Source organism: Lactuca serriola, chromosome 4 (genome assembly GCF_051521515.1).
Source record: "Lactuca serriola cultivar US96UC23 chromosome 4, Lser_US96UC23_V15, whole genome shotgun sequence".
In the NCBI taxonomy this organism is placed as follows: Eukaryota; Viridiplantae; Streptophyta; class Magnoliopsida; order Asterales; family Asteraceae; genus Lactuca; species Lactuca serriola.
Genome location: NC_136411.1, coordinates 40754052 through 40826140, shown reverse-complemented (window position 1 = coordinate 40826140; position 72089 = coordinate 40754052). Strand labels below are relative to the sequence as shown.

The window sequence follows — 72089 nt, the reverse complement described above, 5'->3', positions numbered from 1 at the left end:
GAACCGTTACCCATTGCCGAGGATCGATGATTTGTTCGATCAGTTGCAGGGAGCATCTTGGTTCTCCAAGATCGATTTGAGGTCTGGGTATCATCAGGTGATTGTGCGGGAGGAGGACGTCCAGAAGACAACATTTCGGACTCGTTATGGGCATTACGAGTTCGTGGTGATGCCTTTTGGACTCACCAATGCACCGACGATGTTCATGGATCTCATGAACAAGGTGTGCAGACCGATGTTGGATCGCTCAGTGATCGTGTTCATCGACGACATATTGGTGTATTCGAGATCCAGAGAGCAGCATGAGGAGCATTTGAGGGAGATCCTCGGAGTTCTGAGATCGGAAAGGCTTTATGCCAAGTTCTCCAAATGTGAGTTCTGGCTACGAGAGGTTCAAATTTTGGGGCACCTCGTTAACGAGAATGGGATATTGGTCAATCCGGCCAAGATTGAGGCGGTCATGAGGTGGGAGGTGCCGAGATCACCCACCGAGATCAGGAGTTTTCTGGGTTTGGCCGGCTATTATCGGCGATTTATTAAGGATTTCTCCAAGATCGCCATGCCACTCACCAAGTTGACCCGGAAGGGTGTTGCATTTTCTTGGGGTCCGGAGCAGCATACCTTGTTCGAGACACTTCGCCAGAAATTATGCGAAGCCCCAATGTTAGCCCTTCCGGAATGGATGGAAGATTTTGTGGTATATTGTGATGCATCGATATCCGTATTGGGAGCGGTGCTTATGCAGAGGGGGCATGTGATAGCATATGCATCGAGGCAGCTTAAGCCTCATGAGTCGAGATATCCCACTCATGATCTGGAGCTGGGAGAGGTAGTGTTCGCTCTCAAGATCTGGCGACATTATCTGTATGGGGTTCGGTGTACGATATACACGGACCACAAGAGCTTGAAGTATTTGATGGATCAGGCCAACCTAAATATGCGCCAGAGGAGGTGGTTGGACGTGGTCAAGGATTATGATTGTGAGATCCTGTACCACCCGGGCAAGGCTAATGTTGTAGCCGATGCATTGAGCCGTAGGGCGGAGGGCTCCCCAATACAAGATATTTGTTTGAGATTGACAGTGATGACCCCAGTGTTGGATGCTATTTGTGGGGCCCAGGCTGAGGCTGTGAAGCCAGAGAGCCAAAAGAGAGAGCGAGTTGTCGGGCTGGTATCGGAATTAGTTAATGATAGTCGAGGGCTTATGACATTTCAGGGTCGGATTTGGGTACCGTCCATGGGCGGCACGCGTACCATTTTGATGGAGGAGGCTCATCGATCGAAGTTCTCGATCCATCCCGGGGCCACTAAGATGTATTTGGACCTGAAAAAGGAGTATTGGTGGCCCTGTATGAAGAGGGATGTCACATGGTTTTGTAGAGAGATGCTTGACCTGTCGCAGGGTGAAGGCCGAGCACCAGCGTCCACATGGTAAGTTGCAGCCATTAGAGATTCCCGAGTGGAAATGGGAACAAATTACCATGGATTTCATCACTAAATTACCAAGGACCGCGAGGGGTGTCGATGCAATTTGGGTGATTGTGAACATGTTGACGAAGAGTGCTCACTTCCTGGCCATCAGTGAGAGCTCTTCCGCGGAGAAGTTGGCAGAGATGTATGTGAGAGAGGTGGTATCGCGGCATGGGGTGCTGATCTCGATTGTCTCAGATCGGGATGTACGTTTCAATTCCAGATTCTGGAAGAGGTTTCATGAGGAATTGGGTATGAAACTGCATTTTAGTACCGCATACCACCCACAGACTAATGGGCAGAGTGAGCGGACGATTCAGACGCTCGAGGACATGCTCCGGGCATGTGTGTTGGATTTTGGCGGGAGTTGGGACACGTATTTGCCCTTGGCGGAGTTTTCTTATAGCAACAACCATCATTCGAGCATTGGCATGCCGCCCTTTGAGCTGTTGTATGGGAGGAGGTGTCGGACCCCTATTTGCTGGGGAAAGGTAGGGCAGCGTGTGATTGGTAGTACCAAGATTGTGCTTCAGACGACAGAGCAGATCCATCAGGTCAGACAGAGGTTGTTGACCGCTCAGAGTCGTCAGAAGAGTTATGCAGACAGACGCCGGTCCGAGCTCGAGTTTCAAGTCAGCGACTTCGTGCTCCTGAAGGTCTCTCCTTGGAAAGGAGTGATCTGATTCAGGAAGAGGGGCAAGTTGGGCCCCCGATATATTGGTCCTTTCAGGGTGATCGCGAGGGTAGGCAGGGTAGCCTATCGTTTGGAGTTGTCGGCAGAGTTGAGTCAGATTCATGACACTTTCCACGTGTCGCAGCTGCGAAAGTGTATAGCTGACGAGTCGGTAGTGGTGCCATTAGAAGATATTCAGGTGGATGCGAGCCTGAATTGTGCTGAGAGACCGGTGGTGATCAGGGATCGGAAGATCAAGGTTTTGAGGAACAAAGAGGTGCCTCTGGTGCAGGTCCAGTGGCAGCATCGCAAAGGGTCAGAGTTGACTTGGGAACCGGAGCGTGAGATGCGGGGGCAGCATCCAGAGTTGTTTGCACAGTGAGACTTCGAGGGCGAAGTCTGATTCTAGTGGGGGAGAATTGTAACATCCGGGTTCCCAGGTATTATAATTTGTTCTTTTATTTTTGAATATTATGGGGAGACTCGGCGAGTTGGCGTCTAAACTCGCCGAGTATGGTCACGGATTCGTATGCGAGTTCACAGCTGGACTCGGCGAGTCCACGCTGTTTAATGAAACCCTAATTTCCAGGGTTTGAGACCTATTTAAAGGCCCTTAGGGCCGTCATTTCCGGCCACCAACCCCCAGAGAGAAACCCTAAAAGATCTAGAGCGTTTGTGAGGAAGGAGAGGTCATTCTTGATCCTTTTGTGGGTGTTTTTGCAAGAAGGAAGTGACCAAGGCAAGAGGAGGCTGAAGGAGGTGCGATTTTGGTGGTTTTTGAGCTCATAGAGATTGTATTGAGGTATTATTCTCGGACCTTCTTCAGTTTTGGTGTTGATTCTTAGTGTTAGGGTTTTCTAACCCTTTTAGAGGTTGATTAAGTGGAGCATTTGGTCCCTTCTCGTGTTTGTGTTCTGGATCTGGACCCAAAGAGGTCCAGAGGCCTTAACCCTTGGAGCTTTATGAGTCATTTTGGGAGCCATGAGCTTGGGATGTCATTTTTGGGGCTAAATCACCATTTTGGACCATTTAGATGTTATATGAGTGCCAAGGTCCGAACTTCACGTGATTATCATGCTTGGGGAGGCTAGATCTATGATTGTATGGAACAGATCTAACCTCAGGAGTTGTATAGAGTTTGTTCATGGCATGAACTCGCCGAGTCCGAAGAACAGACTCGACGAGTATTATGAAGGTTGCCCGTTAATCACTCAGTGAGTGGACTTGTCGAGTTGGGGAATAACTCGGTGAGTCAGGGAGAGTCAGGGGGCTGAGTTCAAGTGGAACTCGCCGAGTTGTTCTTGAAACTCGGCGAGTTGAGTCGGGGTGGCCCCGCGATTCATGCCAGGTGGAACTTGTCGAGTCATGATAAGTACTCGAAGTGCCAAGAGAGGGACTAAGAGAGTCAGTGGACACGTGTAGACTCACCGAGTCGCCCTAGTGCACTCGACGAGTCGGGTCAAAGTTTGACCGTTAAACTTGTTGACCTTTAGGGTTGAGTACAGTTGTATTTATGAGAGTATTTACTTTATGTGATTAGGCGAAGGCTAGATCACATTCCTGCCGAGTCAGATATTTACCGAGGCACCGAGGTGAGTCTTCTCACTATACGTTACCTAGAGTGGTATATTGTGTGGACCAGAGGGTCCTATGTGTTATGTATGAGATTATGTGCTATGTGTTATATGTATGTTGTATGATGTTATAGACCGGACCGAAGGGTCCAACGATACAGACCGGGCCAGAGGGCCCAACGAGCTATGACCGGACCAGAGGGTCCAACTGATGGGTTTTATACAAAGAATCCTATGTGTGCATGCAACCCTAGAGTTGGATCTATCTTTTCACTATTAGTTATACAACTTTATGAACACAAAAAGAAACCTGGCATGCTACTACAATTATCGAAATTCACATAAAAGAATGTAATACATACCTTTTGTTGTTATATAGCAATAACAACTAGTTCCTTGAATTTCCTTAGCTCTTGAAAGCAAGTACCACAAGTGTAGTACCCCTAATGGCTCACAAACACACTAGGTGAAAGGATGAATATTGGAAAGAGGAGATAAGGGTATCTTGCCCTAGAATTCGTCCCTTTTAGGGTTTCCCAAGGCTTGTACGAAATCTTAGTGCCTCAGGGTGCTATTTATACTTAAGGCTAACTAGGGTTTCAAGGTGTAAACCCTAATCCCTTAGCTTAGGGCCTAAGCAAGTCCATGGACTCCTTTCCTTAAGCCCTTGGACGAAAACTCCTAGATCCTTCTAGGATTTTCGGTCAAGCCTTAATAAAGGTGATCCAATGGCCCAAAGCCTAAACTATTGAATAATTACAAAATAGCCCCTGCACTTTCAGTCAGTTCCTTTAATCCCAAAATTAATTCCTAATTAATTTCTGATTAAATACTAATTAATAATATGATTCCAAATTAATATATTATTCATATAATATATTAACAAATCATATTCATACTCTAATTTATTATTCTTAACAATAAACCAACCTCTCTCCTCAACAATCATCATGTCTAGTCACCAGTGTGAAGGCAACCCAAAAGGACCATGCACAATCGGGTCAAGTACATACCAAAATAGTTATGGACTTAGACACTAATCCAACACCAACAAGCTACGAGACTGGAGGGTCCCGCTGAGACACATCGACCGGAAGGTCGTATTATAGCCTCGAGTGGCGTATATGTTGTATGCGGTATTTTGGGGAACTCACTAAGCATTTATGCTTACAGTTGTTGTGTTATGTGTTTCAGGTACTAGTGATGAGCGCGGGAAGGCGCCGACATGATTCGTACACAAACGCATTGGAGTTATGTTTGAGATTCTGGGGAGATGTTTTGTGATGATAACATTTGATACAACGTGTTTTGACATTATTTTATGAGTGAATGAATATTTTTAAAAATGAAAAATTGTTTGAAAATTTACGTTGTTACAATAGATCCGAACAAATAATATAATATATGACAATAGGGCTGTTAATCGGGTTTCGGGTTAAACGAGTCGGGTTAGTCAGATTTTTCTAGAAAAACTATTCACCCGAAACCCGACCCTAACAAGGTACGGGTTAGTCGAGTTCGGGTTAATCGGGTTTCGGGTTTGTAGGGTCGGGTTAATCGGGTTAGTCGGGTTGAAGTTGAAATGTAAGATGAATTTATGTTGTGTCATTTTAATACATAATCCACATGTATATAGACTTAAAATGTAAAGTTGGTATTGGATATGAATTTTTGGAGTTTTTTTTACCATATTAGTAATGTAAACAGTGAATAAAATTCGTAAAATTATTACAAAACAACCGTACTGTATTAAGAAGAGAGGAAAGTTATGCCATTTTAAACATCTCTATACATAGTAATTTTACTATCTGGTTTGTTTAATTAAGAAATATGTATTAGTTGTAAAATCTCATGGGATCATGAATTCATGTCATTCAACGCAGTAAAAAAAATTTGGTAATAAATTCTTATTCGGGTTAACCTGAAACCCGAATTGTTTTGAAAAAATCAACCCTAAACCCGACCCTAATAATAATTTGGGTTAGTCGGGTTAACCCGAATAACCCGATTAAGAGTTTTGACCCTATTAAACCCGTCCCTAATTACCTTATTCGGGTTCGGGTCGAGTCGGGTTAATCGGGTTCGGGTTTTTTTGACACCCCTATATGACAACATATAACATTTAGCACATAAAAGAATTTTAGACATCTTCCTAAAATAAACTAGTGCTCGTGTCTATAATATAACAGACACACATCTCACAATCTCCACTTAGCATTCTAAATTTAAGTCTAGAAATCATATAAATTCCTAGTTCGGTTAAACTAATGCTCTCATACCAACTGTGAAATCCCCAAAATCTCGGCCAGAAAAGACCGGTTTCATTTATGCTTTTTAAACATTTTCAGAGTAAATTCTTTTGATTTAAAAGAGTTGCGGAATTTGTTCCCAAAAACAAAACATGATAAAATAGATTTTTATCAAAACATTTCATAAAGAAATATAATTTCATTTCATAATAAAAAATCGGGATGTCATGTTCCGATACAGACCATAAAGCATAAACGATAACATTATAAGTCATTCAACAAATATATACATATACAGACTTGTAAACAAAACAACTTGATAATTCATCCATCTTATGCCCCTACGCCACTTCCTGTAATACAAATAAACTGAGTGGGTCAGGCTTGGGGGCCTGGTGAGCATATAGGGTTTTCAACCCATAATATATAATTATATTTAATTCAACAATCAACAATAACCCGATTACCCATTCCTGTTATCCTCACTTTACGTCCCTAAAATAACATCTATCTCAAGGGACCTAATCTAGGATTTTCATCGGGACGGACATTACTATAAGGGGTTTCCTCAACAGTAGATGTCCTAAAGGCAACCATGAGGGAGATAGAGTACACCGGTGAACACATCGTTCACAACACCTACATGTTATGAGCCTGCTAGTGTTCCACAGGACTGTCTAGAAAGAGTATGTGGTCGTTATCCATACTTTGCTGAATAACTAGATACACAACAACAACATCGAGACCTCTCATCTGTTTATCACACATCAACTATCTACCCATGTTCTACCCAACATATTAGTATATATATATATATATATATATATATATATATATATATATATATACATATTCACAGTTTAAAACCTGTATAGCATTCTCATTCAATACATATTTGTGACAACCCAAGTTGTTCCGTTACATTTCCCCGTTACCGTTAACGGAATATTCCAGTTTATAAAAGTTCTGTTAATTAGAGGTCGACAATTTAATAAACATTTCAATTGTTTACATTTAATATGCCGTTAAGTCGTGATAAAAGGAAATAAAAACACATAACACACATTTCCATTTAATTGGAAAAAGTTAGTTTTTATTATTACGACCACTAAATCGGGTGCGACCAAAAGCCCCGTATAACGACAGTATTGGGTAGAATTCCACTGAGCTCCAACTCCCACCCATATATAAAGGGGAGTAAACTCCATTTGGAGCTTTTCCACCCTCTCTCTCTATACTCTCTCTCTAGACTCGTTTTCGTCCCAAATCCGCAACCAAACGCTTCCAAATCGTAAGTCCACTTACCCTAGCTTACTCTAAACATTATGATTCGTGTTTATAGCTTAGAATTGGACAATTTAAGCTGTTGAAAAGGAGTTCACGGCCTAAGCTCCTCCTTAGGCCGTAAACACCTAAAAGGAGGCCAAAATGACCCCAAAATGTCCCTAAAGGCTTGGAAATAAATTAAGGGATTAGCCTAGGAGTGTTTGAGCATGAAAACACAATGATTTAGGGCATAAAAGAGAGTTTATGGCCCAAGCACAAGCTTAGGCCGTAAACACCTCTAAAACTTGTTTAAATGCCTCAAAAACACTTCCAAACCACCCTTAGGCTTCCCACATAATTTAAGGACTTAGTATTTTGGGTTTAGATCATTCAAACACATCAAAATGGACGGACAAAAGGAGTTTACGGCCCAGGCATGTACCAGGGCCGTAAACACCCCAAAATACACCCAAATGCTAGTTTTAATTCCCCTAAATGGCCTCACACTTCATCTCAAATTACTAGGAGGGTACTAGGGGCTTGAAACTTCATTAAACTCAAGGAATGAGAGTTTACAGCCGTAAACTCCCTTAGGAGTTGTCCTTGGGCCGTAAACTCCATTATAGTGCCCTTAAAGACCCTAAACCCACTCATGCCTTTTGGATTTGGACTTAGAATAATTCCATGAACAAGCTAGAAGCCTTAAACACACTAGAACCCTTCACCATGAGTTTACAGCCGTAAACTCATGGTGAGTAGTCCCTGGGCCGTAAACTAAGTGTTAAGGGTTTACTCTCGGAGAGTAAACTCCATTCCTAAGCCATACACACCTTTAGACGCTACCCGGGACACCCAAACACTTAACCAAAGTGTTTTCCGCTCCTTTGAGTGCGTATACGTGTTTAATTAGTATTAAATATACTAATTGTATGTGAACATATGTATCATATGTTAAATAGGTCATTGAGAGTGTTCGAGTCCTTACGTGACACCGAACGCCCAAACGACACCTTCGTCGGACCTACTTACACCAAGTGAGTTCATACCCCTGAATGAACCTTTTAATGTTTTTACATGTTTTATAGGGGGGAATACAAGTTAAACATGCTAGTTATCATAACAATCACATGTGATTGATAACCCGCATGCACAAGATTTTACCACACTTTACACTGTTTTACCGAGTAGGACACTATAAAGGTTTTCAATTGTTTCAAAACTCTTACTTATACGGTTTTATCTAAATTCATGCTAAACTGGTTTATGAAAGATTTCCAAAGGTTTTCAAACATGTTTTTACAAAAGAATGCAAATTGTGATTTTCCCCGAGTATAAAGATTTTTCATCAAAGTTCCCTTTCACGACGTATGCTTTTACTTGTTATTTACTACTGCTTCGCTTTCATGTATTTTAAACTCCTACTCGATAACTCTTTCACTTCGTGACGCATATATATTTGTATTGTCTCTATATCGCTTATATCTGTCGTTGTCTCTATATCGCTTATACCTGTATCATCTCTATTTCACTTATACTTGTAGTCGCTTATACCTGATAGACGCTCTTACTTCACTTATTGTCGTATCTACTCCGTGATACACTTATACTGGTTTGACACTCCTACTTCACTTGCGACCGCTCCTACTTCACTTGTTAGACACTCCTAATTCACAAGAATCACTTCTACTTGTTACACACTCAGTTGTAGTTAGATGCATGTCTATGCTTGTCTAGATGTATATAAGTAATGAATTGAAGGACTTAGGAAGGCTTGTCCGCCCTATTTCCTTTTTCTTCATTGAGATGTGGTCTGGTGGGATCGGATGGCCGTCCGAAGGTCGTTTGATTCATTAGTTATATATTATGTATACGAGTATGGACGTACAGGTATGCTCTAGTCAGTTAAGTTAAGAGTCTCTACCTCTAGTTTACACTTACATTAGAAACACACTACCCACTATTTGGAAGTCTCTACCTCTAGTTCAACACTTACACACTACTCACTACTTGGAAGTCTCTACCCACTATTTGGGATGCATCTTCAGGACACGGCCTTCTCCGTCGTCTAGTTGGTAACCAGAATCTCCTGTAGGGAGAGCGGACATTGTGTGTATAGATCTATACGGGATTGACAACCCCGCACCCAGACTGCTAGCTACAGTCCCGGCCTACCAAGCCAACGGGTGCAAATGTCATATTTTAGACGCTTGTAGGGCGTCTGGTACTCTAGTCAGTATGGTTACGAGTATCCCGGGTTACCTTATAATTCTTTGGCCTTAAGGTAACGATATCTCACCGGCAATTTACACTGTATACTGGTAATTCATTTTCAGAGTCGCACTGTTTTGACCTTACAAGACGTATCTTTCATTTGATACTGTCAGGGGTCTGTTTTTTTTTTTTTTTTTTTTTTTTTTTTTTTTTTCTGTTTTGACATTACAAGACGTATCTTTCATTTGATACTGTCTGGGGTCTGTTTTCACTGTTTTAGACCTCACCAGTTGTACCATTCATTTGGTACCTTCTGGGGTCTGAGTCTCTACTTGTTAGACTGAACCAGGCGTGTCGTTAGTTCGATACTTTCCTGGAGTCTATGATTCCTTGCCTTAGTCAGCAGTCCTCACTGCTGAGGCATATGATATTCCCTGATGTCGTTTGCTTTCCTCAATAAACAAATTCCGTATTTTGATAATGATAGCAAATTAGGGAAAATGACTTTTTACCACATAACACTGACCAGTCTTGGTAGAAGGCTGCTTTTATAAAAGAAAATATAGGATTTTCTGGAAAGAACTCTAATGCACTGTATACACTTAAACTACTACTTCATAAAGTTATTTGAATAAATGTCACTAAATACTTATGAACTCACCAGCATTTGTAAAAATGCTGATACTCGCTTTTCAAATAACTTGTATTCTCAGGTTAGCATTAGACAGGTACATCCCCGGAGATGTTGATGAAGATAGCTTAGTACCACGTTGTATTTATTCTATTACTTGTATTACTTTGATGTATTAATGTAACCATGTAAAACTATTACTATTAATGCAATGTTTTGTTGTACTTTGATTACTATAATGCATGTGTTGTGATACTTGACATGACGTCATCCACCCCAGAACGTTTCCGCCGTTTCGGTTTTGGGGTGTGACAATATTCCAAACAACAGATGAGATACATACACATAACATGTATTTCATAGAGAATAAATCATATCTATGAGATAAAAGAAAGTGAATATACATTCACACATATAACAACAAAATATACACAAAACACACATTTCATATAAAATACTTCATAATTATGCGTTAGAAGAAAGTGACTACACACTCACCTGATCAGAAGATGATCGGACAACACTACAACTTGTAGAAGTAGTATTCTTCGGTAGATCTAGAAGATCTTTACAAAAACCAGGCTCCTCGCGAGCAGAGCTTCGGCTCGGGAATCTCACTTCTCGGGGTCTTTGGGGCTTCGAGACTTTCTTCGGGACTCGGGAATGATACCGGGGCTTCGGGATATAATTGGCATGCAAACCAAGGCGAAAACTAGAGAGAAAGAAAGAAAAATGGCAAGGAAAATGGCTGATCTCCGTTTCTATTTATAGGGTGCTGGGTCTGGGATTATGCTGGGCATAACTCCAAGTACGCTGGGCGTACCAAGCCTTACGTTGGACGTACTCAACATCACTGCATGCGTCACTTAGTGGCACTCGAGTATTGGTCAGGCAACTTGCACTCATCCAAGTACGCTGGGCGTACTCAAATTACGCTCAGCATAATTGGACTCGTCAAACTTCTAAATTGCGTAACTTTCACATACACGCTCCGTTTTCGACGTTGTTTATATCCACGCGTAGGTCAGACCATACTCTACAACTTTCATTTAGACTTCGTCGGCAAATTTTGACTTTATTTTTATTATTTATTTTTAGTAGGTCGGGACAGTAAAACTTCGTTAGAAATTCATAACTTCTTCGTCTGACGTCCGTTTTCATCCCTCTTTCAGTTGTTGCACTACTATCGTCGAGATCTTCAATTCTCGTTTAGAAAGTTTTGGCTAAAACTCGCTCAATCTCAATTCGTACTTTTGGGTTGTCTACTGCTTAGCTGAAACTTCGAAAAATCATAACTTCCTCATACGAAGTCAGATTTAGGTGTTCTTTTTATGCACGCTCTCGGTTCAACATTATCTATGTCTTTCGTGTTGATCACTAAGGCTAAAAATCACTCCTTCGTAAATTCACTATTTACGTCACGCTGTGCTACACCGGTTTTCTCGCGAAACTTCGACAAGTCATAACTTCTTCGTTATAACTCGGATTTCAGCATTCTTTATATTTTCGGAAACCTCGTCTCAACCACTACATCTTCGTGCATCGAGATCGGCTTTATCTAATATTTCATTTTGAAACTTATTTTTATTCTTAATGCAACTAAGATACACAATTAAGCACAAAACGCATAATACTCGAATAATATACTTCTATTATTTCGAAATGGGTTACAAGGGTTAACTTAGACTATTAAATTGCTATTAATGACAAGCCCAGAAACATAGGCGTTACAATATTGAAAAGAGCCATAAAATGAATATAAAATTTCAATGACTCGAATCCTCTAGCGCTTTAAAAAGTCTTTTATACCTATTCCCTTCTAAATACCCTACTTGGGAACATTGTTTTCAACTATACTTACGGTTCTTTGCGCGTTTACATTAGTCTCAATAATAGAAAAAGTTAGGGACGAAAATATAAGGAAATAAGCCTAGCAAAAAAGAATATTATTAAGTTAATCTGTGACCTTTGGGACTCGAATCAGTAAACCTCGAGGGGTATTCTACACCTAATTACCTAAAGTTGAATTGTTTGGGACTGATTGAATTGAAAGTTCGCTACACAGGTTCCATAGAGAGTCATGAACTTAGTAATAACATATATATATATATATATATATATATATATATATATATATATATATATGTGTGTGTGTGTGTGTGTGTGTTTAGATATTCAAATAAAGCTAATTTGTAGCCTTTAAGGTTCGGGCAAGTAAACCCTAGGGATCTCATTAAATATAGCACACTAAGGTCATCCGGTCTGGATGTGTTGTTTGGAAGCCCGCTACATGGATTTCAAAGAAACCCTTGAGTTTTATTTGTACGAAAATATAATTAGATAGTTTGTATATATTTATGTTTATAGTTTAATTGAATAATATGTTTAGGAAAAATGATTGGCTGCCAAAAGATTCCTTTAGACTTGGACTTGAACTTATGACATTGGGACTGACCATAAACTACTTTGACTGGTGTAAGTGGTTTGAAACATATAACCAATCTGGGTAAATATTAGGGAATTTTTAGAAAATATTTTTTAGAAAAAGATTGTTATTAGTTAACAAATAACTGGAGTCGGTCATTGTCATGCTTTGTAAAATGAAAATGATTGAGCATGTTTTTCATCACATGTTTTCACGAGAGTAAGACCATAATTTGTTCCATATACTAACCCAATACCTGAAAAAGTGAACAAGTGTTATACTTTTGATTTTTTTGAGTTGTGTTAGGGAATGGAAAAAAAATCATGTTTTAACTGTTATATATGGCTTTGTGGGGTTAATGCCAAGTTATCTCAAGGCACAATAGCTACACCTTCGATTGTATGACACAATGAGGTTAATTGGATTGAATCTATTCGTTTTGTTTTGTTTATTGCATTAATATTAGAAAAAAATATCTTTGAAGCTTTGTTAATTTTTTTGTACATATGTTATTTTCATTAGTTTTCCTTTATTTGCATGCATTCACTCTCAATTCCATTTAGTATTTTTCGTTCCTACCATTCTTTTCATCTTAGTTTCTTTTTAGTCACCTATCATTTTCTCTAGGGTGATTCTTAATTTTGTTATTTCTTGAGGACAAGAAAGGTCTAATCTTGGGGAGGTTTGATAGGTGCATTTTATGCACCTATTTTGCATGTTTATTTCTGTCCTTTCATAGCATTCTACTTCATAATTCTTGCATTTAGTTAATTATTAGGGCAATTGCATATTTCATTAAGAATGTCTAGTGCTTCAGTATTTTTGATTTATTTTGTAGGCATTATGGAGCATGGAGCATGGAACTTGGAGCATGAAGAGAAGATAAACCGGTCATGCAATGGAAGAGAACAAGAAGACGAAACCCGAGTCATTGTGCATTATCATCATAGCAAAGGACTACGTTTGAAGCACAGCTCATCTCACACCGACACGGGTCGTGTTTGTCATTTTTCATCTTATATTTAGAGCAACATGACTCATGGTGAAGCTAGACTGAAGAGGGATCCCATAATGAAGACTTGTTGGACTTTTAGCAAAAGGCATGGGCCATGCCAAAAACACACGGTCAAGACAAATGGCCATGGCAATGGTTTTTGGAGCAGTTTTAGGCGATCTTGGGTGAATTTGGGAGAATACTTGGAGCTTTTGAGAAGATCTAATCATTGCAAACACTTTTGATTTCATTTTTGTAAGCATTAAACATTTCAATTCCATCTTTATTCTTGTTTGATTTGTTCTTAGCCATGTGTGGCTAAGAAACCCTAGTTTCTAGTTCTTGTTCAAAACATGTTGATTGCTTGACTTGAAGCATATGATTTGATGTTTAATTTGTGATACTATTCTAGTGATTATGTTCTTGTTTAAACTAGAATCCTTAAATTTGATTTGTGCTTGATTAGCCACTTTCATGAATTAAATTTTTGTGTAGTTAATTAACTTTTACGGCTCCTAATCGTTCTATAAAGTTAATGATTGGTAACAAACAATAGGTTTTCTTATTGTAGAAAATTTATCACATGTTTTCACACTTCCGAGCGTATGAGAAGAAATGAACAATGTTGGGAAGCTTGAAACTTAATGCACTTTTTTAATACAATCTAAGAGCGTGTTTAAGTTGAATTAGTAAAGCTAGGTCTAGTCAAAGAGCGTATTTTGGTTAGATAATTTGGAAAACGAGAGATATTAGAGCGTGTTAATACCTTTCAATACCAACTTATAATAGTAATCACAAATTACATCAAGTCACAATCAGGTTAAATGACAACATTGAGAACTAGAACTGGAAGCACTTTTACAACTTGTTTACAAATCTATTTCATTTTCTGCATGTTCCAAAGTTGATTGTTATTTTCATTATTTGACTTTTGCAAACAACCCCCCCCCCCCTTCGTGACCAAAGTACCTTACGCAAAGAGGTATAGACTTTTGTCTTGTGTCTCTGTGGTTTGACCCTGCTTGCCTTGTACTACTTTTTAGTGTATTAAAGTAGTGTATTTGGAGTCTATTATACCCATTTATTTGTTGGGTTTGACACCCCTAACATATAGGATAAGAAAGATATTGAATCAAATTGAATTCAAATTTTGATTTAAAGTTATTTTAAACTATATGTATTTTTAACTAATTTACAAATAATTTATTTGAATATTTTTTATTTCCTAAATTATTATTATTAATTCAAATAACAATAATTTTTTTAATATAATATAATATGTTCTTTACTTTTATATTATTTTAAACAATTATTACTTTTTACTAATTAAAAACTACTTGTTTGAAAATTTTCATTAATAGATTTACAAAAAACTATCATACCTTTTTATTATAATTTCATTTTTTTCCTTACAGCTATGAAATATTGGAAGAGAGTGAATGGTCCAAATTAAATGGTAATTTGAATTTTAAAATTATAATAATTGTTATATACTGCGACCAGTCATAAAAAAAATATATATATTTTAAGAGTATGTTAGGGGAGGAAGAGTGTTACACTTGAGGTATATTTTTATCACATATATTTTTCTTATGAAAATATTAATATTTTATTTATTTTACTTTTCCTTTACGATAAAGAACGGATTTATATTACTAATATATATACAATGTGTATAATAAATAAATGGAAAATAAAAAAACATTGCACATTAATAACCATAAGTTTAAAATACTTTTGAATGTAGTGAAAAATATAAAGGCAAATTACATTAAATTTGAAATCCTAATTTTAATTTAAATAAAAAAAACTATTGAGTTGTAGTGAGAGTTTTAAAACTTGATTTGTGTCCAGTAATGTAATATATTTTATAAAAAAATATTATGGGTATTTATCATTGAAAGAATAATTTTTTATACTAAGTTGTAACTAATATTAAAATGATTTTAAGTATAGGATAAGAAAGATATTGAATCAAATTGAATTCAGTTTTTGATTTAAAATTATTTTAAACTATAGGTATTTTTAACTAATTTATAAATAATTTATTTGAATATTTTTCATTTCCTATATTATTATTATTATTATTATTATTATTATTATTATTATTATTATTATTATTTCAAATAGCAATAATTTTTTTAATATAATATAATCTATTCTTTAGTTTTACTTTATTTTAAACAGTTATTACTTTTTACTAATTAAAAACTACTTGTTTGAAAATTTTCATTATTAGATTTACAAAAAAACTATCATACCTTTTTATTGTAATTTCATTTTTTCCTTAAAGCTATAAAATATTGGAAGAGAATGAACGGTTCAAATAAAATAATAATCTGAATTTTAAAATTATAATAATTGTTATGTACTGCGACCAATCTTAAAAAAAATATATATATTTTAAGAGTATGTTAGGGGAGGAAGAGTGTTACACTTGAGGTATATTTGTATCACATATATTTTTCTTATGAAAATATTAATATTTTATTTATTTTACTTTTCCTTTACGATAAAGAACGAATAGAGAAAAAAAAATTGACAAATGTAATAAGATAATTTCTTTTTATTACTATAAAAATATTTAAAATTGGATACATACATATAAGTTTTGGTAGAACATAAATAATTCATTTATAATACACATAATTATTGATTTTCAACAATAAATTCATATCATATTAAAAATTATTCGTTCTAACTCGTCATTATTACCAACAATTTAGAATAATAATTGTAAACTCCTTTCATCAAAATCAATTATAAAAAAACTCACTACAAATAAAATGTCTTTTAGTGACATATATCTTTTATGACATATGTTTGATGTGCCACTATATCATGTTTTTAGTGGCATATTCTATGTGCCACTATAAAAATTAATGAATTTAATGACACATAATATTTTATATCACTAATATTCATAATTATTAGTGGCATAATCTTTTAATATGTCACTAAAAATCTATTTTTTAAAAGTATTATATAATATATTTATTATAATGAACTAGTAAAATTTAAAAAAAAAATGGTAAACAACCACTAACTGGTCAAAGATGGTCAATATAAGTCAACAAGAATAGTCAAAATTATTTTTTTAACCTAATCGTCTAAAAGGGCTCATTATTTTCTCTTTTATCTTTTCACTTTTATGTGCCTACCACTACCACCGTTTCTTGGTCGTTCTCCTCCTACATAAGAGTTTACAAGCGTTGCAGATTAACAAGCGTTATAGCTTTCTCTAAATCGTCCTGCAACCACAACAAGATTCCTTTAAATCCGGCTACTCCTTCCTCCGATTCCGACTACCACCTCCTCCGACTCCGACTATAGCTTCCTCCTTGGTAAGGTTTCTCTCTAACTTGCATCAATCATCACTATTTTATTCGATCTTTGTATAGTAGATAATCAATGAGCTGTCATCATACATGTACATCGAATATTCAATCCAACTGTTATAACATATCGATCACTTGTGTGCGATATGACGATTTACACAAATTTGATGGAATCCTCGTTGTAGTTTTGTAAATTGTATATAATATTATTGTTTGTTATAGTTCTTATACTCAACTCATATAAGTAAAATTTATCACATACTATTGATTTAACTTTATGCTCGTTGTTTATATCCATACTAGAAGGTGAAGGTCCTTTCTATTTATTGCAGTTCAAGGATTTCAACTGTTTGTGCAGATGTCATGAACCTTCCCAAACATGAACTTCTAAACTTTTCCCCTCAAGTTCTATAAAGTATAATATAATCTACTCATTTTATTTACCTTGTTTTTGTTGTCTGCTATTTCCTCAAATCAATAATAAAGAAAGTCCTAATCAATTTTGCAAAAGAAAGGATTTTTAGTTCTATTGAATGTGGGCAAGTAGTTCATCGGGTTGTGAAAGGAATTGGAGAAGTGGTTGGTAATTCTAACGTATAGTATGATGTTTATTGGCTTGAATATGTCAATTTTTATGGATATTTATTTATTTTGTTAGGATATATGTCATATTCAAATGATACACTTCGCAAATTTGTGGAAAACATACACAGTGGAAAAGAGACTTCTTGTACTCAACTATTCTTGAGTAATAATCTATTCTTCTACATTTTCTAGACACAATTCTCGATTTAATCATTTTCATAATTTTCGATTGCTCTTCTTAGACATACAAATACAAATGCACTAAGAGTCATTTAGAGAATCAATTGAGATATGGTTCTTAATCATTAAGACTTATCATAAAACACAATAAAAGGTACCCTCCCTTCTTCTTAGAATAGAGAAACTTTTATCTTTCTGCCTACTTGATTCTTCTTTATTCGTTCTGCTATTCATTGAAACTATTTCAATCAACTCAGAATTACACTTAATCTTATAAGTATAATCATATTTACTAAATTTTTAGAAAATCATGATGAATATCTTATCTCTCTCTCTGGTGGACTTGATCAACGCACAACCTAGTGTACTCGATCTACTAGTCCTTCACTTGACACTTTGTCAAAGAATTAGTCTAATTTTCAAATATGAAAGTTTTCATTCATCACACAACCAAGTTGTATGATTCCAAGTTTCCGTCCAATTGAAACTTGGGCGATGAGAAACTCTCCCTATTTGGTGAATTCTTGACATCTCCACAAATAACATAATCAAGAATCAAATCCATTATTGCTAATAATAGAAACCTTCAAACATCAATTTTTCATACATGCCATTGCAAGGATAAATAAATAAGATAAAATCAAAACTCATTTTATTGCGGGAAAAAAATTTGTCCTTCCAATGCAATTCAATCGAAAAACTATGTTATTACATATTTCTTAACAATCTATTCTAACTCCAAGTAGTAGCTCAAAAATCCAATATTCAAACAATGCGATCGAAATCCACTTTCTTCACGATTAGATTCAGCGCACTTCTTCCCTTAAGCTTCCTCTCTTTTCTTTGATCCTACAAAACATCAAAATGTAATCTTATCACATCATGTATTACGAATCTAGAATAGGAACTTAAAAGAGTTAGTTAATGGATTTTACCTGAAGCAGAGTCATACGTCTTGACTTTCCCATCTCTTAGATCTCTCAGGTAGTTAGGGCAACTTCGTCTCCAATGCTCCTTCTCTTGGCAAAAAAAGCAGATGGACTCCTTTGGCACAACACATCGGACAATCACAAACTTAGTTCTTTCTGGACTTCCAATGTTGCCAGTGTCCATTGAAGTTTGGGAGTTTGATTCACCAGACAAATTTGTTTGACCAGCACGTCAAATCATTGCTGATTCAACATCTATAAGCAAATAGGTGAGATCAATGAGGGTCACGTTGTGATCCATCATATAGTACTCTCTAACGAACTCACTATATGATTCAGTAAGTGACTAAAGAACCCAGTCAACAGCCAACTCACTTGAAATCTCGACACCCAACATGCTTAACCTATCAATGTGTGACTTCATCTCTAAGACGTGTGCACACACAGGTTTCCCATCTTCGTGTTTACTTGCCAAAAGGGCTTGAGTAAGCTTGAACGTTTCAAACCTTTGAACTTGTGGGTCAAGGAGAACAATTGGAGGAGGTGGAGGAAGTGAAGCATGACTCTCATTTCCTTGATCGTATCTCGGAACGTCATCTTCAATTGGAAAGCTTGTTCCAAAGGATTTGGGAAGACCATTGTAAGATTCAGACATCTATAAAACGGGAGAAAATTCCAGTTAAGATGATTGAGTCCTTAATAAAACACCAAAATGAGTTATTAAGGCTAGGATCCAACACAATATTCTATAACCTATAAGACGGATGCCGTAATCTAGTTGCAAAATATTTGAAGGTATGTAAATGACGATTTACCAATTTTCACCATGAAAAACGAAAAGGAAGTTTAAGTTTTAAATGAATTGAAACTCCTAGATCTTTTGAGATTAATTGAACTTTTCAATGGCATGTTTAATCTCGCTTATGCCCTACTATTTGTGACTGGGATGCCGAGGATCACAAACAAGGTGTGAATAACCATACGAATCACGCGGTGCACTCAATGCTACTATCACCCAATCAATATGTCGGTTAACCACACACGCTCCATTGATCGATAACAAACATCGAGCCACCCTTCTCCACTAATGTCATCCCCAAATTAGTGTGTTGGTTAACCACACACGCTCCACTAACGTTTGACAAGGGTACGAAGTTTAATTCCATGGATTAGCATACAATTTCACATTTTGCCTAAAGTAACTATGATTTGGAAATTTGTAAAAGTATTTAGTTACTTTGTACTTCATTATACTTATAATGGAAGGTTTCTGTCCTATCCTACCCGTTTGGCTAACGACCCTCCACTAGTTAAGAGTGCGGTGGGTAAGAATGGATACCCATTCAATCGCCATTTTATAGGCAATTTCCTTAAACACCCCTTATAGACCAGCTTCGTGAATGAGGCCTACTAACGGTAAGACTGAATGTTTACTCATATATAATATTAGACTTTTAATGTTATATATAGTATAGGGTGTATTTTACACTTTTAAAATACTAGGTGGTTTAATTTAGTAAATTATACTTTTAATTTAATTAAATGTAAACCAAAACTTTATGGGTTTATTAAATCACTTTTAATTATACACTTTAATTAATTGATAAAACCATAAGGGTGTGATTTGAACTTTTCAAATTAATAGGGTTTTAGAATTTAACATTTCAAAATTAAACTTTTAATCAACTTTTAAAATTCCAAAACTTGAGGGCAAGTTTTGAAACATTTCAAAACATTAGGGTTTAACTTATTTAAATTTCAAAATCAAAACTTTTAAGTTCAAATTTAAACTATAAAACCTAAAGGTAGTAATTTGAAACTTTTCCAAACTTTATCAAGAATATTCTAGATCACAAAATTCAAATAAGGCAATTAACAATTAATTGGTGGTTATCTAATTTGACCTAGTCCAAATTCTTGCAAGATAATTCACCAAATAATTCAAATAATTATATTTAATCAAATAAGGAAGTAATTATTCAATTAATATGAAGATATCTTTAAATTTGGCAAAGATAATCACCCAATATCATAAAAATCTGATTTATATCAATAAAATACGTTTTGGTAACTATCCCACAGCCAAAGAAGCACAAAATCCCGAAATTAGCTCTTTCTGACCGGCTGACTCGTCGAGTTCACATGGACTCAGCGAGTCCAGCCCCTAGAAACCCTAAATTTTGATTTTAAAGCAAGAATAAACCATAATTGCATCAAATACATCAAACAAACAGCCCTAGGCTCTGATACCACTGATGGGTTTTGAGCAAAACATCAATCTAATGGTGTACATGCAAACCCTAATAGCTTTTGGATCTAGTTTGCCTAATGAACATGCAATTGAATATCCAAAGCTATAAACCCTAGATCTATCAAATAAGAACTGAAATAAGGGTTTACTAATTACCTTTGATTGTTATATTGCAATAACAATCAATTCCCTGCTTTGATTGGCTTCAAAAGCTTAGTGCCTCAACTGTTGCACCTCTAATGGAGTCACAAACACCACTAAGCAACTTGGATGAAGAGGAGAAGAGAGGAGGCTGCCCAAAACGTCTAGAAACCCTAGAGGAAGACTTGTCCACGTTTTTTGGGGCTTAAGGGTCCTTTATATACATGTAGGCTATTAGGGTTTTCAACTAGGAAACCCTAATTTAACTGCTTAGGCCCTAAGCAGTCCATGGATCCCTTTCTTTAGAGTCATGGACGAAATCTTATGGGCTTCCCCATTAATTTCGTCCACTCCACTCTATGGAGTCCATTATCCCACTCTTGTAATTATCTTATAATTACAATTCCAGTCTCTTAAGTTTAATTAATCTCTTTTAGCCACAAAATTAATTATCAATTAATTCTTGACTAATATTCATTAAACAATATGATTTCTCTTTAATATATTATTCTCATAATATATTAATAAATCATATTTAAACCTTTCTCTCCTTAAATCATCCTACATATTGTTATGGTGAAGGCAACCCAAAAGGACCATGCTCATAATCGGGTCAAGTACATACCAAAATAGTTATCGACTTAGACACTAATCCAACAGTTTGAAACATTCAATTTTATCGAATCAAAATTGCAGCTAGACTTGTTTTCGTTTCAAGAACTCAAGAGGCCTAAAGGGTTTGGCTTTGTTACATTTGAATTAACTGATAATGCCCGTAATGCAATGAAAGCCATGAATGGGAAGGTATTTGACTGTTTTCTATCTTTTAAGGTTACCTATATTTTTTTGGTGTGTGAAATAATTGAATGCTCAAAATTTTTTGGTTCGAACTTACATAATTTAGAAGCCCAAAATCATCTTCTTGTTCTCTTGTATTATATTTCAAGATTTTCTCTTGCACCATGTTTCTATCCTGGTAAAACCCTTATGCAATCTTTAAATCATATTACAACAAAAACTCTTTTAATCCAATCAAACCATAAAAGTTTGACACATTTTTCAAACCATTTTGACCTGGTCAAAATTGTTAATTTGGAAAATGTCCAAAACTTATATGGTTTAATTGGAAAAGGATAAAGTATAAATACCATTTTCTAGATTAAACAATTTCAAATATATATATATATATATATATATATATATATATTATAATATTGTTTTTTGGAACTTTTACAAAAAAAAAAGGGGGGGGGGGGGGGTGAATCAAGGCTTGTTGATGCTGCTGCTAAAACCTTCTCTGGTATAATTGCTTATTTCTGAAAATTTAATTTAATAAAGTAGATTATAATTTGAGAATTAAAGCTGATTTCTTTTATGTATTATATGTAAGACCTTGCAAAAGAACTTCTTGAAATGTTTACAAGTAAAATGATGAAACTATTTTTCACAAATAGTGGCTTAGAATTTAATGAGACTCAGGTTTACTTATGGTGTAAGTTAATTCATAATTTTATAAATTATAGTTCTCTCAACCATTTAATATTTTCTAGGTGAAACTGGTATGGTATTATAACAACACATTTGGAAGGCTAAACAAAAAGAAATTTATTGCTACATTTTCCAGGTTTCCTTTTTTTCTCTATTAATTTATCATTTTATTTACTTTTTTAATATGCTTAATCGTTTATAAGTTGGATAAAATAAATAGGTGAAACTGAGAGCCAATTTGGAAATCTAAGTCTTGAAGAGGGACTAAAAAAAGGAAATTTTAAAAGATATATTTGTTGTTGTTATTGGTAAAAATTTCATATGAATATATCTTTGTTTTGTAAAAGATGAAGTTGACATTAGAAGCTATATGCGGACATACATTGGAAGCATTTCAAGTCGCTTCATTGATGGTTATGGATTAAAGGATTGAAGGTGATTTTTTTTATATATATCTTTTATATGCTATATGACATTTTAAGTGTCAAATAAACTAACTTTTATATATTCATGCCAGCATGTTTACACGACAAAATCATTTGCTTGACTTGCTTACGAAGAGGTTTTCTTCTATTTTGACTAATATTATCGTCTTATTTTGTATTTAATCACTTTAAGTCATTTACTTTTTGCTTTGCTTTAAACCCTGTTATTTTTGTCTCACATTCAAAGTAACAACAACATAGTTTGAAAGTAGGTTGCTATACTTTGAAAGTATAGCAACATACTTTCAAAGTATGTTGATATTATTTTGAAAGTGGGACAAAAACAGTAGAACAAAAAATTGTCATGTTTTTTTTATGTTGCTATAATGCAGGCTTCCATACAAGCCATTGCAAGTGATTCCTCAAGTATCCAAGGATCTACAGATGATTATTTTGTTGTTTAGTCGTATCTGACATTTACTTAGATATTTAATTCAAAATGTTAAATTTTTTTAATGAAAAACAGTGGAACTTTGATGATTTTATATGTGCTATAATTTAATTATTTAATCTTTGTATTATAGATAAAAAATTATCTAGATATAAATAGCTTAAATTATAGAAGCTAATGAGAATTAACCAGCACAAAATATTTTATTGTATTGTGTGCCTCTAAAATCTCAAAATATGTAACTAAAAGCAGTAGCATAATTTTTTTAATTACATGACCTTTCAATGACACAAAATATGTGCCACAAAAAACATTCTTTCTATTGTGACAAATAAAAAGTGTCACTAAAAGCTTAAAAAACTGCAGCGACAAAAAGAAAAAAGTGTCACTAAAAGGTTTTAGTGGGAGCGTTTATAGTGACACTTATTATGTGTGTCGCGGATTATGTGAGAAGCTTTTAGAGACATTTTTTGGGGGTTTTAGTGGCACTTTTTGTGTGCCACTAAATGACATATTTTTTGTAGTGACTCTATCGATGTTATTTACAACAAAATAATCGATAGAAACTAACATATATACATAGCATAAATTACATGTTGAATAATGTTCTCTTATACATAAAATATATTTTCTTAACATAAAAAAAAAAAAAAAAGACAACTTAAAATACATGCATGTTAACAAAGTTTGATTGACCTTTTTATAATAGAGTATCCATTAATTGTTTATTAAATATATTATATAAGTTATAAAACCTTTGAATTGTTAATAATTATTAAGAGACTTTTGAGTAGTATTCATTAAAATAGGAGGTATCAAATACATGAGGTGTTTGCAAATTTTTATGGGGGTTTCAAATGCATGAGGTTTAAGGAAAAATGCTAGCTTCATACATACTTATAAAGCTAGCATTTTTTCTTGAATCTCATGCATTTGAAAACCCCATTTTTTAACTTCCTCAGACCACATTCATTTGAAACCCCATTTTTTAACTAATGCAACTCAAAAGTTTTCTTAATTATGATTTAACACTCAAAAGTTTTATAACTTATATTATGTTTAATTAGCATTTAGTGAAAAGTTTACTATAAAAAGGTCAATCTTTTGTGTCTTTTGTGTTATATAAAATCTTACATGTAAGAAGGATGTCATAACATCAATGTTTTGCTTGGAATATCTTTCAACCAAAAAAAATGAAGCTTTTCTATTCTTTCTTTATATTCAGTTTCTCATTTAATCTTTATATGTGATTTGTATGTATTACTCAATCTTGAATATGACTCTCCAAACATCAATGTTTTTTTTAGAATATCTTTCTGATTCTTCTTTTTCAAGAAAAATATTTTGATTGCAGGTTAGTGAAGAATTGTCATCAAGTTTCTATGGTTGAATGGTGTTAAATGAAGAAAGAATATTCAGAAAACGAATATAGGTTTTTTTTTGTTGAGCAAAGTTGATGAATATTAGTTTTTTCTTTTGATTTAAATGTATGTTTATGTAACATCTTTATTTATATATTCAACCACCCAATGCTCTTATTTATTTGATTGTAGTTTTTCTATTCTGATTATGTTTATTTTCTATTTTTTTGTTGGGTTATCCTACACAACATATTTAAAAGACAATATTTAAAAGATAACATAATTTTTAACATTTGATATGTAATTATGATAGACTTATCATGATATGTTCTTCATATGAAAGTAATTTATCCATATTACTACGACAAGAATTACATATGACATTTACGAATATATATATATATATATATATATATATATATATATATATTGTATGTGATTTGTTTAACATGTATATGTACCTATGTATGTTATAAATTTATAATTAAATATATTTATGTTTAATAACTGAAGGGATTAAAATGATGCATAAAAACCAATTATTTAGACGAATATAATAATAATAATAATAATAATAATAAATACACATTTCCAAGTACCACATTCATTTGAAACTCACACTACAACTCAAAAGTTTTCTAATTTATGTATATTTATTAGTTACAACTCAAGAGTTTTTAACTTATGATTATTAATTCGTAATCACTAATAACTTTTTATTTTCCTTTCTTTTGTAAGGTTATAAAGTTTTACTCATTAAAACATTAATGTATTTGAAGATATTTGTGATTTAAATATGAAGAGTTAATATAAATGGTATAATAGATGTTTTAGTGTTTTTATGTGATTAAAAGTTATAGTGTTTATTTTTCATATGTTTTATTACTCGTTGTATATATATATATATATATATATATATATATATATATATATATATATATATATATATATAATACAAATGTTATAATAGATGTTTTTCTATTTTTATGTTTTTAAAGGTTGCAGTTCATATTTTTGTTCATACCTTTTGTTACCCATTATATTATCATTCATTTGATATATAATTTACACAATTCTAAACGGTTTATAAAATTATCAAATAGTTGTATATATCACAATGACTTAAAAATTAAAGTATAATGTTTAATAAAATGTAACGCCCCATCTCTGGTATGTTGTTTCCGTGGCATTTATTTAGAAGTTTTCTAGAGGGACTCGGCGAGTCTATGGCCTGACTCGTCGAGTAGGGTCGAGTTTTCGAGCACGTGTTAGTCGGCGACTCGGCGAGTCCATATTCGAAACTCGGCGAGTCTGCCTGCCAGGTAGAAACCCTAAATCCCCGGGTTTGCACCCTATTTAAACCACCTTATGAGCCCCCAAACTCGTCCCCTTCACCCTCAGAGCATCATTTAGCAAACCCTAATCATTTCCTTGAGTAATTGAGCATTTCTTGTGTGAATCTTGAAGTTTTGAAGAGAATAAGGAGGCTAGATCCAAAGGAGAAGAAGAAGATCCGAGGTCTTGCACCCATTTCAGAGTTTATTGAGGTATTAATCGAATTCCTTCTGTTTCTATGATTGATTTCTCTTTAACAAGCATATTTAGCCTCTTTTGGCCATTTCTTAGTTTGTTCTTAGTAGAGAGATCACATTAGATTGATTAGCCTTCGGATCTAGCCATGTTTCAGTTCCAAAATCGTAGATCTATCACCTTTATGGAGCCATTTTGCTTGATAACCCTAGATCTACTCTTCTAAGTGCCTTTTTACCCTTTATCTCCTTTTTCATGAGTATGTACACGTAAAGTTGGAAACTATACATGGTAAATCAGCTTTAGAAACTCAGATCTATAAATTGTATGCGGTGATTTTGAGCAGAATCGAGTTTTTAGAATCTGCATGCATGTGACTCGGCGAGTCGTTCTTCGGACTCGGCGAGTCAGGTCGCGGGTCCCTGAACTTTCCCCTTTGAGTGATTCCGAGTGGGGACCAGTGAGCAGTAGGATGGACTCAGTGAGTCGGAGGTTAGACTCAGTAATGGAGGGACTCGACGAGTTGTTCATACAACTCGGCGAGTCCAAGGCAATCTTCTTAGCTCGAAGAACAACTCGTCGAGTTGTTCATATGACTCGGCGAGTCGGATGCAGATTGTCTGAGTTCTTGAATCGAGAGGGTACTCGTCGAGTCGATGCCATACTCGACGAGTAGCCACGAGTAGGGTTGAGAAGTGAGACTAGAGACTCGGCGAGTTGGCGGCCCAACTCGGCGAGTCAAGTCAACTGTAGGTTGACTTTGACCGGGAGAGTTGACTTTGACCAGGGGGTAAAAGAGTCATTTTACCCAATGCAATGATTAGCATCTGATTGAGTGTGTTTATGGATTGTAGCCGGGGAGATACCGGAGCAGCAGCAGTTAGCTTCCAGAGCCATACACACAGCAGCCAGTTCACGAGGTAAGTTTCCTTCCAGTAGGAACGGGTCTACGGCCACAATGCCGACCCGTTTAGTTAGCAGTAGTTCCGGACTTCAGTCCGATGCAGTGGTTCAGTATGCTTGATATCTATGTGATTCAAGCATGTTTATGTGTTATATGTTCCGGACTTTAGTCCGATGCAGTATGCAGTATATGTGTCTATATTAGTTGATATGTGTTATGCTATGTTATGATCAGTCAGTTCCGGACTTCGGTCCGATGCAGGGGACAAGGTCCCAGTCAGTTCCGGACTTCGGTCCGATGCAGTTAGTTCCGGACTTCGGTCCGATGCAGTTAGTTCCAGACTTTGGTCCGATGCAGTCAGTTTCGGACTTCGGTCCGATGCAGTGGGCAAGGCCCAATATGTGCTTTATTTGTTATTGTGTGGTATGTGGTAGTTCGGGGGAGCTCACTAAGCTTTGTGCTTACAGTTTCAGTTTTGGTTTCAGGTACTTCCGCAAGTAAAGGGAAGAGCTCGGGATGATGGCATCGCACACACCACAGCTTCAGTTTTTGTCCTGGGAGTTGATTCAGTTTCTTGATATGTTTTGATACAGTTGTGATACAGTTTTCCTTACAGTATTTTATTATGGTTTGAAACATGCATCGTATGGATTTATTATGTGATACTCAGTTTCATGGATTTTGTTAAAATAAAAATGAAATTTTTGGGTCGTTTCAAGTTGGTATCAGAGCCTTGGTTTGAGGGATTCGGATACACCATCGGGTGTATCTGAACTCAAACTAAGGGAAAGATAGAAAGATTTTCAATAAAGAAAAATGTTTTTGAATGAAATTTTGAAAAGCACTTAGAAAGAAAAGAATTTTTAAACAAGATAAGGGTGTGGTGCATGCGATCAGCCGAGCTCAAGTAAGTACTCCCAAGCTACCCATACAAGTTTATTTATTATGATAAATTGTTTCAGTTTCAGTAGAACAGCATGCTAGTATAGGACTAAGGATCTAGGAGGATGCCTTGTGTGCCTGTTATATGTGTTCCAGCTTTATGAGAATTGCATGCTAATATTGAGTAGACAGCAGTAGGATAGCCTGTTTAGGTTATGCCTGGTAGCGCGAGCTTAGCATTGTATGCTAGTACAGTTTCTCGTTATGAGAGTAGATTTGCTTGAGTAGTTTCCGGTGTTCGAATGCTGCTTGATTCGTGCTTTGTAGAACTCTTGGTGATGAGAGTTAGCCGTTAGGTGAATACGTCACGTCACATGTGATCAGGGTTGAATAATCTTAGAGTGTTGGATTTGGCCTTATTGCGCAGCTCTTGTTTGAGTCTAACCGTTGTAGGGACGAGCCTTTTACTCGAAGGATTATCCGAGCCTCATCACATGTGATGGTCTTCAGGTGATGGCTAATTAGCATTACAAGGAGGCCTTCAGTAGTTGAGGACTGGTTTGAGTGGAGTCAGAGATTTCCCTAGGGCAAGCCTAGGATGAGAGTAGCAGAGATCAGTAGTAGTAGAAGTGACTTGGTGGAGTCAAGGCAGTTCTTGAGGAAAGTACGGATAGATGTGGAAGGTAGTATGGGCCCGTACTACTGAAAGCAGAGGATCCGTACTCGAATCAAGGAAGGTCGAGACAAGACCAGGAAGCTAGTAGTAGTATCAATGATCCCTTGAGATATTTCAGTTTTCTGATGTTGCTATGATGTGTTTCAGAATGGTGGTTTTGCGTTCGAGGCCAGCAGCCGACAGTGGAGCTGCCGGGGAGGGATCAGGATCAGGCTCGGGGGACGAGCGCATGGATGAGCAGACCAGAGAGTTTCTTTCTTCAGAGATTACTCGTATCATTTTAGAGCAGACTCATGTGATCTTCGGTTCGATCAAGGAGGGTATCCTAGAGCTGATGGATGAGAGGTTGGGCACCTTCCGTGCCGAGGTGGCGGCCATGATGGGGTCGTGCACACTTATGTTCAGGGAGTTCAGGGCATGTGGAGCTCCAGATTACCACGGGGCGCGGGACCCCATAACGAGTACTAGATGGTTGGCGGATGTGGCCAACGCTTTCCGCACGAGCAGGTGTCCCGAGGGGGACAAGGTTAGATTTACGTCCTGTCTTCTGAAGGACAGGGCACGGGATTGGTGGGAAGAGGTCGGACATACCATTGGAGATGATGCAGCGTTAGATGCCATGACCTGGGTTGATTTCTCTACCAGGTTCAGGGCGGAGTTTGCACCAATTATTGAGGTGCAGCAGTTAGCCAGAGAGTTTCAGGACCTCACCCAGACTACAGAGACTATGGCGGAGATCACCGCCAAGTTTAGCGAGAGGGCTCTTCTTGTTCCTCAGTACGCAGCCGATGAGGAGATGAAGAAGGCTCGTTATCATGAGATGTTGCGGAGCGATATCCGCCAGTTTGTGAGCCGGTCCAGCTATAAAACGCTGGATGACATGATTGCTAGGGCTCGAGAGAGGGAGATTGATCTCGAGATGGAGAAGAAGAGGAAACCGGAGGCGGTTTCGCGTACAGGAAGTTCGGGCAAAAAGCCCAAGGTTTCTGATCACAGATCCAGGAGTCAGCAGAGCCACGGTCGATGTGGCAAGTGTGGGAGATTGCACGATGGGGTGTGCAAGGCAGGGAGTTCCGGCTGCTAAAAGTGCGGTCGGACTGGGTGTCACACCCCGAAAATCAAAGGCGGAAACATTTCCGGGGTTGACTCCAAGTTGTGTATCAAATCCAATGTACATAGTAATCACAGTAAACAACCATTACATTACATATATTTGAAAGTTTACATTTGGTTCAAAAGTAAATTGTACTAAAGTTATACATATATCATATGAACAAAACGAGACGAGTCTTCTGAGCAATCCGTCTTCACCAAAAGATATCGTCGGGTACCTGTCTAATGTGGACCTGAGAATACAAGCACTTTGAAAATCAGTATAAAGCTGGTGAGTTCATAAGCGGTTTTGTTTTATGAAAATGTATCGGTTTCCTTTAGTTTTCCGAAAAGGTTTGTTATCCAAGAAAATCCCATATTTTCTTATGTAAAGTTAGTTTAGTTATCTCTTGTTACGAATTCGATTATGTATGATATGTTAACCCCAGGAAAATCCCTTATTTTCCTAAATGCAAGATTGATTGAATAATACAGAGCATAATTTAATACACAAAACTATATATTGAAAATCATGGGATTACTATCCCGAATTAGATATGAAATACTTTAATATACACGAACTATAGATAGAAAGTATTTTGAAAACCTTGGGACTAACATCCCGAACTAGTTACAAGATAGTTTGATATACTTGGAAATATAGATTGAAAACCATGGGACTACTATCCCGAACTAGATATAAGATTGTTTGATAAAACCATGGGATCACTATCCCGAATTAGATATAAGATAGTTGGATAAAGTCATGGGATTACCATCCCGTACTAGATATAGTTTTAAAACCATGGGATTACTATCCCGTATAAGATATAGATACATGCATACTGAAAACCATGGGAATACATCCCGCACTAGATACAAGTTCGATAGACTGAAAACCAAGGGACTACCATCCCGGACTAGATACAAAATAGTTTGATAAAACCATGGGATCACTATCCCGAACTAGATATAGATTCTAAAACCAAAGCTGTGAATAAACTTATATTAATACATATTGTGAGTCGGGTAACCATGCTGATACGACAACGAGACCTCCTTGACGATAGTCAGACGTCGGACGATATACATAATTTGTCACCCCAGGCGTGCCCGCCTAACTGTAGTTAGCAGTTAAGGTGTGGGATTGTCAGTCCCGAATAGATCTATTCACAAATTCCTCGCTCTCCCTCTAGGAGACTCTGGTTACACTTCCGGGGAGGATTTACTGATCATCCATAAAGGGTAGTGACTACTCACAAACTAGTACTAAACTATTCATAGGATTCTCATACGATATCAAACATACAAAGATTATGAAACATGATACGGTGAAAATAGATACATACAAGAAAATATCTGGCAATACATTCAAATGATACGGAGATAAACTGAATCAGACATAGTTTATCTAATAACTTTATACAGATATCAGTACATGATATAAAGAGAAATATAGAACTCCAATTTATTCCCATAATAATTTGATTAGTTTGGTTATTTTCTTAACTAAAATTCATTTAGTTGTAATTGATAAATCATTCCTTATGCTCAGCATAATACATAAGGAGTAAAAGTGTTTATAAATTTGCTAGATATTATTTGAAACATATCAATGTTATGATTTGAAAACAGTTATAGTTTGCTTGTATTCCCCCTGAAAACATTGAAAAACACGGAAAAAGGGCGTAGGGGTATGAACTCACCGAACGGGAAATGTGACGATTTCGGATGCTAAACGTTGGTCCGGGGCTTGCAAACACACGAGGTTCCTAAGTATAATGTAAAGATAAACATTTGTATCTAATTAGGATTTAGATTAATTATTTGATAGGGACAATTGTTTCTAGTCGCGAAAACACTCCGATACAAGTGTTTGGAGGGACCCGGGTGACATTTAGGGACACATATAGTTAGGATATTGAATTGGAACTTCAAAGGAATACTCCTTAGGGAGTTTACGACCATAATGACCCTCTCCCCATGAGTTTACGGCCGTAAACTCATGGTGGGGTGAGTTATGGCACAAAATGGCTTCAAACACTTAGGGAATAATTTCTAGGTTTGGTTTAAGGACTTGGAATGATTTTTAAGCATCAAATGGACCCATTTAAGGGAGTTTATGGCTTAGCATAAGGCTCATGGCCGTAAACTCTATAAACCCATGAAAAATTGTGTTTTTGGATTCCAAGCAAATCACATGTGATTGTAAAAATTATTCCAAGGCTTTACATAAAATTTTATGAATCTTATGGGGTGTTTTTGGAGTTTACGGCCCATGAGACCCCCCTCATGGCCGTAAACTCTTCTATAGGGTGATTCAAGATGTTTTAAAGCCAAGAACTTGTTTGAAAGGACTTCTAAAATTCACCTAAAGGCTTTAGGGGTGTTTAGGTGGCATTCTAACACCATGAATCAAGGAGTTTACGGCCCAAGCACAATCCTTGGCCGTAAACTCATATAAATCCCTCAAATAATGTTTTTAAGGTCCTTAAACTATTTTTGGTTGGTCCTATGATTTATTCCAAGGCTTTTGGTGGTGTTGGATGGCTTTCTAACACCTTGAAATTGAATTTATACCATGTTTCAAGGAGTTTACGGCCCAAGCACTTGCCTTGGCCGTAAACTCACAATAATCCCTCAAAAATGAAGTTTCAAGTGTCCAAAGGCTAAAACCAAATGTTCTAAAATTCATATCTAAGCCTTATTAGTGTTTTGGAAGGGTTTAAGGTCACAAAAACCCCATAAATATGAGTTTACAGCCCAAGCTTGTGCCTTGGCCGTAAACTCCTTCAAATCCATCAAAATCCATGTTTTAAATGTTCTAAGTCCATTCCATGAAGTCATTTAGCCATATCTAAAGTCCAATTGTGTTTAGGAAGGGTTTTAGGGCTTAAAAACCCCTTTACTATGTGTTTACGGCCTAAGCTTCAACCATGGCCGTAAACTCACATTCAAGGCCTTAAATCATGATTAAATCCCTAATTTGGAAGCCAAATATGCTATACATTAAGGTTAGGAAGGTACCTTAGGGATTTGAGGCCTTAAAATTGAGTTTAGGACCCTTAAACTTTGGATTTAGGAGAGAGGTTAGAGAGAGAGTAGAGAGAGAAGGAAAAAGATTCAAATGAAAGGTTTAACATGTTTATATAGTTCCCAAAACTTGGACACGGTGGAATTCTACCTAATACCGGCTTTAAACGAGGCTTTAGGTCGCACCCGATTAAGTTTCCGTCACCCGGCGGGGATGTTTCTAAACTTTTTGAAATAAATGTTTTGGGTTAATTTCATGAGTTCCTAAAGGGTTTGGACACTCATTGGATTAAAATAAACGTATAATTTTAATTAACTTAACCCAAAAACGACATCGGGACGTTTCGATATATGACGAGTTATATGGGTAGAATGGGTTTTCGGCGATGGAAAACTTCGGGTTGTTACACTGGGCATTTGAGCAGGGATTGTACGGACCCTGTTACCGCCATTGCAGCATCAGATCTGATTTGCTTTCAGTGCAATCAGAGGGGACATAAAAAGTCCCAGTGCCCGAGTTTAGCTGCAGTAGGGAAGGTGGCTGCACCTGCCCCTGCTACTTTGAGGATCACAGATGGCCGACAGGGCCGGGCCGAGGCGCCAGTGGCGAAGAGTAGGGCTTTTCAGATGACAGCAGAGGAGGCGCGAGCGACTCCTGATGTGGTGACGGGTATGTATCTTCCCTTCATCTCTATATTATTATTGATTGATTATTGCTTATGATTATATGTTTTATATAGGGTCGTTCTCTGTGAACGACATTTCTACTATGGTATTATTTGATTCGGGGCCTACCCGATCATTTGTATCGCTTGCGCTTAGCAAGAGATTTAGTAGAGTTCCAGGGGAGCTGGATTCTCCACTAGAGGTTGAGATAGCAGATGACAGGACCGTGAGGGTCGCCAGAGTGCATAGAGGGTGTTCTCTTCAGTTGTTCGACGAGCAGTTTTCGGTGGACCTGGTTCCTATTCCCCTGCGAGGGAATAAGGTTATAGTAGGCATGGATTGGCTGAGTCCCAATGGGGTGGTGATTGATTGTGAGCTGCAACTAGTGAGAGTTCGCACTCCCAGTGGGGGAGAGTTAGTGATTCAGGGCGAGAGGCCACAGCGCGGACCAACCTTTTGTTCCGCCGCGAGAGCGAGGCGCTATTTTCAGCAGGGTTGCGCTGGTTATGTAGCTTATGTCTTGGATGCCCGGGAGAAGGGCAAGACGACAGTTGATGATGTTCCGGTAGTGCGAGACTTCCCGGATGTATTTCCCGAGGATTTACCGGGAATACCTCCTGAGAGGTAGGTTGAGTTTAGGATCGACCTGATTCCTGGTGCGGCTCCGATAGCCAAGGCACCGTACCGTCTACCGCCCCTTGAGACGCAGGAGTTGTCTACGCAGCTGCAAGAGCTGCTAGACAAGGGTTTCATTCGGCCGAGCAGTTCGCCTTGGGGAGCGCCGATCCTATTTGTGAGGAAGAAGGATGGGTCGCACCGTATGTGTATAGATTACCGAGAGTTGAATAAGGTAACGGTGAAAAACCATTACCCACTTTCGAGGATAGATGATTTGTTTGACCAGCTTCAGGGAGCGTCTTGGTTCTCCAAGATCGATCTATGCTCCGGGTATCATCAGATGCGGGTTAGGGACCAGGTATGGTCATTATGAGTTTGTGGTGATGCCATTTGGGCTCACTAATGCTCCAGCCGCGTTCATGGATCTCATGAATCGCATGTGCAGGCCGATGCTGGATCGGTCAGTGATAGTATGCATAGATGATATCTTGGTGTATTCCAAGACGCAGGAGCAGCACGAGGAGCACCTGAGGGAGGTGCTAGAAATTTTGAGGAGGGAGAGACTTTTCGCAAAGTTCTCCACGTGCAAGTTCTGGTTGCGCGAGGTGCAGTTCCTTGGTCATCTCGTCAACCAGAAGGGTATTTTGGTAGATCCGGCCAAAATAGAGGCCGTGATGCGGTGGGAGGTCTTGAAGTCTCCATCCGAGATTCGGAGCTTCCTAGGGTTGGCAGGGTATTACCGAAGGTTCATTCAGGATTTCTCCAAGATAGCAGTGCCGCTCACCAGACTAACCAAGAAGTCGGTGGTATTTCGTTGGGGGCCTGAGCAACAGGCAGCGTTCGAGACCCTCAGACAGAGATTGTGCGAGGCTCCGATCCTTACCTTGCCAGAGGGAGTAGAGGACTTTGTAGTCTACTGTGATGCCTCAATCACAGGTATGGGAGCAGTGTTGATGCAGCGAGGCCATGTGATAGCTTACGCCTCGAGGCAGTTGAAGCCTCACGAGGCTAACTATCCTCCCATGATTTAGAGCTGGGGGCGGTTGTGTTTTCCCTCAAGATTTGGAGACATTATCTTTATGGGGTCCGTTGTACTATCTACACGGACCACAAGAGTTTGAGGTACCTTATGGATCAGCCGAGTCTGAACATGAGGTAGAGGAGGTGGTTGGATGTGCTGAAGGATTATGATTGTGAGATCCTTTACCATCCAGGGAAGGCCAACGTGGTGGCCGACGCCCTAAGCTGCAAGGTGTCGGCAGCCCCTATCAGAGATTTGTGCTTGAGGATGACAGTGATTACTCCGTTGTTGGAACGGATCAGGGAGGCTCAGGTTGAGGGCCTCAAGGAGGAGAGGCAAAAGTGTGAGAGGATAGTGGGCCGAGTAGCTTCGTTTGATTATGACAATCGGGGATTGCTGACACTTCATGGGAGAGTGTGGGTATCGTACTGGGGTGGGGTACGGTAGGTGTTGATGGACGAGGCTCATAAGTCTCGATTTTCTATCCACCCAGGGGCGACGAAGATGTATAGAGATCTTCGGCCCGATTATTGGTGGCCCTGCATGAAGCAGGATGTCGCTTGGTATGCTGAGAGGTGCCTGACCTGCAGGAAGGTCAAGGCGGAGCACCAGAGGCCTCACGACAAGATGCAGCCGTTAGACATTCCCGTGTGGAAATGGGAGGACATCACCATGGATTTTATCACCAAGCTTCCCAGGACCGCACGAGGGGTAGATTCGATATGGGTAGTAGTGGATCGGTTGACGAAGAGTGCTCATTTTATGCCGATCCAGGAGAGCATATCGGCAGAAAAGTTAGCCGATATCTATGTGCGTGAGATAGTGGCACGTCATGGAGTGTCGGTATCAGTGGTGTCAGACCGAGACGTACGTTTTACATCCAGATTCTGGAAGCGGTTTCACGACGAGATGGGTACTCGTCTCCATTTCATCACCGCTTTCCACCCTCAGACGGACGGGCAAAGGGAGAGGACGATTCAGACTCTCGAGGACATGCTCAGGGCATGTGTTCTAGACTTCGGTGGCAGTTGGGATACATATCTTCCGTTAGCAGAATTTTCGTATAACAACAGTTATCATGCAAGCATTGATCGACCTTCCTTTGAGATGCTTTATGGGAGGAAGTGTAGGACCCCGGTTTGTTGGGGCGAGGTCGGTCAGCGGGTCGTTGGGAGCACAGAGGTGGTGCTCAAGACGACCGAGTTGATTCAGCAGGTCCGTAGTAGACTGCAAACTGCGCAGAGTCGGCAGAAGAGCTACGCCGACAGGAGGCGTTCAGACTTGAAGTTCCAGGTGGGCGATATGGTCCTTCTGAAGGTCTCACCCTGGAAGGGTGTCATCAGGTTTCGGAAGAGGGGCATGTTGGGCCCCAAGTTCATTGGTCCTTTCAGGGTTTTGGCCCGAGTGGGTCGGGTTGCTTATCGGTTGGATCTTCCAGTAGAGCTTAGCCAGATCCACAACACTTTCCATGTGTCTCAGTTGAGAAAATGCTTGGTGGATGAGTCAGCAGTTGTTCCTTTAGAGGATATCCAGGTCGATAGCAGCCTGAATTATATTGAGAGGCCGGTCGCGATTCTAGATCAGAAGACGAAGACCTTGAGGAACAAGGCAATTCAGTTAGTGAAGGTGCAATGGTAGCACCGGAAGGGGTCTGAGTGGACGTGGAAGGCTGAGGAGGAAATGAGAGAGCACTACCCGGAGTTAATTTCAGATTCAGCCGTAGCAGACTTCGAGGACGAAGTCTGAGACAAGTGGGGGAGAATTGTAACGCCCCATCTCTGGTATGTTGTTTCTGTGGCATTTATTTAGAAGTTTTCTAGAGGGACTCGGCAAGTCTATGGCCTGACTCGTCGAGTAGGGTCGAGTTTTCGAGCACGTGTTAGTCGGCGACTCGGCGAGTCCATATTCGAGACTCGGCGAGTCTGCCTGCCAGGTAGAAACCCTAAATCCCCGGGTTTGCACCATATTTAAACCACCTTATGAGCCCCCAAACTCGTCCCCTTCACCCTCAGAGCATCATTTAGCAAACCCTAATCATTTCCTTGAGTAATTGAGCATTTCTTGTGTGAATCTTGAAGTTTTGAAGAGAAGAAGGAGGCTAGATCCAAAGGAGAAGAAGAAGATCCGAGGTCTTGCACCCATTTCAGAGTTTATTGAGGTATTAACCGAATTCCTTCTGTTTCTATGATTGATTTCTATTTAACAAGCATATTTAGCCTCTTTTAGCCATTTCTTAGCTTGTTCTTAGTAGAGGGATCACATTAGATTGATTAGCCTTCGGATCTAGCCATGTTTCAGTTCCAAAATCGTAGATCTATCACCTTTATGGAGCCATTTTGCATGATAACCCTAGATCTACTCTTCTAAGTGCCTTTTTAGCCTTTATCTCCTTTTTCATGAGTATGTACACGTAAAGTTGGAAACTTTACGTGGTAAATCAGCTTTAGAAACTCAAATCTATAAATTATATGCGGTGGTTTTGAGCAGAATCGAGTTTTTAGAATCTGCATGCATGTGACTCGGCGAGTCAGGTCGCAAGTCCCCGAACTTTCCCCTTTGAGTGATTCCGAGTGGGGACCAGTGAGCAGTAGGATGGACTCAGTGAGTCGGAGGTTAGACTCAGTAATGGAGGGACTCGACGAGTTGTTCATACAACTCGGCGAGTCCAAGGCAATCTTCTTAGCTCGAAGAACAACTCGTCGAGTTGTTCATATGACTCGGCGAGTCGGATGTAGATTGTTTGAGTTCTTGAATCGAGAGGGTACTCGTCGAGTCGATGCCATACTCGACGAGTAGCCACGAGTAGGGTTGAGAAGTGAGACTAGAGACTCGGCGAGTTGGCGGCCCAACTCGACGAGTCAGGTCAACTGTAGGTTGACTTTGACGGGGAGAGTTGACTTTGACCAAGGGGTAAAAGAGTCATTTTACCCAATGCAAAGATTAGCATCTGATTGAGTGTGTTTATGGATTGTAGCCGGGGAGATACCGGAGCAGTAGCAGTTAGCTTCCAGAGCCATACACACAGCAGCCAGTTTACGAGGTGAGTTTCCTTCCAGTAGGAACGGGTCTACGGCCACAATGCCGGCCCGTTTAGTTAGCAGTAGTTCCGGACTTCAGTCCGATGCAATGGTTCAGTATGCTTGATATCTATGTGATTCAAGCATGTTTATGTGTTATATGTTCCGGACTTTAGTCCGATGCAGTATGCAGTATATGTGTTTATATTAGTTGATATGTGTTATGCTATGTTATGATCAGTCAGTTCCGGACTTCGGTCCGATGCAAGGGACAAGGTCCCAGTCAGTTCCAGACTTCGGTCCGCTGCAGTTAGTTCCGGACTTCGGTCCGATGCAGTCAGTTCCGAACTTCGGTCCGATGCAGTCAGTTCCGGACTTCGGTCCGATGCAGTGGGCAAGGCCCAGTATGTGCTTTATTTGTTATTGTGTGGTATGTGGTAGTTCGGGGGAGCTCACTAAGCTTTGTGCTTACAGTTTCAGTTTTGGTTTCAGGTACTTCCGCAAGCAAAGGGAAGAGCTCGGGATGATGGCATCGCACACACCATAGCTTCAGTTTTTGTCCTGGGAGTTGATTTAGTTTCTTGATATGTTTTGATACAGTTTTCCTTACAGTATTTTATTATGGTTTGAAACACGCATCGTATGGATTTATTATGTGATACTCAGTTTCATGGATTTTGTTAAAATAAAAATGAAATTTTTGGGTCGTTTCATAAAACTAATATGGTAACTATATGTTTGCTTTACTACCAACATTTTGTTTCAAAGTAGAAATATTAAATAATAATTTGGTAAAAGTTATTATTTTAACTATATAATTTTATTCTCGCGCAACGCGCGAGATTCGCCTAGTTATAAGTATGTATCTATCATTTTGTGTTGACATACATGAACTACGTAATCTACAAATTTCTTATATAGGCTAAATATTCCATTTAACTCATCAATTAAATAGCATGATTCGAAGAGTTTTAAGAGTTACAAATCATAATATTTCAATTAATCATAAATTAATTTGTATAAGTTGAATAGTCTTGGGAGTTTCAGATGCATGAGATTCAAGGAAAAATAGTCTTAGGAGTTTCAAATGCATGAAATTCAAGAAAAAATGTTAGCTTTATAAGATATATATAGATAGATAGATAGATAGATATAGATATAAATATAGATAGATATGAGGTGTTAAACTTTTAGAGTGTGTGATTTTCTTGAAATGAAATTATGTGTGATTAATTACTTTGAAGGTGAAAGGGTGTGGGGGTTTCAAATGCATGAGGTGTTGGCAAATTTTTATGGGGATTTCAAATGAATAAGATTCAAGAAAAAATGTTAGCTTTATAAATATGTATCATCTCGCAAAACATAATAATCAAAGCCAGGAAATAAAAATGGGATTTGCCAAATTTAATTCATTTATCGTAAATAGGTTAATTAAATAGTGAATTTTGAAGTTTTGATTAAAAATCAAATGGTTAAAGTGCTTAGCCTGTTAAAAGCTGTCTAAAATGTACTCGCATTCAAATGTTTTAAAACTTAACTTTTTGACTTTTTGTAATTAAAAACATCATCTTAAATATCGAAAATTTTGTCTTACACTAATTAAGAATTAATCCAAATATTTTAAGAGAAAACAACCAAGCAGCCGACCATTAAGACTAATATAAAATGGTTGGGTTCTTGAACAAAACACACACTACACCAAATTCATCAAAAAATATGGGATCAGAAACACCAACCAAGCTTCCTCTCATTGATTTCTCAAAGATTTATCTGAACGAATTAACGCCAGATGACTGGAATTCAATCAAAACCCAAGTTCATGAAGCACTCACTGAGTATGGTTTCTTCCGAGCATCCATGGCCGGAATGTCGTCAGAGTTTCAGAGTTCATTGTTCAGTTCATTGGACCAGCTTTTCAGTCTCCCTTCAGAAACCAAACTCAAAAGCATCTCCGATAAACCCTTCCATGGCTACATCGGTCACTCTCCCACCATGCCACTCTATGAAAGCATGGCCATCCCTGATGCTCAGGTGGCAGGAGAAGTTGAAGCCTTCACCAACTTCTTCTGGCCCCATGGCAATCCGGTATTCAGGTAGTTTTTGTAAACGATCTTCTTTTTTATCATGCAAAAAGAAAAAAGAAAACTAATTTTAGAAATAGAACTTATGATATTCTATAGTATTTTTTTTTTCTACTTTATTGGTTACTTTTAAAAAAGGCAAATTATATATTTGGGGTCTCCATCACAAAATTCCATTTTTATCTACTGGTTGCATTGAGGCTGATATGATTATTTTATTTGTTTTTCTTTGCAGTGAAAGTGTTAGGAATATCTCCGATAAGTTATATTGGTTGGATCGGATGATTAGGAAAATGATTATGGAGAGTTTGAGGCTCGAAAAACACATGGATGATCATATGGATAACACGAAACACCTTCTTCGGGTAGCAAAATATCAAGGGCCCGACACACAAGAATCCATCATGGGACTTGTTTCACATATTGACAAGACAACACTATCCATTTTGTACCAAAACGAAGTAGCAGGGTTAGAGCTCGAGTCCAAAGGTGGAGAATGGATCAGAGTTGAGCAGTCGATAGATTCTTTTACAGTTTTTGTGGGAGAGGTTTTCCATGTAAGTTTAAAAAAATAGTTATAATAGATTTTGCAAGACAAAAAGACTATTGTTTTGATTATAATTAATTTTAATTATAGAATCTTTTTTATTTCAGGCTTGGTCGAATGGTCTGCTACATGCTCCGTATCATCGTGTGATGATGACGGGGAATGAAGCTCGTTATTCGCTTGGACTATTTTCAGTCCCCAAGCCTGGCTATATAACAAAAGTTCCAGATGAATTGGTGGATGAAGAGCACCCATTATTGTTCAACCCCTTCGACTATGACGAGTTCCTTAAGCATTTATTCACAGGAAAGATTGGTGCAAACGAAGATGCTCTCGATGCTTATTGTGGCGTAAAAGAGTCCGAACTAACGACATATTCTAAATCTGAAAGTAAGTAGGCTGCATTGTAAAAATTTATTCGTAATTAATTGTTGCATTTTTCATCATTTTTAATGCATGTACTACAAATAATTTGTGGATTGTGACATTTTGTTATAAAATTGTTAATGTATATATGTCTGAAATTACAATGTGTTCTCTCGTTTCTTCTTCTTATAATTATCTTATTTCAGCATAGTACAATCAGAAATAGTATTAAAAAGATATGGTAAGATAATTGTAATTTATAAGCGTAACACATATATTTCTTATAATTATCTTATTATAACATAGTACAGTAAAAAATAGTATTAAAAAGATATTATAATATTTCAGTAAGATAATTGTAATTTATAAGCATAACGCTTATATTTTTATTGAAATATTATTTCATTGGTGTTTGTCCTGTTGCTAAGGCTACGTGGTTGCAAATTTATAAGCATAACACTTGCATCTCTTTTTCCGATTGAGGGATGGTTTGTTTGGGTTATTTAGGACTTTCGAAATATTATTATGTTTGGAACTGATAAGCCGCAAAGAGAGTGAAGATTTGTGATAGAATTGTTTCTCAAGCATTTTCCAAATTCCTAGTAGGAGTAGAAGTAATAATTGAATTGAGTTGTTTGGTTTCACTAACCAAGTTTTGCTATCTTTTCTCTTTGTAATATGTAATTTGTTTTACGCTTATTTTTATAGTTTAATAATATTTACTCATTAAAAAGTAAATTTACCGTTTCTTTTACAATTGAAGGACAAAATCATACCAAGAGCATGCAATGTTTGGGTGAACTCTATGTGGCGCCATACGCAATCGATAATATACACATGACTTGAAATGACGAAAATACCCCTGCATGCAAGACATATGGGGTACCCAAACGGAGAAAACTAGCGTTTAACAACAATAGGGACTATGCGGGTAGTATTTAAATACATGAGGACGGTTCAAGTTAATTTTCAAAAATAATGATTGAACGTGCAATTTGACACTTGGACCGTAGACGATTCGTCTAATTTACTCAAAAAATTATTTTTTTAAACAAACAAACTACATCAAAAACTTCAAAAGAAAAGGTAATTTTGAGTTTAATAGATATTACGTTTGACACTGCAAAAAAGAAATTATAAATAACCCTAAATAAATCGACTCAGACCATCCCTCATTTGCTTAAAACTTGCACACGAATCTCCATTGTTAAAATGCATGTTTAATCAATATTTTCAAAAATTAACTCGGACCATTCCTCATTTGCTTAAAACTTGCACACTTCATCCCTCCGGCATAAAAAGACCGTTTTGCCTTTATTTATTAGTTATTAACTATTAACCCATTAAAAGAAGTTGTTTATTAAATATCTATCATTACCATCGGTCCTTAAACAGAATCCCATTTCTTCTTCGTCTATCAACCACCTCCGACCACCATCCACCATCGGCCACTAGCCAGCTCCAACCACTTTCGACCACCATCCTCCTCTACCTTAAGAACATCAGTGTCGATTATCTTCTCTGAAAATTCGTCCCTTCCACCCATATTTTGTTGGAATCCGAAATGGAAACTAAACCTACAAACTAATCTGAAACTCAAAATCAAAACCTGAAATCTAACCTAACCTGAAACTCAAAATCAAACCTAACCTAAACTAAAACTCAAAATCAAAACTGGAGTCGGAGATTTTCTAGTTTTGAAATAATCTTCATCGTGCAATAAATGAAATAACCAGATTTAAAAATACATGTTAAAATGAAATTGACAAAATTTCCATAAAATGAAATCAAATAATAACCTTCAACTTGAAATCATGGAATCTGGGAATAAACTTGCAACTTGAAAGAAATGAGATCCCAAACTCAAAAAATATCCAAATCCAACACAACGAAATCGAGACAAAGCAGTCAGCGATCGATGGTGGCTTCATGTAACATCTATAGTTTTCAGGTATTCACTTTGACTCTTGAGTTGTGATTTGTTTGCTAGAATAGTCCCCAATGGCATTTTTCGTAATTTTTGGGTGCACCATGGTACGCTAGGAGTACACCTTGGTACGTTGGGTGTACTTGGTTCTGTGCTAGTACATAGGGCGTACGTAGCCAAGGTGTAAACCATAATTTTTTAGGTTTAGACCCTATTTAAGTACCATTATAGCCTCATCACCCTCTTATCTGCAGCCCCCTTCCTCATTTTAAAACCCTAAAGTGTGTGAGTGCATTATGAAGCTCGAAGAGCCCTTTTTGTTGTCATTTTGGAGCCTTTGGAGTAGAAGGAAGGACCTTGAGGTTGTGGTGTTTCACTCAAGGCCTTGGATCCAACATCTACTTCCCTTGGTGCATCTTTTGAAGGTAAAAAGCTTCAATCTTGATGTATATTTCTTATGGATCTAGTTTTAGCCCAAAGTTGCCACCTTTTAGTCCCAAACTTGGTCTTGGTGAGTAAGAGTTACACCAAGACGTTTGAAGTGTCCTTTCAGAGGTTTTAGGGGGTATTAAGTCATAAAAATGTGTTCTTGGTTCTTAGTTTCTTTCAATGCAAGAGCTAGTTTGTCTTAATGGGTAAAGAAGCTAGGGTTTTTGGAGCTAAGGTCTTTATAGCCATGGTAAACCATAAAGTTGGAAACTTTATGGCTAAGGACATCTTTTTGAACCTAGATCTAGATTTTGGACGTAAGTGCTTAAGGATTAATCACTTAATGGCTTAAGTGGTGAGCAGTTGCGTACGCTGGGCGTACCAAGGGGTACGTTGGGCATACCAAGGGGTACGCTGCAGATATGTGGTCAAATCCCCGACTCCGGTCAACCATGCAGTAATCCCCGCGTACGTAAGGAGTACACCCAACACACCCACTGAGTCAACTCGGTTGACTTAGTTGGCTTTGACCTGGATTTTGACTAGGGTTTGACTTAGGGGCACTTTAGGTATTTTGGTCAGTATGCTTGAAACGTCCAAAAATGAGACCCAAAAATTTCATTTTAATTTTATAAAACTGATATCCCAAATACATCATCATAAAAATCCAGATAACAAATGTATCAATCAACATATCATATCAAAGTAAATCACAAGATGCAGAACGAGGTGGTGTGTATGCTCTACAGTCATCTCGAGTTCTTCCCTTTTGAACCGGAAGTACCTGAAACATAAACTGAAAACTGTAAGCACAAAGCTTAGTGAGTTTTCCAACATATTACATACCATACATACATAACACATAACGGGCCCCGCTCAAACTCGCATAACGGGCCCCGCCCAATGAGTATAACGGTCCCCACCCAAACTCGCATAACAGGCCCAACCCACATACAATTCATATAAGCATAACATGTAATAGCATACAGAATAGCCATCGGGCCCGACCCATTAAGCATACAAGCACGTACACATACAAGATTCACACAGACATCTAGTATTCCAACATAACAGATCATAGGCCGACATTGGTGCCTTCGACTCGCTAAGTAAGGTGAGGAAAACTCACCTCGAACTGCTGAATCTCACGGATAAATCTCTAGCTGCTGGCCCGCTACAAATCCTCGCACTATAATCACAAAACATCATCCGATTAATAATTAGATCCTGACTCACCCTAAGAGTCCAAATTAGGGTAAAAGACCTTTTACCCTTCCCTATATTCGACCCAAGGCCCAAGCCCAATCCAAATTGTCCAAATGCCCAATATTCCAAAATAATCACCCAAGGCCCACTATGGCCTAATTTTCCAAATTGGGCCCAAACCCCTTCATGCGCCTTAAATCAAGGTCCAAACAATACTTAGCCCCACAACAATATTGTGATGGCCCAAAGTAAAGCCTTAGACCCCTAAAGCCCAAAATGGAGCCTAACATCGAAAAGCCCGATCCACAACCCATTGTTGAGTACGTAGGGCGTACTCAGCCTGTACACTAAGTGTACACGCTTTAGGGCTTGTACACGGCACGTACAAGCTTGTACACGCAGCGTACTCCCCTGTTCGGCCAACTTTCCATTTCCAGCTCTTAACCGAATAGGACCTCAACCCAAACTCAAATCTTACTTCCTTAAGATGGTTTATCACGTAAAGTTGCCAACTTTACGTGCATACATGGCTTAATGAGACCCTAGAGCTCAAAAGAGCTTAATAAATGACTTAATGCCTGCATGAGACCATAAACCCCATAAAGTTTGCACCTTTAAGCTTGAGGAACTCTCCAAACATCCATATTTAGAAGATTTAGCTACTAAAACGACCTTAAACCATTAAGACCAACCAAAAAGGGACAAATAAGCATAAAACCATAACATGAATAAATATAAGCAAGGAGTAGACAAGTTATGAACTTTATAGCTCAAAAGTCACCAAAAGATGGAGCTAAATCTGGATCTCTAGGATTCCCTCCAATGAAAGAGTCTTCCAACTTCTTCTTCTAACACTTCAAGGAGCACAAACCACCAAAAATCAAACCCAAGGCTTAAGAACACTCAAAGAGGTTATTAGGGTCCGAGATTAGGGTTTTAGGACAATGGAGGCTGATAAAGACGCCAGCCCTAGGGACTTAAGGAGCTTATATAGAGTGCAAAACCCTAAAATTAGGGTTTTATTAAACCCCTCATACGCCCAACGTAACATTCGTACGACCAACGTATGAGGCTTCGATCTCGCGATCAACTTCCTCCTTAGCACGCTAAGCGTACCATGTGGTACGCCCCATGTACTAGCTTTTCAGCTAGTACGCTAAGTGTACCCAATGGTACTGTCACACTTCCAAACCGGAACGACAGAAACTTTCGGGGGCGGAGGACGTCATGTACAGTATCATAACAATTGAATAGTAATGAAACATAACAACACAAACATTCATACATTAATATTAAATTTACATTGTTTACAATACTTGTTCTGTTCAAAAGCTAAACACGAATATCGGAAGTAAAAAGAAAAAAAAACAAAATGCAGCGACATCGGGCCTCGAAAGTGGTGAATACATGTCTACTAGATCCCTGAGAATACAAGTCGTTTTGAAAATCGTCAACTAAAAAGTTGGTGAGTTCATAAGCATTTTTGTAGGTAAAACATTGTAATATCTTTATTTATAATTCGTTGTAAAACTCCAGAAAATCCGATATTTTCTATAAAAAAAATAGTTTGTGAGCGTGCCCTCTTAAAATCCCAAGACCAAGATGGAGATGAATATCATACATAAAGTAGTTTTTAGTTTCATTTCTTTTAATAAAAGTAATGAAGTGTAAGCTGGTCTACATGCTTTGAATCCAAGACTAATAAACTTAGATCTAACATATTATAAACTGAATTAGGGTATATAGAATTACCTTTGATTGTTATATAGCAATAACAATCAATTCCTTGCTTGGATTGGCTTCAAAAGCTTAGTGCCTCAAGTGTTGCACCTCTAATGGAGTCACAAACACCTTATGCAACTTGGATGAAGAGGAAAAGAAAGGAGGCTGCCAAAAACGACTAGAAACCCTAGAGAATCAGTCATCCACGTTTTGGGAGCCTAAGGGGTCCTTTATATACTTGTGTGGGCTGCTAGGGTTTCAGTCAAAACCCTAATGGACAGCTTAAACTCTAAGCAGCCCATGGAACCTTCTGGATAAGGCCATGGACGAAAATATGATGGGCTTCCATCATAATTTTTTTCACCCCTTGTTCCTTTAGCATTCCTTAGCCCAATAACTCAATTATCCAATAATTGCAGTCCAGTCCCCCAAATTTAATTAATCTCCTTTAGCCACAAAATTAATTATCAATTAATTCTTGACTAATACTAATTAAACAATATGATTTCTCCTTTAATATATTATTCTCATAATATATTAATAAATCATATTCAAACCTTTCTCTCCTTAAATCATCCTACATATTGCTATAGTGAAGGCAACCCAAAAGGACCATGCTCATAATCGGGTCAAGTACTTACCAAAATAGTTATGGACTTAGACACTAATCCAACAGTGGGATCATCAAATCTCGAGTCTCAAATCAAAGCTTTAACCTCCATTGTCCAAAAGTTAGCCACGAGACAAACTCCCCAAGTGATGGTTTGTGGAATATGTGCAACCATGGGACATCCTACAGATATGTGTCCCATTCTCCAAGAAGATGTGGAACATGTGAATGCTACGGGAGAATTCCAAAACTACCACAACAAGCCATCCGGTTACCAAAATGCATATAATTCAAGTTGGAAGCCAAATCCCAACATGAACTACAACCCAAGACAATTGCCTCAAAATGCATTGGTTAGACCATCCTATCCAGCACCACAACCTCATTACCAACACCCGCAACCACATTATCAACCCAAACAACACCCTCCACATCATCAACAACCTCCTCAATCCCAACCAAGTAGCTCCAAAATGTCTCTCGAAGACATTGTCAAATCCCTAGCCACTAGTACCCAACAATTTAAAAAATAAACAAGGACTAGTATCTCCAACCTTGAAGCAAAAATGGAAGATATAGTTACATCCATAAGCAAGTTGGAGTCCCGTGGTAAACTCCCTTCTCAAAACGAAAAGAACCCAAATGTCAATGTGGTGACTTTGAGAAGTGGCAAACAAACCGGAGAGAGTAGTTCAAAGAATAAGGCAAGAGATGAAGAGGAAGAAATAGAAGCAATTCCCATTGAAGAACCTATGGTCAAGAACAATGCACATGCCAGAGTTCCAAGGAAGACTACACCTCTAGTGACTCCAATAGCCACTCAAACGTCGTTCCCCTCTCGACTTGCAACTTCAAAGAAGAAAATGGAGGAGAAAGATATTTTGGACACCTTTTGAAAGGTGGAAGTAAATATCCCTATACTTGATGCAATCAAGCAAATCCCTAGGTACGCAAAGTTTTTGAAAGAACTTTGTACCAACAAAAGGAAGTTGAAGGGAAATGATAAAATTTCTAAGAATGAAAATGCATTCGCGGTTTTACAAAAGAAGCTTCCACCTAAGTGTAAAGATTCGGGAATGTTTACAGTACCTTGCAAGATAGGAGATGTCACTTTTAATAGTGTCATGTTTGACCTTGGTGCTTCTATTAATGTCATGCCCGATTCAGTGTATGAATCATTGAATGTTGGTCCTCTAAGTGAAACTGGTGTCATAGTCTCTCTTGCGGATAAATCAAGTGTCTTTCCTAGAGGTGTTTTGGAAGATGTCCTGGTGAAAGTGAACCAATTAGTCTTCTCGACTGATTTCTATGTGATTGATCTAGATGAACAAGTGTCCTCAAAGTCGGGTATAATTTTACTTGGGAGACCATTCTTGAAGACAGCTAGAACAAAGATTGATGTATATGTGGGAAGTTAACGATGGAGTTTGATGGGGAAACAATAAGTTTTAACATCTACGATGCTATGAGATATCCCAATGATGTTTCATCTTTGTGTTTTGTTGATGTTATTGAACCATTAACCCAAGAGTTGTTCGAGTTGTCTAATGGTGACATGTTGGAGATGCTTTTGAGCAAAGGATTTGATTGTGGAAAATTAGCCAAGAAGTTGAAGCTCTACTCACTAGATCCCGAAGTTGAAAGATTGGTTAACAATTTGGAGATCAAGAAAACCACTCAATTTAGTGTGAAGCAAATTGAATTACCTCAAGCTCACACAAGATTTCCGCTCTCTCTTGCTCAACCACCGAAGTTGGAATTAAAAGTCCTACCTCAACACTTGAAGTATGCTTACTTGGGAAAGAATGAAACCCTACCGGTTATCATTTCAACTCACTTAACCGAATTTGAAGAAGATCAACTCCTCAAGGTGTTGAAGGAGCATAAATAAGACATGGGTTGGACGATTGCGGATATCAAAGGGTTGAGTCCCTCCACTTGTATGCACAAGATCTTAATGGAGGATGAATGGAAGCCAATTAGAGACGCGCAAAGAAGGTTGAATCCGCCAATGATGGAAGTGGTCAAGAAAGAGATTTTGAAGCTCTTAGATGAGGGAATGATCTATCCAATCTCGGATAGCAAATGGGTGAGCCCGGTCCAAGTCATGCCGAAGAAGACGGGGATCATGGTGGTCGAGAACACCAAAGGTATGATGGTCCCCATCCGCGTGCAAAACGGGTGGAGAGTATGTATTGACTACCGAAAACTTAATGCTAGCACACGAAAAGATCATTTCCCATTGCTTTTCATTGATCAAGTGTTAGAAAGGTTGGCCGGGAAATCCCATTATTGTTGTCTAGACGGGTACTCGGGTTTTCACCAAATCCCGGTGGCACCGGAAGACCAAGAAAAGACAACATTTACATGTCCATTTGGCACTTTTGCATACCGGAGAATGCCATTCGGATTGTGTAACGCCCCGGCTACTTTCCAACGATGTATGGTTAGTATCTTTTCAGAATATGTCGAGAATATAATTGAAGTTTTCATGGATGATTTTACGGTATATGGAAACTCCTTTCAAGAGTGTTTGACCAATCTCACCAAAATTTTAAAAAGATGCATTGAAGCAAATTTGGTTTTAAACTTTGAAAAATGTCATTTTTTGGTGAGTCAATGTCTTATTTTGGGTCACATTGTGTCAAAGAAAGGAATTGAGGTACATAAGGCCAAGATAGATTTTATTCAAAACTTACCTTACCCGAATTGTGTTCGGGAAGTTCGTTCTTTTTTGGGCCATGTAGGCTTCTACCGGAGATTCATCAAAGATTTTTCAAAGATAACAAGACCAATGTGCCAAATCTTTCAAAAGGATGTTGATTTCAAGTTCAATGAGGCATGCAAAGAAGCTTTCGACAAGCTCAAAGATTTGCTTACATTCGCCCCTATCATGCAAGCACCAAATTTGGATCTCCCATTTGAGATCATGTGTGATGCAAGCAACTATGCAATAGGCACCGTTTTCGGTCAAAAGAATGGAAGAGCCTCCCATGTGATCTACTATACATCGAGGATGCTAGACAATGCTCAAAGCAACTACTCTACCACGAAGAAGGAACTATTGTCCATAGTGTTCGCCTTGGAGAAATTTAGACAATATCTACTTGGTACCAAGGTCATTGTGTATTCGGATCACGCAACTCTTAAGTGCTTGATGACGAAGAAAGATGCAAATCCTAGACTCATCCGTTGGATCTTATTATTGCAAGAATTTTATTTGGAAATCTGGGACAATAGTGGATGCAAGAATCTTGTTGCCGACCACCTAAGCCGGATCACTTCAAATGAAACACCTTTCCCGTTGAGGGACGAGTTTCCGAACGAGCATCTCTTTTCCCTTACTCAATCTATTCCTTGGTATGCCGATATCGTTAACTTTTTGGTCACAAAAAGGTATCCCGACATATTCACGCATGCTCAAAAAGACAAGTTGAAAAGTGATGCAAAATATTATGTGTGGGATGAGCCTTATTTGTGGAAACATTGTCCCGATCAAATCATGAGGCGATGTGTGCCCCAACAAGAGCATCAATCCATTTTGCAATTTTGTCATGAATTTTCTTGTGGGGTACACTTCGGACCTAGCCAGACCTTGAGAAAGGTCCTTGAGTGTGGATTATTTTGGCCAACCATGTCACACGATTGTTACTTGTTTTGCAAAAGTTGTGAACGGTGCCAAAGGACGGGAAACATTTCACAAAATAACCAAATGCCACAAAATCCCATCCTTGTTTGTGAAATTTTTGATATATGAGGGATAGATTTCATGGGCCCATTTCCTGTTTCGTTTGGCAACGTTTACATCCTGCTCACAGTTGACTATGTTTCTAAGTGGGTTGAGGCCAAAGCCACAAGATCGGATGATGCCAAAACAGTTATCGACTTTCTAAAATCTAATGTCTTTGTGAGGTTTGGTGTGCCTAGGATTTGATTAGTGATCGAGGGACGCACTTTTGCAATAAGATGATGGAGGCTTTATTAAAGAAGTACAACGTGACCCATCGTGTTTCAACCGCCTACCACTCTCAAACAAACGGTCAAGCAGAAGTTTCAAATTGTGAGGTGAAGAGTATACTTGAGAAAACGGTAAATCCTTCGAGGAAAGATTGGAGTTTGAGGCTTGATGATGCCTTGTGGGCCTATCGGACCGCGTATAAGACCCCGATAGGAATGTCTCCATTTAGGTTGGTTTTGGGGAAACTATGTCATCTTCCCATGGAATTGGAACACCGTGCATTTTGGGCGGTCAAGCAATGCAACTTCAACATCAATGATGCGGGGAGGCATAGGAAGCTTCAACTTCAAGAGTTGGAGGAGTTAAGAAATGACTCATATGAGAAATCAAGAATTTACAAGGAGAAAATGAAGCTTTTCCATGACAAGTCCATTACCCGCAAGCACTTTGAGCCAGGACATAGATGTTTGCTTTACCACTCGAGATTGAAATTATTTCTCGGAAAGTTGAGGTCAAGATGGATAGGTCCATTTGTTGTGCTAAAAGTCTTTGAGCACGGAGCGGTTGAGATACAGAGTGAAGAAACGGGGCAAATCTTTAAGGCCAATGGACATCGTTTGAAACCTTTCTATGATGGTTTTAACGCAAATGTCTTAGATTCCATCCAATTTGATGCCCCGATATACTGAAATCGAAAGGTAAGGACGTCTCGCCAAAGACGCTAAAGAAGGGCATTTTTGGAAAACTTAAAGTTTTCATCGTTTCTAATCCCGAATAAATGTCTTAGATAGATCATTTTTGCATTTAACATTTCTTCTTCTCCATTCTTGCAGTACAAAAGTGTTGGATTTTAAGACCCGGTGTTCGTTTTGGTCAAAGGGCGAAAAATTGAGATAACCCGATCGCAAATCAATCTTGGGAAACCAAGATGCATCTTGAAGCTGGTCTAAAAGAGCATCAATCCTCAGACATGGATAACAGTTCTTCACCCTTACTTTGTTCAACTCTCGGTAGTCAATGCACATACGATGAGACCATCGTTCTTCTTCACAAACAAGATCGGTGCTCTCCAAGGCGAACTGCTCGGTCGAATGAATCCCTTGTCTAACAGCTCCTGCAGTTGTGTAGACAACTCATGCATCTCAGGAGGAGCCAACTGATACGGTGCTTTGGCTATCGGAGTCGTACCAGGACCAGATCAATCCCGAACTCAACCTGCCTCTCTGGAGTCATCCCAGGAAAATCCTCCGGAAACACATCCGGGTAATCCTGCACAATTGACACATCATCCACGATCGCTTTACCCTTGTCCCGGGTATCCATAACATAGGCAACAAATCCAGAACAACCCTTGTAACGCCCCGATTCTCGAGTATCAATTTATGGTTATAAATTATCATGATTTCAAGGTCTACTCGACGAGTTGGTTGCCTGACTCGTCGAGTAGCAGTGGGTTGGTCCACGTGTTTAAGTGACCTACTCGCCGAGTCCAAGAAGGGACTCGACGAGTAGGAGTTGGAGGATGAAACCCTAATTTTCGGGGTTTTTGCACCATATTTAAAGGATCATTGGTGTAACAGCCCGGAATTCCAGGTATCTTTATTGATTTGATTATTTTGTGTTTTGAGAGGGGACTCGGCGAGTTGGAGCTCAGACTCGCCGAGTAAGGTCGCGATTCTGGACACGGGATTCGTTTGGACTCGGCGAGTCTGCGTTGTTTAATGAAACCCTAATTTCCCGGTCCTAAGCCCTATTTAAAGGACCTTATGGCCCTCATTTGCGGCCACCTTGAACCCTAAGAGCCCCCATACGACTGTGAGCCCTTGTGAGTGTATTTGGAGGCCATTTGTTCACCATTTTGTGTGATATTGCAAGAAAGGAGGGAGAGGATCAAACTTGAGGAGTTGGGGAGCTTGGATCTGTTGCTAATTCGTCAAGGGAGTCTTCTTGAGGTAACTTTCAGAGCCAAACTTTGTGTTTTGTGTTGATGTGTCAAATCTAGGGTTTCTTCTTGCATTTCTTGGCTTAAATTGGAAGTATGAAAGGTTCCATGGAGATATGGAACCTAGATCTGGGCCTTAGCAGGTCCAGGAGACCCCATATGACTAGCTTTATGTCCATCCTTTTGAGTTAGAAGCTAAGGTGGTCATATTAGAGGTTGTTTCCCCAAAATAAGCCTTGTACGCATTGCATGGCAACCAAGACTGAGACTTTACGTGACAAATAAGCTTGGGAAGGCCAGATCTATGAATGGATGGAACGGATCTGACCGCAAAAGCCAGTTTTAGCTGGTGCATGGCATGGACTCGCCGAGTCTGATGAACAGACTCGACGAGTCGCTTGAAGATTGTCCTTGAGGACACCCAGTGTGTAGTCCTAACCGAGTTATGATTGACTCAGTGAGTCAGGACGAGTTAGAGAGGGTCGACAGGTGGACTGAGTCGAGCTGGGACTCGCCGAGTTGTTCTTGAGACTCGGCGAGTTGAGTCGGGGTGGCCCCGCGACTCTCCCAGGTGGAACTCGTCGAGTCAGGGGAAGTACTCGATGAGTAAGAAGGGAATCCTATGGAGTTGGCGGATGCGTCTAGAATCGCCGAGTTGCCCTTGTGCACTCGCCGAGTCCGGTCAAGTTGACCGTTGACCGTTGACCAGAGTTGACCTATGTTTGACTTCTTAGGGATAGTCAAACTTAGAAGATAAAAGTGTTAATAAGAGATGTATGATGTTATAGGGAGATTGTAGCTCGGCGGATCGAGCACGAGTGACTTCGGGATTTGCTAGCTTTCGATATTTACGAGGTGAGTCTTCTCACTATACTGTACCCGGAAGGGTTTGACTGTGTGACCGGAAGGTCGGATATGATATGAGATATATGTGCTATATGTGATAAGTTAATTGTTATACGTTCTATGTATGTTATGTGGGCCGGAAGGCATTATGTTAAGGGCCGGAAGGCGATTATGTTATGGGCCGGAAGGCGTTGTGAGTCTTGGACCGTAAGGTTGGCGTGGGTAGGACCGGAAGGTTTACCCAGCAGGGACGGAAGTCCCCTGAGACACATGGACCGGAAGGTCAGGGCCTGGAAAGGCGTATGTGCGTAAGTTGTATTTTGGGGAACTCACTAAGCAATTATGCTTACAGTTGTGTGTATGTGTTTCAGGTACTAGCGAGGACCGTGGGAAGGCGCCGGCGTGATCTGTACACACTGATAGATGTTTTGTGATCTTGGGATTCGTATGATTTGTATTCTGTTATGACACATGGAATGTTTATGCCTTGTTTTGAATGGAAATACTTTATTTTGAAATGAAAAATTTGTTTGAAAAATTACGTTGTTACAAATTGGTATCAGAGCCTTGGTTTGAGGGATTCGGGTGCACCTTCGGGCGTAACTGAACTCAAACCGAGGATTTGAGGAAAACTTTTAAAATAACGGCATAAACTTTTATAAATAATTTTGTGGTAAACAAGAAAGAAGCAGTGTGTACGATCAGTCAGCGCCCGAACGGTAAAGATCCCCAAAATACCTTACAATGTTATGTTAAAAGATAAGATATGATATGAATTGTTATGCATGCTAGAAGACTAGGTATTCATGATAGGACTAGAGTGGCCTGATTTGTGATGCCTTAGTCTAGGAAAGTTTGTCGATATGAGATGCTTTGATAGCGTGCGGGTAGATAGTGCATAACAAAAGTAGAGTACTCCCTATCCGGGGTTTGGGGAGGAAGACTTGGGATGAATGCTGATGCGGTGTGGTCGGGAGTATTGGGCCCGTACTACCGAAGACACCGGGTCAGGGGGAAACCCAAGTAAGAATCCTTAGATATCGGAGACTGAGTAGGGTTGCGTTATCGAGTGCGATTATACTTGATGAAGTCTCTGATAGTTTTATGTTGTATTTCAGAGACATCATGGTTGGACCACGCCACAGACCGAGTACGAGCGGTGTGAGTGACGAGGAGATTCGTCAGACGATTCATGAGGAGGTGGCTGCAGCGATCCGGGCTGAGATTCCGGAGATGTTTGGGTCTATTAAGACCACCTTGATGGAGACTTTTGATGAGCGGTACGCCGCATTGACTAAGGCTGCAGCTACCGCAGCTGTGGCCGCTGCCAAGCCGCAGGGGGGTGACTCGTTGCTGTTTCGGGAGTTCAGCAACACGAAGCCACCTGAGTTTGATGGGACGCAGGATCCGATTGCTGCGATGAGGTGGATCGCTGATATTGAGGGGTGCTTCTACACTTGTTCATGTCCGGAGCATCTGAGGGTACGGTTCGCTTTGAACCAGCTCCGTCTGGGAGCGAAGGATTGGTGGAAGTTCGTGACGGCGAACTTCACTTTGGCAGAGATTTCAGCAATGACATGGGAGAGGTTTACCTCTATGTTCAGAGACGAGTACGTTCCCCCGGTGGAGAGGGAACGATTGGTTCAGGAGTTCTTGACCCTCAAGCAGGGTACTGATTCGGTTACGGTGATCATGCGGAAGTTTCATGAGAGGGCGATGTTCTGCCCCGAGCTGGTGTCCACAGAGCAGGCTCGGATGAGCCGGTACTTGGGTGTTTTGAGGAGGGATATCCGGGAGTTTGTGTCAAACTCCACCTATCATACCTTTGCTGAGCTTCAGGCGAATGCCAGGAAGCGCGAGATCGAGTTGGAGACCCAGGCCAGGGAGGAGGCCGAGTCTCAGCGGGTGGACCGGCGGCCGGCTCAGTCTCAGCCGGCAGCCAAGCGGACTAAGTCCGCCGATTCGAGGACGGGAGGTCCGAAGGGCCGCACTTGCGGAAAGTGCGGTAAGAGTCACGAGGGGACATGTCGATCTGGTGCTTGCTACAAGTGTGGCAAGGAGGGGCACATCGCTAGGGATTGCTCCAAGGGGTTTACGGTTTACTTTCATTGCAACCAGACCGGCCATCGGAAGGCCGAGTGCCCTCAGCTTCTTCAGGGATCTGCACCTGCTGCCAGGGTTTCTGAGACTCGACCGGTGAAGGTCGAGGCCCCGAGGGCTCGTGGGAGAGCCTTTCAGCTGACTGCGGAGGAGGTCCGCGCTGCGCCCGATGTTGTGGCAGGTACTTTCCTTGTGAACTCTGTGCCTGCTTTAGTGCTATTTGACTCGGGTGCGAGTCGGTCCTTTGTATCTTTGGCCTTTAGTCAGCATATCAGCGTTAGTCGTGAGCCGTTGAGTCGGCCTCTGAGAGTTTCTATAGCTGACGAGAGGGTGATTTGTGCCACGGAGGTTCTCCGGGGATGTGTGTTAGAGATTTTCGGGGTCGAGTTTCCGGTTGATCTGATTCCTATTGTAATGGGTGATGTCTGTGTCATTGTGGGCATGGACTGGTTGAGCCGATTCGGCGCCGTCATCGACTGTGAGCGTCAGTGGGTTACTATACGAGACCCTAGTGGGGGAGTTCTTTCGGTGTACGGTGAGGGTACCCGTTCAGGATCAGCTTTTTGTTCGGCCGCTAGGGCGAGGCAGTGTTTACAGCAGGGCTGTAAGGGTTTTGTGGCGTATGTGATGGATACGCGGGAGGCTTCCGAGAGACCGAGATCAGTTGAGGAGGTTCCAGTGGTGCGTGAGTTTCCAGATGTTTTTCCCGAGGAGCTTCCGGGAGTACCTCCTGTGAGGCAAGTGGAGTTTGGTATTGATCTGGTTCCGGGGACCACGCCTATCGCTAAGGTGCCTTATCGTCTTGCACCTCCAGAGATGCAAGAGTTGTCCTCGCAACTTCAAGAGTTGCTGGGAAAGGGATTCATTCGGCCAAGCAGCTCGCCGTGGGGAGCACCTATTCTGTTCGTCAAAAAGAAGGATGGTTCACACCGGATGTGCATTGATTACCGGGAGTTGAACAAGTTGACGGTCAAGAACCGTTACCCGTTACCGAGGATCGACGATTTATTCGATCAGTTGCAGGGGGCATCTTGGTTTTCCAAGATCGATCTGAGGTCGGGGTATCATCAGGTGAGGGTACGGGATGAGGACGTCCAGAAAACAACGTTTAGGACGCGATATGGGCATTATGAGTTTATGGTGATGCCTTTTGGGCTCACCAATTCCCCGGCTGTGTTCATGGATCTCATGAACAGGGTATGCAGGCCGATGCTGGATCGGTCGGTGATTCTATTCATCGATGATATTCTGGTGTATTCGAGATCTAGAGAGCAGCATGAGGAGCATTTGAGGGAGGTCCTTGGGGTGTTGAGATCGGAGAAGCTTTATGCAAAGTTCTCCAAGTGTGATTTCTGGTTGCGGGAGGTCCAGTTCCTAGGACACCTCGTTAACCAGGAAGGGATTCTGGTCGATCCGGCCAAGGTTGAGGCGGTGATGACTTGGGAAGTGCCGAAGTCACCATCTGAGATCAGGAGTTTCCTCGGGTTGGCAGGGTATTATCGGAGATTTATCAAGGATTTCTCCAAGATCGCAGTGCCGCTCACCAGATTGACCCGGAAGGGTGTTGCATTCTCATGGGGTCCCGAGCAGCAGACCTCCTTTGAGACACTTCGCCAAAGGTTGTGCGAAGCCCCGGTATTAGCTCTCCCGGAAGGGATGAAGGATTTTGTAGTACATTGTGATGCATCGATTTTGGGGCTGGGTGCAGTGTTGATGCAGAGGGGTCATGTGATAGCTTATGCGTCGAGGCAGCTGAAGCCTCATTAGACGAGATATCCCACGCATGATTTAGAGTTGGGGGCAGTAGTGTTCGCTCTCAAGATTTGGCGTCACTACTTGTATGGGGTTCGATGTACGATATACACGGACCATAAGAGCTTGAAGTATTTGATGGATCAGCCCAACCTAAATATGCGTCAGAGGAGGTGGTTGGATGTGGTCAAGGATTATGATTGTGAGATCCTGTACCACCCAGGCAAGGCTAATGTGGTAGCCGATGCGTTGAGCCGCAGGGCGGAGAGCACTCCACTGCAAGAAGTATGTTTGAGATTGACCGTGATAGCTCCAGTATCGGATGCTATTCGTGGGGCGCAGTTCGAGGCTGTGCGACCGGAGATGCAGAAGAGAGAGCGGGTCGTTGGTTTGGTTTCACAGTTCGTTACGGATGGACGAGGGCTTATGACGTTTCAGGGTCGGATTTGGGTACCGTTCGTGGGTGGTACGCGTATTACTTTGATGGAAGAGACTCATCGGTCGAAGTTTTCGATCCATCCGGGGGCTACGAAGATGTATTTGGATTTGAGGAAAGAGTATTGGTGGCCCTGTATGAAGAGGGACGTCGCATGGTTCGTTGAGAGGTGCTTGACCTGCCGCAGGGTTAAGGCCGAGCACCAGAGACCGCATGGCAAGTTGCAGCCATTGGAGGATCCCGAATGGAAGTGGGAACAGATCACTATGGATTTCATCACCAAATTACCGAGGACTGCCAGAGGAGTTGATGCAATTTGAGTGATTGTGGATAGGTTGACGAAGAGCGCTCACTTCCTTGCCATCAGTGAGAGTTCTTCAGCGGAGAAGTTGGTGGAGATATATGTGAGAGAAGTGGTATCTCGGCATAGGGTGCCGATCTCGATTGTTTCAGACCGTGATGTGCGCTTCACTTCCAGATTCTGGAAGAAATTCCATGAGGAGCTGGGTACTAAATTGCATTTTAGTACCGCATATCATCCCCAGACAGACGGCCAGAGCGAGCGGATGATTCAGACGCTGGAAGACATGCTTCGAGCGTGTGTGTTAGATTTCGGGGGTAGCTGGGATGCGTATTTACCCTTGGCAGAGTTTTCCTACAACAACAGCCATCATTCGAGCATTGGTATGCCACCCTTTGAGCTGTTGTATGGTAGGAGGTGTCGGACCCCCATTTACTGGGGAGAGGTTGGGCAGAGAGTGATGGGCAGTACAGAGATCGTGATTCAGACGACAGAGCAGATTCAGCAGGTCAGACAGAGGTTATTGACCGCCCAGAGCCGACAGAAGAGTTATGCAGACAGACGCCGGTCCGAGCTTGAGTTTCAGGTCGGCGACTTCGTTCTCCTGAAAGTTTCTCCTTGGAAAGGAGTGATTCGATTCAGGAAGAGGGGCAAGTTGGGGCCCCGGTATATTGGGCCATTTCGTGTGATTGCAAGGGTAGGCCGGGTAGCCTATCGTTTGGAGTTGCCAGCCGAGTTGGGACAGATCCACGACACTTTTCACGTGTCGCAGTTGAGGAAGTGTATAGCCGATGAGTCGGCAGTGGTTCCATTAGAGGATATTCATGTGGATACGAGTCTGAATTATGCTGAGAGGCTTGTGGCCATCAGGGATCGGAAGATCAAGGTTCTGAGGAACAAGGAGGTACCTCTGGTGTTGGTTCAGTGGCAACACCGGAAGGGATCGGAGAGGACCTGGGAGCCGGAGCGCGAGATGCGGGAGCTGCATCCGGAGCTATTTTCAGAGCGAGACTTCGAGGGCGAAGTCTAGTTCTAGTGGGGGAGAATTGTAACAGCCCAGAATTCCAGGTATCTTTATTGATTTGATTATTTTGTGTTTTGAGAGGGGACTCGGCGAGTTGGAGCTCAGACTCGCCGAGTAGGGTCGCGATTCTGGACACGGGATTCGTTTGGACTCGGCGAGTCCAGGATATGGACTCGGCGAGTCTGCACTATTTAATGAAACCCTAATTTCCCGGTCCTAAGCCCTATTTAAAGGACCTTATGGCCCTCACTTGCGGCCACCTTGAACCCTAAGAGCCCCATACGACTGTGAGCCCTTGTGAGTGTATTTGGAGGCCATTTGTTCACCATTTTGTGTGATATTGCAAGAAAGGAGGGAGAGGATCAAACTTGAGGAGTTGGGGAGCTTGGATCTGTTGCTAATTCATCAAGGGAGTCTTCTTGAGGTAACTTTCAGAGCCAAACTTTGTGTTTTGTGTTGATGTGTCAAATCTAGGGTTTCTTCTTGCATTTCTTGGCTTAAATTGGAAGTATGAAAGGTTCCATGGAGATATGGAACCTAGATCTGGGCCTTAGCAGGTCCAGGAGACCCCATATGACTAGCTTTATGTCCATCCTTTTGAGTTAGAAGCTAAGGTGGTCATATTAGAGGTTGTTTCCCCAAAATAAGCCTTGTACGCATTGCATGGCAACCAAGACTGAGACTTTACGTGACAAATAAGCTTGGGAAGGCCAGATCTATGAATGGATGGAACGGATCTAACCGCAAAAGCCAGTTTTAGCTGGTGCATGGCATGGACTCGCCGAGTCTGATGAACAGACTCGACGAGTCGCTTGAAGATTGTCCTTGAGGACACCCAGTGTGTAGTCCTAACCGAGTTATGGTTGACTCAGTGAGTCAGGACGAGTTAGAGAGGGTCGACAGGTGGACTGAGTCGAGCTGGGACTCGCCGAGTTGTTCTTGAGACTCGGCGAGTTGAGTCGGGGTGGCCCCGCGACTCTCCCAGGTGGAACTCGTCGAGTCAGGGGAAGTACTCGATGAGTAAGAAGGGAATCCTATGGAGTTGGCGGATGCGTCTAGACTCGCCGAGTTGCCCTTGTGCACTCGCCGAGTCCGGTCAAGTTGACCGTTGACCGTTGACCAGAGTTGACCTATGTTTGACTTCTTAGGGATAGTCAAACTTAGAAGATAAAAGTGTTAATAAGAGATGTATGATGTTATAGGGAGATTGTAGCTCGGCGGATCGAGCACGAGTGACTTCGGGATTTGCTAGCTTTCGATATTTACGAGGTGAGTCTTCTCACTATACTGTACCCAGAAGGGTTTGACTGTGTGACCGGAAGGTCGGATATGATATGAGATATATGTGCTATATGTGATAAGTTAATTGTTATACGTTCTATGTATGTTATGTGGGCCGGAAGGCATTATGTTAAGGGCCGGAAGGCGATTATGTTATGGGCCGGAAGGCGATTATGTTATGGGCCGGAAGGCGTTGTGAGTCTTGGACCGTAAGGTTGGCGTGGGTAGGACCGGAAGGTTTACCCAGCAGGGACGGAAGTCCCCTGAGACACATGGACCGGAAGGTCAGGGCCTGGAAAGGCGTATGTGCGTAAGTTGTATTTTGGGGAACTCACTAAGCAATTATGCTTACAGTTGTGTGTATGTGTTTCAGGTACTAGCGAGGACCGTGGGAAGGCGCCGGCGTGATCTGTACACACTGATAGATGTTTTGTGATCTTGGGATTCGTATGATTTGTATTCTGTTATGACACATGGAATGTTTATGCCTTGTTTTGAATGGAAATACTTTATTTTGAAATGAAAAATTTGTTTGAAAAATTACGTTGTTACAAATTGGTATCAGAGCCTTGGTTTGAGGGATTCGGGTGCACCTTCGGGCGTAACTGAACTCAAACCGAGGATTTGAGGAAAACTTTTAAAATAACGGCATAAACTTTTATAAATAATTTTGTGGTAAACAAGAAAGAAGCAGTGTGTACGATCAGTCAGCGCCCGAACGGTAAAGATCCCCAAAATACCTTACAATGTTATGTTAAAAGATAAGATATGATATGAATTGTTATGCATGCTAGAAGACTAGGTATTCATGATAGGACTAGAGTGGCCTGATTTGTGATGCCTTAGTCTAGGAAAGTTTGTCGATATGAGATGCTTTGATAGCGTGCGGGTAGATAGTGCATAACAAAAGTAGAGTACTCCCTATCCGGGGTTTGGGGAGGAAGACTTGGGATGAATGCTGATGCGGTGTGGTCGGGAGTATTGGGCCCGTACTACCGAAGACACCGGGTCAGGGGGAAACCCAAGTAAGAATCCTTAGATATCGGAGACTGAGTAGGGTTGCGTTATCGAGTGCGATTATACTTGATGAAGTCTCTGATAGTTTTATGTTGTATTTCAGAGACATCATGGTTGGACCACGCCACAGACCGAGTACGAGCGGTGTGAGTGACGAGGAGATTCGTCAGACGATTCATGAGGAGGTGGCTGCAGCGATCCGGGCTGAGATTCCGGAGATGTTTGGGTCTATTAAGACCACCTTGATGGAGACTTTTGATGAGCGGTACGCCGCATTGACTAAGGCTGCAGCTACCGCAGCTGTGGCCGCTGCCAAGCCGCAGGGGGGTGACTCGTTGCTGTTTCGGGAGTTCAGCAACACGAAGCCACCTGAGTTTGATGGGACGCAGGATCCGATTGCTGCGATGAGGTGGATCGCTGATATTGAGGGGTGCTTCTACACTTGTTCATGTCCGGAGCATCTGAGGGTACGGTTCGCTTTGAACCAGCTCCGTCTGGGAGCGAAGGATTGGTGGAAGTTCGTGACGGCGAACTTCACTTTGGCAGAGATTTCAGCAATGACATGGGAGAGGTTTACCTCTATGTTCAGAGACGAGTACGTTCCCCCGGTGGAGAGGGAACGATTGGTTCAGGAGTTCTTGACCCTCAAGCAGGGTACTGATTCGGTTACGGTGATCATGCGGAAGTTTCATGAGAGGGCGATGTTCTGCCCCGAGCTGGTGTCCACAGAGCAGGCTCGGATGAGCCGGTACTTGGGTGTTTTGAGGAGGGATATCCGGGAGTTTGTGTCAAACTCCACCTATCATACCTTTGCTGAGCTTCAGGCGAATGCCAGGAAGCGCGAGATCGAGTTGGAGACCCAGGCCAGGGAGGAGGCCGAGTCTCAGCGGGTGGACCGGCGGCCGGCTCAGTCTCAGCCGGCAGCCAAGCGGACTAAGTCCGCCGATTCGAGGACGGGAGGTCCGAAGGGCCGCACTTGCGGAAAGTGCGGTAAGAGTCACGAGGGGACATGTCGATCTGGTGCTTGCTACAAGTGTGGCAAGGAGGGGCACATCGCTAGGGATTGCTCCAAGGGGTTTACGGTTTACTTTCATTGCAACCAGACCGGCCATCGGAAGGCCGAGTGCCCTCAGCTTCTTCAGGGATCTGCACCTGCTGCCAGGGTTTCTGAGACTCGACCGGTGAAGGTCGAGGCCCCGAGGGCTCGTGGGAGAGCCTTTCAGCTGACTGCGGAGGAGGTCCGCGCTGCGCCCGATGTTGTGGCAGGTACTTTCCTTGTGAACTCTGTGCCTGCTTTAGTGCTATTTGACTCGGGTGCGAGTCGGTCCTTTGTATCTTTGGCCTTTAGTCAGCATATCAGCGTTAGTCGTGAGCCGTTGAGTCGGCCTCTGAGAGTTTCTATAGCTGACGAGAGGGTGATTTGTGCCACGGAGGTTCTCCGGGGATGTGTGTTAGAGATTTTCGGGGTCGAGTTTCCGGTTGATCTGATTCCTATTGTAATGGGTGATGTCTGTGTCATTGTGGGCATGGACTGGTTGAGCCGATTCGGCGCCGTCATCGACTGTGAGCGTCAGTGGGTTACTATACGAGACCCTAGTGGGGGAGTTCTTTCGGTGTACGGTGAGGGTACCCGTTCAGGATCAGCTTTTTGTTCGGCCGCTAGGGCGAGGCAGTGTTTACAGCAGGGCTGTAAGGGTTTTGTGGCGTATGTGATGGATACGCGGGAGGCTTCCGAGAGACCGAGATCAGTTGAGGAGGTTCCAGTGGTGCGTGAGTTTCCAGATGTTTTTCCCGAGGAGCTTCCGGGAGTACCTCCTGTGAGGCAAGTGGAGTTTGGTATTGATCTGGTTCCGGGGACCACGCCTATCGCTAAGGTGCCTTATCGTCTTGCACCTCCAGAGATGCAAGAGTTGTCCTCGCAACTTCAAGAGTTGCTGGGAAAGGGATTCATTCGGCCAAGCAGCTCGCCGTGGGGAGCACCTATTCTGTTCGTCAAAAAGAAGGATGGTTCACACCGGATGTGCATTGATTACCGGGAGTTGAACAAGTTGACGGTCAAGAACCGTTACCCGTTACCGAGGATCGACGATTTATTCGATCAGTTGCAGGGGGCATCTTGGTTTTCCAAGATCGATCTGAGGTCGGGGTATCATCAGGTGAGGGTACGGGATGAGGACGTCCAGAAAACAACGTTTAGGACGCGATATGGGCATTATGAGTTTATGGTGATGCCTTTTGGGCTCACCAATTCCCCGGCTGTGTTCATGGATCTCATGAACAGGGTATGCAGGCCGATGCTGGATCGGTCGGTGATTCTATTCATCGATGATATTCTGGTGTATTCGAGATCTAGAGAGCAGCATGAGGAGCATTTGAGGGAGGTCCTTGGGGTGTTGAGATCGGAGAAGCTTTATGCAAAGTTCTCCAAGTGTGATTTCTGGTTGCGGGAGGTCCAGTTCCTAGGACACCTCGTTAACCAGGAAGGGATTCTGGTCGATCCGGCCAAGGTTGAGGCGGTGATGACTTGGGAAGTGCCGAAGTCACCATCTGAGATCAGGAGTTTCCTCGGGTTGGCAGGGTATTATCGGAGATTTATCAAGGATTTCTCCAAGATCGCAGTGCCGCTCACCAGATTGACCCGGAAGGGTGTTGCATTCTCATGGGGTCCCGAGCAGCAGACCTCCTTTGAGACACTTCGCCAAAGGTTGTGCGAAGCCCCGGTATTAGCTCTCCCGGAAGGGATGAAGGATTTTGTAGTACATTGTGATGCATCGATTTTGGGGCTGGGTGCAGTGTTGATGCAGAGGGGTCATGTGATAGCTTATGCGTCGAGGCAGCTGAAGCCTCATTAGACGAGATATCCCACGCATGATTTAGAGTTGGGGGCAGTAGTGTTCGCTCTCAAGATTTGGCGTCACTACTTGTATGGGGTTCGATGTACGATATACACGGACCATAAGAGCTTGAAGTATTTGATGGATCAGCCCAACCTAAATATGCGTCAGAGGAGGTGGTTGGATGTGGTCAAGGATTATGATTGTGAGATCCTGTACCACCCAGGCAAGGCTAATGTGGTAGCCGATGCGTTGAGCCGCAGGGCGGAGAGCACTCCACTGCAAGAAGTATGTTTGAGATTGACCGTGATAGCTCCAGTATCGGATGCTATTCGTGGGGCGCAGTTCGAGGCTGTGCGACCGGAGATGCAGAAGAGAGAGCGGGTCGTTGGTTTGGTTTCACAGTTCGTTACGGATGGACGAGGGCTTATGACGTTTCAGGGTCGGATTTGGGTACCGTTCGTGGGTGGTACGCGTATTACTTTGATGGAAGAGACTCATCGGTCGAAGTTTTCGATCCATCCGGGGGCTACGAAGATGTATTTGGATTTGAGGAAAGAGTATTGGTGGCCCTGTATGAAGAGGGACGTCGCATGGTTCGTTGAGAGGTGCTTGACCTGCCGCAGGGTTAAGGCCGAGCACCAGAGACCGCATGGCAAGTTGCAGCCATTGGAGGATCCCGAATGGAAGTGGGAACAGATCACTATGGATTTCATCACCAAATTACCGAGGACTGCCAGAGGAGTTGATGCAATTTGAGTGATTGTGGATAGGTTGACGAAGAGCGCTCACTTCCTTGCCATCAGTGAGAGTTCTTCAGCGGAGAAGTTGGTGGAGATATATGTGAGAGAAGTGGTATCTCGGCATAGGGTGCCGATCTCGATTGTTTCAGACCGTGATGTGCGCTTCACTTCCAGATTCTGGAAGAAATTCCATGAGGAGCTGGGTACTAAATTGCATTTTAGTACCGCATATCATCCCCAGACAGACGGCCAGAGCGAGCGGATGATTCAGACGCTGGAAGACATGCTTCGAGCGTGTGTGTTAGATTTCGGGGGTAGCTGGGATGCGTATTTACCCTTGGCAGAGTTTTCCTACAACAACAGCCATCATTCGAGCATTGGTATGCCACCCTTTGAGCTGTTGTATGGTAGGAGGTGTCGGACCCCCATTTACTGGGGAGAGGTTGGGCAGAGAGTGATGGGCAGTACAGAGATCGTGATTCAGACGACAGAGCAGATTCAGCAGGTCAGACAGAGGTTATTGACCGCCCAGAGCCGACAGAAGAGTTATGCAGACAGACGCCGGTCCGAGCTTGAGTTTCAGGTCGGCGACTTCGTTCTCCTGAAAGTTTCTCCTTGGAAAGGAGTGATTCGATTCAGGAAGAGGGGCAAGTTGGGGCCCCGGTATATTGGGCCATTTCGTGTGATTGCAAGGGTAGGCCGGGTAGCCTATCGTTTGGAGTTGCCAGCCGAGTTGGGACAGATCCACGACACTTTTCACGTGTCGCAGTTGAGGAAGTGTATAGCCGATGAGTCGGCAGTGGTTCCATTAGAGGATATTCATGTGGATACGAGTCTGAATTATGCTGAGAGGCTTGTGGCCATCAGGGATCGGAAGATCAAGGTTCTGAGGAACAAGGAGGTACCTCTGGTGTTGGTTCAGTGGCAACACCGGAAGGGATCGGAGAGGACCTGGGAGCCGGAGCGCGAGATGCGGGAGCTGCATCCGGAGCTATTTTCAGAGCGAGACTTCGAGGGCGAAGTCTAGTTCTAGTGGGGGAGAATTGTAACAGCCCAGAATTCCAGGTATCTTTATTGATTTGATTATTTTGTGTTTTGAGAGGGGACTCGGCGAGTTGGAGCTCAGACTCGCCGAGTAGGGTCGCGATTCTGGACACGGGATTCGTTTGGACTCGGCGAGTCCAGGATATGGACTCGGCGAGTCTGCACTATTTAATGAAACCCTAATTTCCCGGTCCTAAGCCCTATTTAAAGGACCTTATGGCCCTCACTTGCGGCCACCTTGAACCCTAAGAGCCCCATACGACTGTGAGCCCTTGTGAGTGTATTTGGAGGCCATTTGTTCACCATTTTGTGTGATATTGCAAGAAAGGAGGGAGAGGATCAAACTTGAGGAGTTGGGGAGCTTGGATCTGTTGCTAATTCATCAAGGGAGTCTTCTTGAGGTAACTTTCAGAGCCAAACTTTGTGTTTTGTGTTGATGTGTCAAATCTAGGGTTTCTTCTTGCATTTCTTGGCTTAAATTGGAAGTATGAAAGGTTCCATGGAGATATGGAACCTAGATCTGGGCCTTAGCAGGTCCAGGAGACCCCATATGACTAGCTTTATGTCCATCCTTTTGAGTTAGAAGCTAAGGTGGTCATATTAGAGGTTGTTTCCCCAAAATAAGCCTTGTACGCATTGCATGGCAACCAAGACTGAGACTTTACGTGACAAATAAGCTTGGGAAGGCCAGATCTATGAATGGATGGAACGGATCTAACCGCAAAAGCCAGTTTTAGCTGGTGCATGGCATGGACTCGCCGAGTCTGATGAACAGACTCGACGAGTCGCTTGAAGATTGTCCTTGAGGACACCCAGTGTGTAGTCCTAACCGAGTTATGGTTGACTCAGTGAGTCAGGACGAGTTAGAGAGGGTCGACAGGTGGACTGAGTCGAGCTGGGACTCGCCGAGTTGTTCTTGAGACTCGGCGAGTTGAGTCGGGGTGGCCCCGCGACTCTCCCAGGTGGAACTCGTCGAGTCAGGGGAAGTACTCGATGAGTAAGAAGGGAATCCTATGGAGTTGGCGGATGCGTCTAGAATCGCCGAGTTGCCCTTGTGCACTCGCCGAGTCCGGTCAAGTTGACCGTTGACCGTTGACCAGAGTTGACCTATGTTTGACTTCTTAGGGATAGTCAAACTTAGAAGATAAAAGTGTTAATAAGAGATGTATGATGTTATAGGGAGATTGTAGCTCGGCGGATCGAGCACGAGTGACTTCGGGATTTGCTAGCTTTCGATATTTACGAGGTGAGTCTTCTCACTATACTGTACCCGGAAGGGTTTGACTGTGTGACCGGAAGGTCGGATATGATATGAGATATATGTGCTATATGTGATAAGTTAATTGTTATACGTTCTATGTATGTTATGTGGGCCGGAAGGCATTATGTTAAGGGCCGGAAGGCGATTATGTTATGGGCCGGAAGGCGATTATGTTATGGGCCGGAAGGCGTTGTGAGTCTTGGACCGTAAGGTTGGCGTGGGTAGGACCGGAAGGTTTACCCAGCAGGGACGGAAGTCCCCTGAGACACATGGACCGGAAGGTCAGGGCCTGGAAAGGCGTATGTGCGTAAGTTGTATTTTGGGGAACTCACTAAGCAATTATGCTTACAGTTGTGTGTATGTGTTTCAGGTACTAGCGAGGACCGTGGGAAGGCGCCGGCGTGATCTGTACACACTGATAGATGTTTTGTGATCTTGGGATTCGTATGATTTGTATTCTGTTATGACACATGGAATGTTTATGCCTTGTTTTGAATGGAAATACTTTATTTTGAAATGAAAAATTTGTTTGAAAAATTACGTTGTTACAAATTGGTATCAGAGCCTTGGTTTGAGGGATTCGGGTGCACCTTCGGGCGTAACTGAACTCAAACCGAGGATTTGAGGAAAACTTTTAAAATAACGGCATAAACTTTTATAAATAATTTTGTGGTAAACAAGAAAGAAGCAGTGTGTACGATCAGTCAGCGCCCGAACGGTAAAGATCCCCAAAATACCTTACAATGTTATGTTAAAAGATAAGATATGATATGAATTGTTATGCATGCTAGAAGACTAGGTATTCATGATAGGACTAGAGTGGCCTGATTTGTGATGCCTTAGTCTAGGAAAGTTTGTCGATATGAGATGCTTTGATAGCGTGCGGGTAGATAGTGCATAACAAAAGTAGAGTACTCCCTATCCGGGGTTTGGGGAGGAAGACTTGGGATGAATGCTGATGCGGTGTGGTCGGTAGTATTGGGCCCGTACTACCGAAGACACCGGGTCAGGGGGAAACCCAAGTAAGAATCCTTAGATATCGGAGACTGAGTAGGGTTGCGTTATCGAGTGCGATTATACTCGATGAAGTCTCTGATAGTTTTATGTTGTATTTCAGAGACATCATGGTTGGACCACGCCACAGACCGAGTACGAGCGGTGTGAGTGACGAGGAGATTCGTCAGATGATTCATGAGGAGGTGGCTGCAGCGATCCGGGCTGAGATTCCGGAGATGTTTGGGTCTATTAAGACCACCTTGATGGAGACTTTTGATGAGCGGTACGCCGCATTGACTAAGGCTGCAGCCGCTGCAGCTACCGCAGCTGTGGCCGCTGCCAAGCCGCAGGGGGGTGACTCGTTGCTGTTTCGGGAGTTCAGCAACACGAAGCCACCTGAGTTTGATGGGACGCAGGATCCGATTGCTGCGATGAGGTGGATCGCTGATATTGAGGGGTGCTTCTACACTTGTTCATGTCCGGAGCATCTGAGGGTACGGTTCGCTTTGAACCAGCTCCGTCTGGGAGCGAAGGATTGGTGGAAGTTCGTGACGGCGAACTTCACTTTGGCAGAGATTTCAGCAATGACATGGGAGAGGTTTACCTCTATGTTCAGAGACGAGTACGTTCCCCCGGTGGAGAGGGAACGATTGGTTCAGGAGTTCTTGACCCTCAAGCAGGGTACTGATTCGGTTACGGTGATCACGCGGAAGTTTCATGAGAGGGCGATGTTCTGCCCCGAGCTGGTGTCCACAAAGCAGGCTCGGATGAGCCGGTACTTGGGTGTTTTGAGGAGGGATATCCGGGAGTTTGTGTCAAACTCCACCTATCATACCTTTGCTGAGCTTCAGGCGAATGCCAGGAAGCGCGAGATCGAGTTGGAGACCCAGGCCAGGGAGGAGGCCGAGTCTCAGCGGGTGGACCGGCGGCCGGCTCAGTCTCAGCCGGCAGCCAAGCGGACTAAGTCCGCCGATTCGAGGACGGGAGGTCCGAAGGGCCGCACTTGCGGAAAGTGCGGTAAGAGTCACGAGGGGACATGTCGATCTGGTGCTTGCTACAAGTGTGGCAAGGAGGGGCACATCGCTAGGGATTGCCCCAAGGGGTTTACGGTTTACTTTCATTGCAACCAGACCGGCCATCGGAAGGCCGAGTGCCCTCAGCTTCTTCAGGGATCTGCAACTGCTGCCAGGGTTTCTGAGACTCGACCGGTGAAGGTCGAGGCCCCGAGGGCTCGTGGGAGAGCCTTTCAGCTGACTGCGGAGGAGGTCCGCGCTGCGCCCGATGTTGTGGCAGGTACTTTCCTTGTGAACTCTGTGCCTGCTTTAGTGCTATTTGACTCGGGTGCGAGTCGGTCCTTTGTATCTTTGGCCTTTAGTCAGCATATCAGCGTTAGTCGTGAGCCGTTGAGTCGGCCTCTGAGAGTTTCTATAGCTGACGAGAGGGTGATTTGTGCCACGGAGGTTCTCCGGGGATGTGTGTTAGAGATTTTCGGGGTCGAGTTTCCGGTTGATCTGATTCCTATTGTGATGGGTGATGTCTGTGTCATTGTGGGCATGGACTGGTTGAGCCGATTCGGCGCCGTCATCGACTGTGAGCGTCAGTGGGTTACTATACGAGACCCTAGTGGGGGAGTTCTTTCGGTGTACGGTGAGGGTACCCGTTCAGGATCAGCTTTTTGTTCGGCCGCTAGGGCGAGGCAGTGTTTACAGCAGGGCTGTAAGGGTTTTGTGGCGTATGTGATGGATACGCGGGAGGCTTCCGAGAGACCGAGATCAGTTGAGGAGGTTCCAGTGGTGCGTGAGTTTCCAGATGTTTTTCCCGAGGAGCTGCCGGGAGTACCTCCTGTGAGGCAAGTGGAGTTTGGTATTGATCTGGTTCCGGGGACCACGCCTATCGCTAAGGTGCCTTATCGTCTTGCACCTCCAGAGATGCAAGAGTTGTCCTCGCAGCTTCAAGAGTTGCTGGGAAAGGGATTCATTCGGCCAAGCAGCTCGCCGTGGGGAGCACCTATTCTGTTCGTCAAAAAGAAGGATGGTTCACACCGGATGTGCATTGATTACCGGGAGTTGAACAAGTTGACGGTCAAGAACCGTTACCCGTTACCGAGGATCGACGATTTATTCGATCAGTTGCAGGGGGCATCTTGGTTTTCCAAGATCGATCTGAGGTCGGGGTATCATCAGGTGAGGGTACGGGATGAGGACGTCCAGAAAACAGCGTTTAGGACGCGATATGGGCATTATGAGTTTATGGTGATGCCTTTTGGGCTCACCAATTCCCCGGCTGTGTTCATGGATCTCATGAACAGGGTATGCAGGCCGATGCTGGATCGGTCGGTGATTCTATTCATCGATGATATTCTGGTGTATTCGAGATCTAGAGAGCAGCATGAGGAGCATTTGAGGGAGGTCCTTGGGGTGTTGAGATCGGAGAAGCTTTATGCAAAGTTCTCCAAGTGTGATTTCTGGTTGCGGGAGGTCCAGTTCCTAGGACACCTCGTTAACCAGGAAGGGATTCTGGTCGATCCGGCCAAGGTTGAGGCGGTGATGAGTTGGGAAGTGCCGAAGTCACCATCTGAGATCAGGAGTTTCCTCGGGTTGGCAGGGTATTATCGGAGATTTATCAAGGATTTCTCCAAGATCGCAGTGCCGCTCACCAGATTGACCCGGAAGGGTGTTGCATTCTCATGGGGTCCCGAGCAGCAGACCTCCTTTGAGACACTTCGCCAAAGGTTGTGCGAAGCCCCGGTATTAGCTCTCCCGGAAGGGATGGAGGATTTTGTAGTATATTGTGATGCATCGATTTTGGGGCTGGGTGCAGTGTTGATGCAGAGGGGTCATGTGATAGCTTATGCGTCGAGGCAGCTGAAGCCTCATTAGACGAGATATCCCACGCATGATTTAGAGTTGGGGGCAGTAGTGTTCGCTCTCAAGATTTGGCGTCACTACTTGTATGGGGTTCGATGTACGATATACACGGACCATAAGAGCTTGAAGTATTTGATGGATCAGCCCAACCTAAATATGCGTCAGAGGAGGTGGTTGGATGTGGTCAAGGATTATGATTGTGAGATCCTGTACCACCCAGGCAAGGCTAATGTGGTAGCCGATGCGTTGAGCCGCAGGGCGGAGAGCACTCCACTGCAAGAAGTATGTTTGAGATTGACCGTGATAGCTCCAGTATCGGATGCTATTCGTGGGGCGCAGTTCGAGGCTGTGCGACCGGAGATGCAGAAGAGAGATCGGGTCGTTGGTTTGGTTTCAGAGTTCGTTACGGATGGACGAGGGCTTATGACGTTTCAGGGTCGGATTTGGGTACCGTTCGTGGGTGGTACGCGTATTACTTTGATGGAAGAGGCTCATCGGTCGAAGTTTTCGATCCATCCGGGGGCTACGAAGATGTATTTGGATTTGAGGAAAGAGTATTGGTGGCCCTGTATGAAGAGGGACGTCGCATGGTTCGTTGAGAGGTGCTTGACCTGCCGCAGGGTTAAGGCCGAGCACCAGAGACCGCATGGCAAGTTGCAGCCATTGGAGGATCCCGAATGGAAGTGGGAACAGATCACTATGGATTTCATCACCAAAT

General features: G+C 41.5%; 2 protein-coding genes, 1 long non-coding RNA gene and 1 pseudogene across 5 annotated transcripts; all 4 read left to right on the top strand.

Moving 5' to 3' along the window:
- Nucleotides 1–16655: 16655 nt before the first annotated feature.
- LOC145100078 (uncharacterized) lies at nt 16656–23372 on the top strand. 2 transcript variants are annotated; one of them, XR_013704803.1, is made up of 5 exons: nt 16656–16837; nt 22468–22541; nt 22753–22840; nt 22923–22967; nt 23223–23372. It is a non-coding gene; the product is annotated as an uncharacterized LOC145100078 (long non-coding RNA). The 2 variants fall into 2 exon arrangements; XR_013704804.1 differs by having other exon boundaries at nt 22626–22840.
- Nucleotides 23373–39771: 16399 nt separating this feature from the next.
- LOC145100077 (putative 2-oxoglutarate-dependent dioxygenase AOP1 pseudogene) lies at nt 39772–41107 on the top strand (annotated as a pseudogene). The gene is made up of 3 exons (XR_013704802.1): nt 39772–40174; nt 40398–40719; nt 40817–41107. The product of XR_013704802.1 is annotated as a putative 2-oxoglutarate-dependent dioxygenase AOP1 pseudogene (transcript).
- A 6938-nt stretch (nt 41108–48045) lies between these two features.
- Nucleotides 48046–48387, top strand: LOC145098269 (uncharacterized). Its single transcript, XM_079035921.1, has one exon. It carries the CDS (start codon nt 48046–48048, stop codon nt 48385–48387), a length of 342 nt encoding a protein of 113 aa, XP_078892047.1.
- A 2551-nt stretch (nt 48388–50938) lies between these two features.
- On the top strand, nt 50939–51616 carry LOC145098268 (uncharacterized). The gene has a single exon (XM_079035919.1). It carries the CDS (start codon nt 50939–50941, stop codon nt 51614–51616), a length of 678 nt encoding a protein of 225 aa, XP_078892045.1.
- Nucleotides 51617–72089: the final 20473 nt, after the last annotated feature.

Bases quoted from the DNA above. Each gene is read 5' to 3' on its own strand.
- LOC145098269 (XM_079035921.1), top strand. From the start codon at position 48,046: ATGTTTACAGTACCTTGCAAGATAGGAGATGTCACTTTTAATAGTGTC.
- LOC145098268 (XM_079035919.1), top strand. From the start codon at position 50,939: ATGGAGGCTTTATTAAAGAAGTACAACGTGACCCATCGTGTTTCAACC.